We start from the raw sequence: 72,089 nt of genomic DNA, 5'->3' as shown, positions 1-72,089 counted from the left end.
CCCCACCGGCAGCGAAAAGGCCCAAGACTTAGCGTTATCCCTGAGCAGTGAGATGATGATCCCCACCCTCTGCTCCTCATCACCAGAGGAATGGGGAAGTAGGCGAAAATTGAGTTTGCAAGCCTCTCTAAAATGAACAAAATTCTCACTACCCCCAGAAAAGGTATCCGGAAGTGAGATCTTAGGCTCAGAACAAACTCCATGAACGCAAGCAGAACCGGTCACCCGAAACTGAGATACAGTTTTACGGAGCTCTGCGACCTCCAGTGAAAGACCCCGCATGCGGACCGCCAAGGCTAAAACCGGATCCATGCTTAAGACGGTTTTGGCGGTTTATAATGTCACGGATGGTGTAACAGAAAACAAGAAGTTACAAATAAGGATCCGACTGGCTTGATCCAAAACTAAGGAACAAAAGGATGACCCCTATTAAAGCCCTGAAGCTCTCCCTGTCTTCTCAGCCCATGCAAAGATCTCAGTGATAGAAGGTTGTATGTCCACGTACCTAGACTGAATGACACCTGCAAACCCTATAATAGTGAGGGTACACAACCACCAGCTCCCTGCACTTAATACGGAGGGAGTCAGGGTCACCTAGAACCAAGCCAACAGGAAAACAACAAATACAGAAATAGACTTATCTGAAAACCCAGCTGTAGCAACTTCTAGCAGAGAACACAATCCAGGATGTAACAAAAACCGCAAGGTGAGGCAGTATGGGGAGGAGATATATAGGGAGGCAATCACTGCTAATAGATGACAGCTGGGAGAGGGAGGAGAGATGTCAAAACGAAAGCAAAACAAAAGAAGATCATGCAGGAGGTACTGAAGAACGTCTATCAGAACTTCTCAAAGATCTGGTGATGACACCCACAAGCTAGAAGAAGGGAGGAATGATCACCTGATGTGAACTGTGTTAAAAAAAAAAAATGAATATTCATCATTACGAATATATAGCACTATATTCTAAATATTCGCGAATTCTCAAAGTGCCGATATTTGCGATAAAAATTTGTAATACAAATATTTGTGCTCAACACTAATTAGCAATACTAATGGATTACTGAGAAAATGGTGACCGAGTGAAGGCATATGCTTCACAGACAGGATCCGTTTTTTGTGGGTTATTGTTGTAATGGATCAGAGGAAGGGCAAATTAATCAGTGACGTCAACACAAACTTACTGCTGTCGGGGGTCTCTACTTGTATAAGGGTTTAATAGAACAAGTTCTGTAGACATTTATGTGGAATCAGCTGACGACTGTGTTAAAGGAGTGCGTTTCTTCTTGACATTAACATTAATCTGTAAATCTGAGTTCACACTTGAGTTATTTGGTCAGTATTGGCCCATAACTGCCCAAATAAGTGAAGTGTACAGTGATTCTAAGAGCGATACCTGCCATTTGCATGTCATACTGACTCACAGTATTGCTTCATTGCCCCAGCAAACTCCCTATGCGTGTTACTGCATGGCACAGTGTTCTACACCACTATAAAGGCTCTTTGCAGCCAGGAAAAAGCCGTGTTTTATCACGATTCGCAGCAAATAAATTTGTATCGAACTGAATCTTTAAAAAAAAAAAAATGGGAAACCTGCCAAATCGAAAAAAAAATTTAATGTCTAATATCAACACAAATTTACCATTAGCATGAAGTACAATGTGCCATGAGAAAACAATGTAAAATGTATAATTAACCATGGTCAGAAAGATGAAAAAAGGCAGGGTCCTGAAGGGTTAATCGTGCAACTTAGTTATCAGCAATAAGGAGTATCTAATGATTGCAAATTATCCTGTAGGGAGACACAAGAGGAAGAGTTTGCCTGCAGTCATGAAAATATTCCCTGATGAGGTAGCTTCAATATTTATAAATCCAGATGGGTTAGAGCTTCCACTGCTACAATAAGCAATTTTTATTCTGTTACATCTGTATGATATGTGTCCTAAATTGTGTATGATCAGGTATTTGTGTGATGGCAACTTGGCACAATTTCAACAGTATAGCCTGTGGACAGTATTACTTGGACTGCAGAGACACCTGTAATGTATTTATTTCAAATTATTGCACAATGTTGACAAGTCAATACTGGGTTAGATGTTCAGTTTATACCAAAGAGTGTAAAGTATACAAATTTACAAAAATGCGAGATAGTAAGGAACTAGAATGGAACTAGAGGCAATCCTGGATAAATTAATGGTCCAGAAAAGATAAAATATATCCTCCTTACATACAGATAAGAAGTAATTCACATGAAGCCTGATCCTCTTACTATCTTAAGCTTCTTGAGCTTACAGATATCTTGTGGATGATAAGGAACCATCTAAGAATGATAAGGAATCAAGCAGTGAAATCACATACAGTTTCCTATCTGTTTATGTGGACAACCAAGGAGATATAAAATCTATGGACATACTTCAGAAGTACAGACGTGCCTCTGGGTAAAGGGAAACACATTTGTGACCTAGTTCTTTATGCCTAAAGGGGTATTTTGAGTTTATAAAAGAATAAGCATGTTCATACCCTTTCAGCAGTATAAAGAATTTACTGCTGGTATCTGTATCCCCATCATGTCCCACATGTTTACATGGCAGGTGGGAATTGTAGGGCATGGCATTACTCTATGCAGTGATCAGGGATCACACTCTACTGTTTTCTTACTTTTTCATTCCACTAACCCTTAAAGATGTGCAAAGACCAGTAAAGGTCACACATGCAAAGTGTCCTACTGCTAAAATGACCTGTTTCAATATGGCATGACGCTAGTGACATAACTAGTTGCTCCGTCACTATGGGATAGATATATGAACAAAACTAGACCAGGAGCTACATAGTATATCACAGGTTTTGTGACACATGGCTGCATCCAAATATGATCGCAAAACTTTATGTTGTGTCCAAGTTAAAGGGGTTGTCTGAGTTATACAAAAACTTGGGCAACCCTTGTTAATGGCCTTAAATAATAAATGTATGGTTACTCACCAGTTTTTTTTCCTTGTTTTTGCAAGTGCTACGCTCCTGTCTTCCAGCTGCTGACGTAATTTTCTTGGCTGCATTGTTGATGTTACATGCGCAAGCCACCGCAACAGCCTATCAATGGCTTCAGCCCTGCACGGGATAGTCTCTGCTGGGGCCATTTTGGCTGTAGCGGTGACCTGTGTGCAGAGAATGTCACTGCTACAGTCAGAAAAACAAAGAGCATTGAGGACTGGAGCACATCTCAGGAAGTAGAAGAGGACGAAACGGGTGAGAATACGTTCTTTTGCTATTTTAGGCAGTTTACAGGAGTTGCCCGAGTTTTTATATAATCAGACAATCCCTTTTAAGCTTATTGTCACCACAAAAAGTTGAACTTTCTGCAATGTTACAGGAAATGTAGCAGTGGCCTAATAATGCAGATCTGGAAAGTACCATAATCTTAAAATTAAAAGATTACGCTTGGGTGCAGTCGATGGAGGCAACTATGTATATTTTTGACTGTATTACAGGTGTACAGTCGTGGCCAAAAGTTTTGAGAATTACATAATTATTGGAAATTGGAAAAGTTGCTGATTCAATTTTTATAATAGCAATTTGCATATACTCCAGAATGTTATGAAGAGTGATCAGATGAATTGCATAGTCCTTCTTTGCCATGAAAATTAACTTAATCCCAAAAAAACCTTTCCACTGCATTTCATTGCTGTCATTAAAGGACCTGCTGAGATCATTCCAGTAATTGTCTTGTTAACTCAGGTGAGAATGTTGACGAGCACAAGGCTCTAGATCATTATGTCAGGCTGATTGGGTTAAAATGGCAGACTTGACCTGTTAAAAGGAGGGTGATGCTTGAAATCATTGTTCTTCCAATGGTAACCATGGGGACCTGCAAAGAAACGCGTGCAGCCATCATTGCGTTGCATAAAAATGGCTTCACAGGCAAGGATATTGTGGCTACTAAGATTGCACCTCAATCAACAATTTATAGGATCATCAAGAACTTCAAGGAAAGAGGTTCAATTCTTGTTAAGAAGGCTACAGGGCGTCCAAGAAAGTCCAGCAAGCGCCAGGATCGTCTCCTAAAGAGGATTCAGCTGCGGGATCGGAGTGCCACCAGTGCAGAGCTTGCTCAGGAATGGCAGCAGGCAGGTGTGAGCGCATCTGCACGCACAGTGAGGCGAAGACTTTTGGAAGATGGCCTGGTGTCAAGAAGGGCAGCAAAGAAGCCACTTCTCTCCATAAAAAACTATCAGGGACAGATTGATCTTCTGCAGAAAATATGGTGAATGGACTGCTGAGGACTGGGGCAAAGTCATATTCTCCGATGAAGCCTCTTTCTGATTGTTTGGGGCATCAGGAAAAAGGCTTGTCCGGAGAAGAAAAGGTTAGCGCTACCATCAGTCCTGTGTCATGCCAACAGTAAATCATCCTGAGACCATTCATGTGTGGGGTTTCTTCTCATCCAAGGGAGTGGGCTCACTCACAATTTTGCCCCAAAACACAGCCATGAATAAAGAATGGTACCAAAACACCCTCCAACAGTTTGGTGAAGAACAATGCATTTTCCAGCACGATGAAGCACCGTGCCATAAGGCAAAAGGGATAACTAAGTGGCTCGGGGACCAAAACGTTGACATTTTGGGTCCATGGCCTGGAAACTCCCCAGATCTTAATCCCATTGAGAACTTGTGGTCAATCCTCAAGAGGCGGGTGGACAAACAAAAACCCACTAATTCTGACAAACTCCAAGAAGTGATTATGAAAGAATGGGTTGCTATCAGTCAGGAATTGGCCCAGAAGTTGATTGAGAGCATGCCCAGTTGAATTGCAGAGGTTCTGAAAAAGAAGGGCCAACACTCCAAATACTGACTCTTTGCATAAATGTCATGTAATTGTCGATAAAAGCCTTTGAAACGTATAAAGTGCGTGTAATTATATTTCACTACATCACAGAAACAACTGAAACAAAGATCTATAAGCAGTTTAGCAGCAAACTTTGTGAAAACTAATATTTGTGTCATTCTCAAAACTTTTGGCCACGACTGTAGTATAAAAGCATATTTCCTCAAGAAGTCTATGAAAAGCATTATTAGATACACATATAGTAATTGTTTATAATCTACTTAAACTCCTAAAAAATTTCTATTTGTCTCATGTCATAATGCAGTCTCTTCATAGAGTTCTCGTGAAACACCACCTACATAGACATACAGTACTCTGTTAGCTTGTAAGAGCTGCAGATTCTAAATGGAAGATGGCAGAAACGGAACATTAGTGGAAGATTTTGTCCTGAAGGCTTTTCCTGGCAGCTTTAAATTTCATGTCATAATATTCACTGTCCTGTTGTTTGTCTACATTGTTACAGTGCTAGGAAATGTCTTCATAGCCATTTTAATTAGCAGTGATTATCGGCTTCACTCACCTATGTACTTTTTTTTGGTCTGCTTTTCTATAGTGGAAACAATTTTAAGTTCTTCTGTGGTTCCTAAGCTATTAGTAATCTTTGTGACAGAGGAGATGACTATTTCTAAGGTTGGTTGCTTTGCTCAGTCCTATTTATATTATTTTATATGCACTTCAGATTTACTCCTGTTAACCGTTATGTCCATTGATCGATGCATCGCCATCTGCTTTCCTCTTAGATACTTCTCCATTATGGCAAATCACATGTACATCAGTTTGATGGTCGGTTGCTTTATTACTCCATTTATTTGTCTTTTGTACCCTACAATGGTCATAACTAGCGTGCCATTTTGTGGAAATGTGTTGGATCATTTCTTTTGTGAGAGTGGTGCTATGTTAAAGCTGATATGTGTAGACACTAGCTTATTAAAGCTAAATACAATTCTTACATCAGTTTTTATACTAATAGGGTCTTTAACTATTACTATCGTATCATATATAATAATAGTGGCTACCATTATCAGAATACCTACAGATACAGGACGGCAGAAAACTTTCTCTACATGTCTATCTCACCTTACTATGTTATCACTGGTTTTTGGAAGTGAGATATTTATAATAATAAGACCGCCAAAGGAATATTCAGTGGAAACTGATAAGGTGGTCCATCTGGTCAGTACTGTCATGGCTCCTTTACTGAATCCTTTTGTTTACACATTAAGAAATCAGAAGGTGAAGGAGTGTATACAGGATGCTGTGAAACGGACAAGAATCCTTTAAAAAAAAAAAGTGTAGTCACATTAAGGGTTTTTACGAGCCTTTTTTTTTTATGGATGACATATCCAGAGAGAAGTTCAGGTCATTAGTACAAACCGGATTCCAAAAAAGTTGGGACACTAAACAAATTGTGAATAAAAACTGAATGCAATGATGTGGAGATGGCAAATGTCAATATTTTATTTGTAATAGAACGTAGATGACAGATCAAACGTTTAATCCGAGTAAATGTATCATTTTAAAGGAAAAATACGTTGATTCAAATTTTCACGGTGTCAACAAATCCCCAAAAAGTTGGGACAAGTAGCAATGAGAGGCTGGAAAAAGTAAATTTGAGCATAACGAAGAGCTGGAAGACCAATTAACACTAATTAGGTCAATTAGCAACATGATTGGGTATAAAAAGAGCTTCTCAGAGTGGCAGTGTCTCTCAGAAGCCAAGATGGGTAGAGGATCACCAATTCCCACAATGTTGCGCAGAAAGATAGTGGAGCAATATCATAAAGGTGTTACCCAGCAAAAAATTGCAAAGACTTTGCATCTATCATCATCAACTGTGCATAACATCATCCGAAGATTCAGAGAATCTGGAACAATCTCTGTGCGTAAGGGTCAAGGCCGTAAAACCATACTGGATGCCCGTGATCTCCGAGCCCTTAAACGACACTGCACAACAAACAGGAATGCTACTGTAAAGGAAATCACAGAATGGGCTCAGGAATACTTCCAGAAACCATTGTCTGAACACAATCCACCGTGCCATCCGCCGTTGCCAGCTGAAACTCTACAGTGCAAAGAAGAAGCCATTTCTAAGCAAGATCCACAAGCTCAGGCGTTTTCACTGGGCCAGGGATCATTTAAAATGGAGTGTGGCAAAATGGAAGACCGTTCTGTGGTCAGACGAGTCACGATTCAAAGTTCTTTTTGGAAATCTGGGACACCATGTCATCCGGACCAAAGAGGACAAGGACAACCCAAGTTGTTATCAACGCTCAGTTCAGAAGCCTGCATCTCTGATGGTATGGGGTTACATGAGTGCGTGTGGCATGGGCAGCTTGCATGTCTGGAAAGGCACCATCAATGCAGAAAAATATATTCAGGTTCTAGAACAACATATGCTCCCATCCAGACGTCATCTCTTTCAGGGAAGACCCTGCATTTTTCAACAAGATAATGACAGACCACATTCTGCATCAATCACAACATCATGGCTGCGTAGGAGAAGGATCCGGGTACTGAAATGGCCAGTCTGCAGTCCAGATCTTTCACCTATAGAGAACATTTGGCGCATCATAAAGAGGAAGGTGCAACAAAGAAGGCCCAAGACGATTGAACAGTTAGAGGCCTATATTAGACAAGAATGGGAGAGCATTCCTATTTCAAAACTTGAGAAACTGGTCTCCTCGGTCCCCAGACGTCTGTTGAGTGTTGTAAGAAGAAGGGGAGATGCCACACAGTGGTGAAAATGGCCTTGTCCCAACTTTTTTGAGATTTGTTGACACCATGAAATTCTGATTCAACATATTTTTCCCTTAAAATGGTACATTTTCTCAGTTTAAACTTTTGTTCCGTGATTTATGTTCTATTCTGAATAAAATATTAGAAGTTGGTACCTCCACATAATTGCATTCAGTATTTATTCATGATTTGTATAGTGTCCCAACTTTTTGGGAATCCGGTTTGTATCTGATCGGTGGGGGTCCGACACCTGGGACCCTCACTAATCAGCAAGTTTGAGAAGGCAATGTTGCTCCTGTCTGCTTGTAGCTTAGGCTACTTTCACACTTGCGCTTGATCGGATCCGTTCTGAACGGATCCGATCATATTAATGCAGACGGAGGCTCCGTTCAGTACGGATCCGTCTGCATTAATAACTTTAAAAAAATTCGCAAGTGCGCAAGTGCGCAAGTAGCCTGCGCGGATCCGTTCAGACTTTCAATGTAAAGTCAATGGGGGACGGATCCGCTTGAAGATTGAGCCATATGGTGACATCTTCAAGCGGATCCGTTCCCATTGACTTACATTGTAAGTCTGAACGGATCCGCATGCCTCCGCACGGCCAGGCGGGCAGCTGAACGCTGCAAGCAGCGTTCAGCTGTCCGCCTGTCCGTGCGGAGGCGAGCGGAGCGGAGGCTGAACGCCGCCAGACTGATGCAGTCTGAGCGGATCCGCATCCATTCAGACTGCATCAGGGCTGGACGGAGGCGTTCGGGTCCGCTTGTGAGCCCCTTCAAACGGAGCTCACGAGCGGACCGACGAACGCTAGTGTGAAAGTAGCCTTACCAAGCACAGTGCCATGCATAGTATAGCATTTGTGCTTGGTATTGAAGCTCATCCCTATTCAATTAAATGGGGTTGAGCTGCTCCCAAGCCACATGAACGTGAGGTCACTGGCCTTGGAACAGCTGTGTGAAGGCTGCGGCGCTCACAGGACCACAGGTGCCTTCTTAAACCACTGAACGATGGGGGTCCTGGGTGTTGGACCCCCACTGATCAGGTACTGAAGACCTATCCTGAGGACAGCAAAACAATTTCGGAAAACCCCTTTAAATATTGCAGAGCTTTGTACAAAAGCATGAGTGATGGCTTAGCTGTTCAAATACATTACAGGGGTTGGCCCCTTTCTGGTTACTGTTCACCAATATGTTTGTAAGATGATAATATGGCAGTTACTAATATAATTGAAATTCTGTCCCATTTTCTATATTTCATGAGGTAAATTAGCAAGTTGATTGTGCTGTCTTGAAAGAGGTTTTGTGTAACACCCCAGAGTGGTGTTACCACTTCTGCACCTTGCTTCTATCTTTTATGGTCTAACCTGTATGTCACCTATATATTTAATTCCAGGTCTCTCAACACTGTGCATCTATATCAATGTTATGTAACTGTTCATGTAATGTGCCTGGCTCACCAGCAGGTGGCAGCAAACTAAGAGCTGTACTGGGATGGAGCTTTCCATCCCATTATAACCCCCCTCTGGAGTGAAGTTAGCTAGGCCTACTTCCTGCAGGAAGGGTGGGGACTAGTTAGAGTCAGTTTAGTTTACCCCCTGCAAGGGAAGGGTGTGCAGGGGCATGTCTCTGCTGGATGTGCTCACGCCAGCCAGAACACCTTAAGCTCTGCTGGCCAGGGAGGCTGAAGCTTAGAAGCCTCCTTGGCTGAAACCTAAGTCTGTATACAGAGAGCAGCATAAAGAAGAATCTAAGTTAGTGAAGGGTTAAATAGAATAAGCTATATGATCTGTAGGAATGACGGGATGTTGGGTGACATTATACTAGAGGGTGAATGTATTTACTTTAGCCTTATGTCCATATATGGAATTGGTTTTACTTAGCACTATTGTATATGTGAGCCACACCTGTTTCCTGTATGTATAAGACGCCGTATGGTCAAGATTAAATCAGAGCTGTTTCAGAGACCATATAGTGTGTGTGTCATTGACAGCTCTCCAGGCGCCTGTATTTGGAGACGAAGGAGGAATCAGGGTGCATTCAGAAACAAATCACTTTCAGCTGGGGGCTCTGTCTGGGAGAGAACATACAGGAATTTGGTGAGTACGAAAAATTCCTGTCTTTAAGGACTGGGGACATTCCCATGCTTTCCGAAAACTTTTTGTTGTTTCTATTTTGAATCCACTTCAGACACACTGAAAGTAATAGTATCTATCTTTAGGCAAGATAGATTTTAAATAGACTACTGGCCAGGTCTAAAAGATAAATTCTTTAGGGAAGGATTTAAAATTCTTTTGGGAAGAATTCAAATATTGTCTGCACCCTGGTTTTTTCTTGTCAACCAATTTCTATCGCTTCTTAGCTGTCACTTTCTTATGCTTTCTTTCATGTTATGATGTTATGAAGCATTAAGTAATTTTATGCTAAAGGTAAGCAGCAAATGATACTGTGAAAACTGTACTAACTTTATTGTGTGTGTCCTGGAAGACCGTAAGACGTCCCACAACTCTGGCAAGGGGAAACCCGCTAACCCAGAAACTGGTGAACGCAAGTGACAGTTTTAAGGGATAATACTACTAACTGACCCAGTTGACAGAAATTGTCAGAGCCTTTACGGTTCAGTACAGCCAGTCCTGGGGAGAGTTTTGCTCTGCCTCCGTCTCAATTAGGTTATAAGAAATGGGTGCAAAGCAAGGAAAGGTCTCTCCACCGCCCCCCCCCCCCCCACCCATATGTAGGAGAAACATGTAAGGATTATGTAGTCCAGGTCTGTGGATGTGGGACTGGTTATTATTTAGTTACTCCCTGGGTGTATAATATGGCAGGATGGACAGAGGGGGTGAAGAGTATAAATTTGTTCCCTCGGGAAGGGGCTAATGACACCTTCCATATGGACATGGTAAAAGGGTTATATTTGGGTGACACTGAAGCTTACCCATATTATGGTCCAGAACTCCACTGGGACATGCAGTATATGAAGTTGGGAGGGGAGAATTGGCTTACTTATGCACCATATTGGTATGACAGACCAAATAAAAAGGTTAACAAACAGAAGGCAGAGAACCAGGAGGGATATAAAAATAAACATGAGTTAGAAAAATAATTGACAAGAGGTTCACTTCAGAAGCCCCCTCCTCCCTATTTAGGAAATACCCCACAGATATATCCATCCCTTTCAAAAGATTACTTATATTTACTGTCTGGATATACTGCTACCAACATCCAACCACCTTCAGCTCCCCAGCTCCCACAGCCACCTCTGCTGTTACCACAACCTGTGCCTGATCAGAGTGGTCAGGATCCAGCGGCTGGTGCTGTTGGTGATGGGGATGTCATATCTCCCAGATGCCTTAGATCACAAAAGTCTTTTCCCAAACCTGATCATATACCTCATCATGATGAGGACAGTGACCTTGAGGAACAGTTCTCTTTTATGACTGTAGTGGACACCTTGTTAAAGAAACCTATTGAAGTAGATGATATTAATAAGATTGTTATCATACCCATAGCTCCTGTGGTTCCAGACGTACCATCTCTGCTATTAGCTATTCCTGCCCATCCAGAGTTTTTCTCTGTTATTAATTTAAAGAATGCATTTTTTTCTGTCCCAGTTGACAAGGAGACACGGCCACTTTTTGCCTTCACATTTAAATTTCGCCAGTATACTTGGTGTAGAATGCCTCAGGGTTCTGTCTACTCCATTGTCCGCCAAGTTACACTGTGCCCTTGGACTGCCCCTCATGGTTCTGTCCTTCTACAATATGTGGACGATCTCCTCATATGTAGTTCTACTCGGGAGGCCTGCCGGCTTAGTTTATTACTGTGGTTATGTGAATGTGGTCACAAAGTTTCTAGGAAGAAATTACAATGGTGTATGGAAAGTGTTTAGTATTTGGGCTTTGTTCTCAGTAAAGGTGAGAGGAAAATCAGCCATGCCAGAATTACCACCATACTGGGTCTGCCCCGCGCACAAACAAAAAAAAACATGTTGACCTTTCTTGGCATGATTGGTTACTGCCGCCAATGGATTGCTGATTGTTCCAACTATGATAATATTTTGAGACAAGCCACTAATACTGATATGCCTGACTTCCTTAAATGGTCTGATGAAATGTTACAAGCTTTTAGTAATTTGAAATGTGCAATGATTTCAAGTCCTGGTTTGGGCCTACCCGACTATGGTGTGATGTTTCACTTATTTGCCAGGGACAATTGTGAAACCATGGCGGGAGTCCTGGCGCAAGATCATGGAGGCAAATTCCGCCCTGTTGCTTTTTTCTTAAAAGTGGTTCCCGTACAGGTTCAGGGCATGCCTGCGTGTCACAGGAGTTTGGCAGCCTGTGCTATGGTCGCTGAGATGGCCACACCCAGGGCCGGCTCCAGGTTCATGTGGGCCCTTGGGCGATAAATCCCAGTGGGCCCCCATGAGGCATTTTTTAACATTGACATGTCCCCCTGTGGCTCCCACACGGTATAATGACCCCCAGTGGCCCCTATACAGTATAATGACTACTAGTGGCCCTTCACACAGTATAATGAACCCCCAATCCCCCCCACTGTATATTGACCACCTGTGGCCCTGCATTCAGAATAATAACCCCCAGTCGCCCCCATTCAGAATAATGACCCCCAGTAGCCCCCACACTGGGGGAATACTGTATGGAGGGGGCTCTGGGGGTCATTATACTGAATGGAGGGTCATTGGGGATCATTATACTAAATGGGGGACACTGGGGGTCATTATACTATGTAAAGGGCCCTCACAGTATAATGACCCCACAGTAACCCTCCATTCAGAATAATGACCCCCAGTCGCCCCCACACTGGGGGTTATACTGTATGGAGGGGGCACGAGGGGTCATTATATTTAATGGGGGCTCTGGTGGTCATTATACTAAATGGAGGGTCAATGGGGATCATTATACTAAATGGGGGGCACTGGGAGTCGTTATACTGTGTAAGGGGCCCTCACAGTGTGATGAATGGCCCCCTCACATACCTATCATTGATGGAGAGCAGGGGAGCTGGCGGTCCTGTCATTCACTAACTGCAGCTCCCTGCGCTCCTTCTCTCTTCCGGACCGCTGCAGCAGCGGGCCCAGGCCTGGAGGAGAGAAGGAGATGTGCAGTGATATAGCTAGAACTGACTGGGCCCCACAGCAAATTTTAGTACGCCCCCCTCCCCTCCAATGTGTGTTCACATCACGTTTTTCCTATCAGTTTGATGCATACAAATGTGCAGCACTCCACGTTTTTGTATCCTTCAAAGTCAAGTAAAAAATGCAGATGTTAACGTATATGTTTTTTTTTCCATGGAACTGTATGGTGAACGGACGCCACTGTACGGCATCAGTCTGAGGCATCTGTTAACGCATACATTTTTGGTATACATTGAATGGATGGCACAAATGGGATGTGAACCCAGCCCTAGTGTCAGAATAAGCACCAGTACACAGCGGAGCAGCGTGGCAAAGAGGGAAGGCCGCCATGTACTGACAGAGTGCTGCCTGGTCCTGGTGGTCGGGGATGAGGACTGTGCTTCCCAAGGATCATTTATCTACTGGGAAATACAGGGCACAGTATAAGGGTCCATTCACACGTCCGTTGTTTCTTTCCTGATCTGTTCTATTTTTTGCGGAACAGATCTGGACCAGTTGCGTACCCATTCATTTTCAAGGGGTCCTGAAAAAAAAATCAGCACAATGTCCTATTTTTTTCAGGACCCATTGAAAATGAATGGGTACGCAACTGGTCCAGATCTGTTCCGCAAAAAACGGAACAGATCAGGAAAGAAACAACGGACGTGTGAATTGACTCTAATACACTAGAATCTATATACTATAAAGATATTAGCCCTACCTCCGAATAATAATACAATTAGGTGTTCATTTATTATATAGAAATACGTCCATATTAGGCGTATTTCTGACACAGATGTGGCACAAAGTCCTTAGCACCACAATCTGCATCTTTTCCCGCTCATGCCAGTTCTAAAAAAAGTGGTGTGGGCATGGAAGGGGATACAGTTATGGCCATGCAGTTATTGGATACTGCCGCCATATAGTGATAACACTGCCATACAATGATAAAACCACCATACAGTGACCGGATAAAAGGGTATAAGAGGGCACAGTACAGGGAATGACTATGGGCACTGCACAGGGTGTGGTAAGAGGGCACAATGCAGGGTATAAAGGGGCACAGTACGGGGTGGGGGGCACAGTCACATGACCCTGTGATGTTAGAAGGTCCTTATGGTGAATGCTGTTCAGATGCCACCATAATGAGAGGCAGATGAGTGAGACAGGGGCCCTGGATGGACAGGAGGGGTGGACACAGCAAGTAGGTGGAAGGGGCTCTGAGGGGGATTCATACAACAAGTAGTGGCAGGAGGTCTGTGCAGGGCAGCAATAGGAGATAGGAGGGTGAAACAGGAGCTCTGGATACATGAGGGAGGAAAGGAGACAGCAGGGGCCCCATGAGGATGAGATAGGACAGAATATGGGGGGGGGGGCAGGTGTCATGGAGACAAACTGCTTAATGAAACAGTAACACAACTAAATAGAATGAAGCAGCAGCAGATCGAAGAGATCCCCCCCCCTTCTGTCCCACAGACAAGAGACAGTCACAGTGCAGACTCACTCACAGACTGTCTTCACACTTCTCTGCTCCAGCTCCAGCCCTGCGGTCTCTCTCCTCAGGCAGCACTGTCCTGTGTAGAGGGGGCGTGTCCTGTGTAGAGGGGGCGTGTCTGAGTCTCTGCAGCTCAGAGGGCCCACCAAAGGGGTACTGCGTAAGTGAAATGACAGCAGTGAGAGCTCCCATCTGTATTGATGGAAGTGCTTATAGCAGCTCAGTGGGCCCCCCCAGGAGCATTGGGCCCCGGCACTTACCCGGGGATGCCGGGTTATGACGCCGGCCCTGGCCACACCTATCACCCTAGGTCATCCCACCACTCTGCATACCTAACACAATGTTCAGGCCCTATTGAAGAACATACATACACAACATATGTCAGCACGAAGACTGAGTGGATATGAAGTTTTGTTACTAATCCTCAACTTCATATCAAATACTCAGCACCCACATTCGGTCCAATGGCTATACTGAATGCCCTACTTGGCTACAAGGGAGAGCAGGATTATCTGCCTCCTCCCCATGCATGTACTAAACTTATACATGAACATACCTCACCTAGGCCTGACTTACAGTCCACACCCATTGAAGGAGCACCTTATATTTTTGTGGATAGGATCCTGTTCCCGCCCTAATGACAACACTTATCATGCAGGATATGCAGTGATTCAACTCCCTGATGTTATACTGGAATCGAATCCTATACCTTTTCAGTCAGGCCAAGAAGCTGAACTGATTGCCCTCACTAGAGCTTGTTGTCTTTTTGAGGGGAGAGATGTAAATGTATACACCGATTCCAAGTATGCCTTTTGGGTTGTACATGATTATGGTGTTATCTGGCAGAGGAGAGGCTTCATAGCTGCAGATGGGAGACAAATCTCACATTCCACCCTAGTACATGATCTCCTGGCCGCCATCCAATTACCAAGCAAAGTTGCTATTATCCATTGTAAGTCTCCAAATGTACATAGCTAAAGGGAATGCCCTAGCTGATCAGACAGCAAAAGAGGCTGCTATAAGAACGACAGCAACAGTTCAAATGCCCTACCTAGTTCCAGACATTACCCTTACTGACAATCTATTGCTAAGCCTCCAGGATTTGGCTATCAGTAGTGACAAAATAGAATGTCAGTCGGTTGGTGCAGTACAAGATTCCTGATACGGGTCTTATCTGCAAAGAGGGGAAAACATGTATTCAAGTTGCAAGCACCCCGATTTTATTTGCACAATATCATAGTCTTGGCCATAGGGGAGCACAGGCAACCACTAAACTCATTCGGAGAGATTTTTTTATACCACGTTTTAGATCAAGTTGAACGAGATGTTGCTCGTGCCTCCTCTTTTCTCTCCACAGGAACCTACAAATCCTTTCCAACCAGGAGACGTGGCGCCTGGCAAAAGGACGAAAACAGACTGAGTTCCCGTTTGGAACACCCACTCGAGTGGTAGCAGTCACCAGAACAGCGATTCTCACAGAAGAGTCTCCAATCTGGATTCACAATAGCAGAGTGAAAAGGGTCCCTGAGGCTTCTTCTCCGGTAACGGACAAAGACAAAGAGGGTAAAGCAGGTGTGAAATCCCTGAACAAAGAGGGGAGCTCAGAGGAAGTTTCCCTGAAAAGTGCCTTTCCACAGGCTGAAGATGATGACCCCACAATATTCTGGGAGATTTTTTTGTCTGCTGATAATTATTTATCTTTGTGTTTTCTTGACAGTCTGGCTTATTACTACATGTATTTATCACCCAGAGGAGATGAGTTTCTTCTGCGGTGCACCAAATAATCGGCCAGTATATAAAAGAGCTCAGGAGCAAGATCCCTTTGCTTCCGCCCCCTTTTATTCTGAACAGAATAGTATAGTCAGGATGGCAAATGCCCTAAATGTTAGTTCATTGTGCCTTAAAGACTTACAGAGCCCACGGGATCTTATACAAACATGTGTTATTGCTGTGCCTACACCTGATGAATCCATCCTTGAAGTCTGGTCGAGGGCTAACAATACACAATCTTTTATTCCCTTGCATGACTTCTGTGAGGAGAGTCAGAAATTAGGAAATAGCAGGGATAATATTAGAATAATTACTATTAATATGACTGCAGCAGAGACTTGTTTTACCTTTTCCCAGGATATGATTTTATATTGTGATAGTAGAGACAGTGGATTACCTAAGAATAGTGTATATGATTATATTGACAACACCTGTGAAATGAATAGTAGGCTTGCTAGCTCCCTGAATAATTCCATGAGTTGTAATAAGACCATGTTTTATCTATAATATAATGCTCCTTAAGGGATGTTTTTTGTCTTGTGGTAACAGCACTTACAATTACATCCCTGCCAATGTTATTGGAGGTCCATGTGCGTTATCCAGGCTGACTTTCGCCCTTCCCAGTCAACCCCCTATCAGGAGAGCTTACAGATCGGTTACCAAGACTTTATCAGAAGACTGTGACTCTACTTTACCCCTTCTCAGCCGTACAGAGTATACAAGTTTGGGCGCCTCTATATTAGGAGTGCCTGGACTGGCTATATATAATACTCATACTATAAATTCTATTGCATGTGACTTGCTAAATCTCTGAATCATACCTCTATCGCCTTATCAGACATGCTTTTAGATCTACAAGGCGTAAAAGGACTAGTGCTAGAAACTATTTGCTGTGGATTATCTGTTACTTAAACATAATATAGGATGTCAAGATTCTAAAGGAATGTGTTGCTTTAATTTATCTGACCATACCAGATCAAGCCAGTCCCATATTCAAGCGTTACATGAAATTGCCAATAATATCAAGAAAAATGTTGATTCATCCTCTTAGTGGGACTGGTTATTAAGCTGGCTGCCGGATTTGAGTTGGTTTAGAACATTATTTATCAGTATTATAATTATAATTGCTTCCTTGATTGTCATATGTTGTTGTATCCAATGTATCACTTCCCTCATACAGATGTTTTGTGTAATGTGTCCAAAACCAACAGACCCTGGACGATCATATGCTACTTACCTCTCTATGAGAGAAAGAAGATAAGTCATATTCATGACTTAAGAGGGTATTGAAGGGTTAAATAGAATAAGCTATATGATCTGTAGTAATGACGGGATGTTTGGTGACATCATACTAGAGGGTGAATGTATTTACTTTAGCCTTATGTCCATATATGGAATTGGTTTTACTCAGCACTATTGTATATGTGAGCCACACCTGTTTCCTGTATGTATAAGACGCCGTATGGTCAAGATTAAATCAGAGCTGTTTCAGAGACCATATAGAGTGTGTGTCATTGACAGCTCTCCAGGCCCTGTCTTTGGAAACGAAGGAGGAATCAGGGTGCATTCAGAAGCAGATCACTTTCAGTTACCAAGTCAGCTCGTCAGTACAGCAGAGTGAGAGAGAGATATAGCAGAGTTGAGTTTGCCTGCTAGTTTAATGCTAAAGCCTGCTGGAACCAAGACAAAGCTTGTAAGCTGTTGGACGAAATGTTTATTTAAAGTAAAGCTGCTGTTGAGCTTCACCTCAAGGTCTGGACTCAAGTTACTCTTTTATCCCTCAATTATTACCCCTATTTATTGCTGCGGCACCAAAGTCTGGGGTCCAGCAGTGTCCAGGTAGGAGCACAATGACACATAAAATGACATTTAGGCCACACTACACCACTCAGCATTTCTTACACCTAGGAAGCGATATAGAGGCCTGAAGGGGGGAGGTGTCCGTGGCACTTGTCCATATAATGGCTGCTGATGGAGGGTCATCACTGCCACTTACGTGAATGCGCAGTAACAATCCTTTTCCTTCTTTTATATGTTTCTCAACAAGGCCAGCCATTAGATATTCCTCCAATCAAGATATTCCTGCATCTTCCATGAGGACTTAAGCTTGTACCACTTCCATTTGTGCCCAGGTAAGAGCTAAAGACTTAATGTAATTTATGCAAATGAAATAGTGACACCATGTCCCCCCTATTTGCATCTGAAAATATGGTTTGTTCATGGTGTCATAGACCCCAAACTTGGATATAACAATAATTGCCAATAAATAATTAAATAAATGATTAACCACTCTTAAAGTATTTAGTAGACTTTATTAATGGAATATGATTGGCAACAATGCTGAATGTTACCTATTAATAATAAGTAAACTAAACCAAATAAACATACAGTATAAACCATTGCCAATTAAATACTGAATAAATAATCACCAACCTAGTCCACTCGGAGAGCGACTTTACCCATAACTCCATAAAGCACCGCAGCCTCCTTCGATCATATTCTGCAATCCAACATTAAATATGTCATGACCAATATCGGATAAAGTTTGTTTTGAATTATCATATAAACCTATAAGAAACCCTTCCAGCTCCTTATGTCTGTATGACATCCCTTGAATAGAAACCATAAATTTCTCAATACTTTTGTTAATGCGATCTCTGATTGTTTTCTATAAAGGTTAAGTATTCAAAACTCCAAGCCCATCTGGGCACTATTTCAGAAAAAAAAATCTTAGCTTGTGGGAAATGAATGTGGATTTTTTACAATGCTATTTTTTTAATCTTTTATTAATTTGTGTGTGCGGAGTCTATACCCATATCGAATGAACCAGTGTATAAAATTAACATATTAGGCGTAGGCCACCTCTTTGATGCTAGTATACATTCGGAATAAATGTTCTTTATGTGCAATCCCTCAAGACCTATAGAATCTGAAATAAGATTATATTAATAAATCAGGTCTGATGTACAACTTGTATCTTTTTGAATTCCATCTACCAATTCTTTTCATCACATTTTCTTTGAGGCCTAGTTTAGACACCAATGTTGCTGCTCCAATCCTAAAGGAGTGAGCTGTAATTTTTTTTTCTTTTTAAAACCTAAATGTGATTTACACTTATATAATATGAAATTGAATTGGTACTTTGTTAATGGTGATAGGTCAGAGTGCATGAATAGTGGGCATGGTTTGCATGACCTGACTATTAACCAATCTTTCAGAGCCTGCCCAGGGTAGAGTGGTGAAGATTGAAATTTGTTCAATCTCAACCAAGTTTCTTTTCCATATTCATCTGTTTTAGATCTTCTTAGGAATATTTTAGTGTTATCTACGTGGATAACAATATCATTAACCTGTAAAGGCGCTTCTGTGTTCCTATTCGCAACTGTGATTTCATTTACACGGAGTGCTCCGAAAGAAGAATGTATTGCCCCTTTTTACTCCTTTAACTAATTGTTGTAATAAAAAACTAGAAGTAAATGGGGTTTTATTGTAGATTGTATGGAAAGTATTTTTTGAATGTATTCCACTTTTTAGGCCCTTCCTAATTAATTCTAGAGCAAAAATAATAACGTGTTTGATGGCAAAATATTCCCACACTTCCTCTGCATCTGGGACCAAATGTCTGAAATATCGAAAGTTCTGCTGGGACAAAGAATCTCTGGCTTTCATCAAAATGTTATTTTTTAAACAAGTTAAGACTGATTTGTCTTAAACCTGCCTAACACCCTGCACCTGAACCTATCAGCTACACTATAGGTCAATCTAACCTACACTGACTATCTTCCCCTAACTATCTGAATTATATATCTAAGTTAACCATTTAATGTAATACAACAAAGCACAGAGCACAGCAATGACACTGCTGTCTCTTTCATAACTGCAATAAACTTTAGAAAATAGCTGCTGGGGAGGTTCTTATATAGTAAGGGGTAGGCAACTTTCCTATTGGTTGCTAGGGATGTTGCTAAGCTGTGACAAAGCCTTCTCATTGGCCTACAAGCTAGAAGAAGGGAGGAATGATCACCTGATGTGTACTGTGTTAAAAATATATATATATATTTGTCATTACGAATATATAGCACTATATTTTTAATATTTGCGAATTCTCGAAGTGCCGATATTCGCAATAAAAATTCATAATACGAATATTCGTGTTCAACCCTATTGATGACAACTTCAGACTTTGCTGATAAACAATTTATAGAGAAAACCGCTCTCTTATTATCGGAAAATATTAAAATATGTTTGTTTTTTAAAATCATTGTGCCAATTTGTTAATGCCACCAGTCAACAATTCGAGAATACTATATTCTTAATAAATAGTTCACATAACCAATTTATTGGCCATTTTTCAGCTGACCATTGTTTTTTAAAAATTGCTCTGTAACCCACCGATGCAGCAGTGTCGGTAAATAACTGTAACAAATCAGAATCAATAAATTCATGTTGCCAAATGGTTCTACCATTAAACTCATCTGGGAAACTTAACCAAATTTGAATGTCATCCTTTAACGAATATGGTCAAGGGGAGTTTTTTTTTCCTTTAGTGGCAGCATACATCCTTCTGAAAAAAACTGTCCCCATTGGAATAACTCTGGCAATAAAATTTAATGAGCCCAGAGTTGATTGTAAATGTTTTGGTGTGGTTTTCTTTGCCGTCAATAAGTTCTTTAATAAAATCCTGGAGGAATACATTTTTTCTTCTGGTATTTTAAATTCAATTTTTTCAGTATCTATAGAAATACCTAAAAAGGTGATATTATTTGTGGGATAAACTGTCTTTTCTACGGCTAGTGGAATTTGAAAGTGGTCAGATATGTTTTTGAAAGTCATAAGTCAATTGATGCATTAGTTGGTATCACACTTACTTATGAATAGAAAATCATCCAAGTAGTGGATAACATTTCCACCTGTTGAATGATTTTCCAGCATCCATTGCAAAAAGGTACAGAATGCCTCAAAGTAAAAAACAGGATAAAGAAAATCCCATAGGTAGTATTTGGTCATAGTAGTATTTTCCTTCAAAATGAAATCCTAATGAGTTGTAACCCGCTGGGTTAATAAGTAATAACTTGAATGCAGATTTAATGTCCATTTTTGTCAGTAGAGCATTCTGTCCTGCTTTTTTAAGTAGAGATAATGCTTGGTCAAACGAAGCATAGTGCACTGTTGTGGAATTCTTGTCAATTAAATCATTTTAAGAATCGTCTTTTGGGTACAATAAATGATGAATCAGGCGATAAGTATTAGCCTCTTTCTTAGGGACTGAACCTGTGAGAACCTGAAATTTTTGAAAGGAGGTTGATGAAAAGGACCAGCAAAAATACGTATCTTTATCTATTTTTTCCTGAACCGCATTTTTGTTTACATTAACAGATTTCAAATTTTCAACGAATGTACAACCAGAACCAGATAAAGTAGGTACGTAAAAACCAATTGAGAACCCCTCAATTAATATTTGCGCCATCGTTTTGTTTGAGTACATTTTTAAATAATGTATGAGTCTTGGGATGTTCTTGTGAAAATTGCAAACTTTAGCAATTTTGTTGATGGGTGGTTACCGATGCAAAAAGTGCATTCATGTCTATATTTACAATTTGTTTGCTATCTACATACTGACTCATTTAAGGCAAAGCTAATTCCTTTCTTGGGGTTTTGTTGATGACGAAAAAGATTGGTCCTTTGGGGCAACATTAGGTTGATCCAAAGACCAACGTCCTTAAATCCCCAATTTAAATCTGGGTACACTGCTAGTTTGTGACGAAAGGATTCATTATAGTTACACCATGCAATACGCCCAAAATTTTTGTAAGCTTCAAGAATGCTGTCTAGGTGATGAAACAGTCTGCTACAAAGATTCGGATGTTTCTCACCTAGTGCAGCCGAATAAATCCAAAATGCTTGAAGCCAATTTAAGAATGTTTTTTGTTGATTCTTTTTTCTCTCATCTTCCTCTTTTTTTGTCTAGCTTTAATGTCTCTTTTGAAGATGGAAGAAGTGAAAAAATATCAATGAATTCTCTGTTCCAATTTTTTTCTTTTGGTCTGATGTGACATTTGGAATCCCAATGGATAAATCTGGCATGTATTAGTTCTTTTACAGATGTTTCTTTTAAGCCGCTGCCCAGTTCCAAAGATGGTAGTAAACAATTAAAAATCTGTCATTAGTAATAGGGGGGGGGGGGGGAATTAATTGTAGTAAAATATTCATTGTCTTTTTGACTATCGGCATCCAAATGACTGTCTGTATTAAAAGGATGCTTTATATTTCATGTGTTGACCGTTGTTCTCCCACAGCTAGCTGCATGAGCCTTTTTTGCTGTTGAAGTAGGTGGCAGTAGTAGGACTTGCTTGTCAAAGTGAAGACAGGACAGCACCACTTGTTAGTCGATTTCTGTGCAAAATGGCGGTGCTCGATGTGGTGGCCAGATGGTGGTTTGAAGTGCCCTTGGTGGTCTGTATTAATGTGCCAGTGGCAAGGTCCCTTGTAGACGTGACGCCAGTACCTTTTGTATGGAGGTACAACCATTTACTGTAGTGTTTATTGAGGAACTTGAGACTGAGACAGGAAGGATGAAATCCAGGGAAGAACTTTACTTAAGATAACTTCTGATAACAGTACATCCAAAGTATTAAACAGTCTCCTAGTACAGAGGTAACACTGCTGCAGGTCCTCTGCTGACAGGTGTAAATGTCCCTCTCTAGCTATTAAATGCACTGAAATTGTAGCCTTACGGGTAGAGGACTTCAAGGCTGGTCCTGGTAATCCCGGTTCAGGCTGGTGAAGTTGCCGGAGGCTGGTGACTCCTTCACTTGGGAATCCAAAGGTCCTAAGGCACTAGTAGGAGATGGCCATAACCCTTTGGGGGTCTCTTTCCTTAGTATTTTCAGAGTAAATTGGAGCACTTCAGCTCTGGGCTGAAAACTGTCTGAGAGCTCAAGATTTCAGACAGCACACACCACACACTGCTAGACTGCACTTGACACAACTAGTCTGGAACCTGACTGAGCTCAACTGGCACTCAACTGCTAGACTAGGCCTGAGCTTGACTATATATATGGGAGGTATTATCTCCCCCTAGTGGTAGGCTCAGTGAAATGCAGTTAAATACACTTGTAAGCAGGGATTATGCATAAAAATGCATTGCAGAGTAAAAACAGGCTATATAAGAAGTAAAAAGCATAATACAACAAATTTTCTGTACCCATAAGGGTAGTGGGACACTGCACATGAGTTTCAGCCTTTTTGATTAACCCCTTCAGGACATTTTTCACCTTAAGGAACAGGTCATGTGTCACTTTATGTGGTGATAACTTTAAAACGCTTTTACTTATCCAAGCCATTCTGAGATAGTTTTCTCATCACATATTGTACTTCATGACAGTTGTAAATTTGAGTCAAAATATTTAATTTTTATTTATAAAAAAATACCAAATTTACAAAAAAAATAATAATTCGCAATTTTCAAAACTTAATTTCTCTGCTCTCAAAACAGATAGTGATACCTCCTAAAATAGTTATTACGTTACATTTCCCATATGTCTACTTCATGTCTGGATCATTTTGTAAATTACATTTTCTGTTTTTGGGACGTTAGAAGGCTTAAAAGTTTGAAGCAAATTTTGAAATTTTTCAGAACATTTCCAAAACCCACTTTTTAAGGACCAGTTTAGGTCTGAAGTCACTTTGTGAGACTTACACAATAGAAACCACCCATAAATGCCCCATTTTAGAAACTACACCCCTCAAGGTATTCAAAACTGATTTTTCTAAATTTCTTAAACTTTTAGGTGTTCCACAAGAATTAAAGGAAAATGTAAGCAGGGGTTCATTCACGGCAAAAGGGGGTTCATGTCACCCAGCAATAGAACAGAGGATTTTGAGAGATTTAGGCCCCTGTCACCCAGGCACAGCATGGGTTTGTATACGCCAAAAATGGTAAAATGTCACCCGACAATTGAAAATATATATTTTTTCAATTTAGGGCACAAGAATTGGCACTTTTTTGCTTTAAAAAGGCTCGAAAATAGTCCTTGAAAAAGCTAGAGGGATGTAAAAGGCAGTAAAATGTGCTTAAGAGCATGGCAACTGCTCTTCAAACAAATGTGGACAGGGAAATAACTTAAAATAAAATAACTAAAAATTACAAATTATTAACCTGCAACTCAGAAAAGGAGGTGGATATGGAGTCAGAGGTTGAGGAGGCGTTGAATGTGGTGTTGTAGGGGGAGGCAGCAATGGAGGAGGAGGAGGAGGTAGTCAACAATGTTTTTTTAATTTTTTTTATTGGGGTAGGTAGCCCCCCAAAATATTGTGACAAATGAAAAAAAAGAAAACAAAGAATCATTGCACTTGACTTGAGTACAAGAATGTATGTTTGATGGTGGTATAAATGTCTATTCTGCACAAGGTACAGACAAGTCTTGTGGAATCCAAGCCTGGTTCATTTTAATGAACGTGAGCTTGTCCACGTTGGCTGTGGACAGGTCGCTGCGCTTGTCTGCGATGACGTCCCCTGCCGTGCTAAACACATGTTCAGATAATACACTAGCTGCAGGGCAGGCCAGCACCTCCAAGGTGTAAAGGGCAAGCTCAGGCCATGTGCCCAATTTGGAGACCCAGAAGTTGAAGGGGGCAGACCCGTCATTCAGTACGTGTAGGCGTGTGCAGACATACTGCTCCACAATGTTGGTGAAATGCTGCCTCCTGCTAAGAAGTTCCATATCAGCTGGTGGTGCTGGTTTATTGTGGCATGCTGACAAAGCTTTTCCACATTTCGGCCATGCTAACCCTGCCTTCTGAGGTGCTGGCGGTGCCCAGCTGCGTTGGTGACCTCTTCCTCATCCTCTGCCTTCACCTTGTGCTTCCACTGTGCCCCCGCACTTTATGCAGCAGCTCTGACATGTCGGGGTAATTTTTAAGGAATCTCTGCACCACCAAATTCAGCACATGTGCCAGGCAAGGGATGTACGTCAAACCGGCTAGTCCCAGAGCTGCTACGAGATTTCGCCCATTATCGAACACCACCAGGCCGGGCTTGAGGCTGACTGGTACAAACCACTCATCTGTCTGTTGTTAAAGGCCCGTCCACAGCTCCTGCGCGGTGTGGGATTTGTCCCCCAAACAGATACGTTTTAAAACTGCCTGCTGTAGTTTACCCCTGGCTGTGCTGAAGTTGGTGGTGAAGGTGTTACCCTGAACGGATGAAGAGCTGGTAGAGGATGAGGAAGCAGAGTAGGAGGAGGAAGCAACAGGAGGCAAACTGAAGCGCCCTGCAATCCTCGGTGGTGAAAGCACATGCGCCAAACTGCTATCCGCCTCAGGCCCAGCCACCACTGCATTTACCCAGTGTGCTGTGTAGCAATGTGAACATTGAAGTGTTTTCCCCAGGCTCCGGTCCGGGACTTAGGGCATGCTCATGTCCAGGGATCCTATTTAATCCTGCTACTTGTTCTTGGGTGTGTCTCACTCTGGAGAGTGTGCAGACAGAGGCCTGGTGAGGCTCTGTCAGTGTGGTCTCAGATAAGCCAGGCTGAGGGGCCACGAGGCTATGCAATAGCCTGGACTTTGGGGGACTTGCACACAGAAGGCTGGAGTGGCTCTGTGTGGTCTGAGCCAGAAGGGCTGAGAGACCACGATTCCCCAAGAGACACTGGTGTGGGAGCAGCCTGGAGGCTGCTGAAGGTTGGGCTGGGAAAGCCGCATCTCATCACAGGTGTGAACTGTGCTACGCTTTAGGTGAGTCAGGGAAACCTATGTGTTTAGTTAGGGCCCAGACGGGCAAGGTATTTTATTTTGGCTTTGTGTGTTTTTGCTTTATGCCGTGTGCCACAATAAAGCACAGTTTGGCCCCTAAATCCTGGTTTCTGTGAAGAAGTGTGTGTTTGCAACCCCTGGAAAAGAGCTAATCCCCTACATTTGGTGTCGGATGCGGGCAAGCGTCCCTGCTGAAAGGAGATAACTGGTTGCTAGGGGCAACGGCAAGAGCAGGTGCTGCTGAATTCTGCTATGTTGCAAAGGAAATTGCTGTGTGGATTTAAAGGGCCAGCAGCCCTGGGAAAGAAACTTTAATGTCTGCAATGCAAAAGAGACTGTGAATGCTGAAATTGTCTCTTGAGAGTGAGACACCTGGAGGCCGGCTCTCTGTTAGTGGACTTGTTGCTGAAAATTTTTCTGGTGCCTGGGCTGTCTGTTGCTATGGGGTGGATGGAGGATCTCACCGAGCAGCTGAGGCAGGCCAATCTGGAGGCGCAGCTGCAGCTAGCCCTGAATAGAGGGTCCTTAACGCTGTATGGACCCTGCACAAAGTTCCAAGAGGTCGGCAGTGTGGTGGGAACGACGGAGAAAAAGCAAAGATATGCCGTTGCCAAGGGCAACCGTCGGGAAGAAAAGGAGGTGGAGAGTGGTGCAGCTCTCAGGAGATCCTATGTTTCCTGCACGTGTGCGCAAAGTCCTAAAGGGTGCGGATGGAGTGACTGTCTGGAGAATGGCTGGAGTCAAGGCCAAGGCGTTTCCCGTGGCAACTACTGTATTAAGGAGAAGGGTGATGACCGAGCTGGAGATATTCCTGGACTCCCCTCATCTCCCGTGAGTGCCGAATCCGTGACGACAATCGGTAAGATCGTTCCGATTTTCCCGTGTGTAACAGACCCAGTGACATTGAGCAGGCGGCAGTTGCTACCCGCTGGGTCGGTGGGTGATATGTCACCGAGGCTAGAAACTGTCTCAAAAGCGTGTGACCATATGAAAAGTAATATAATGCTTAGTGTACGGGACAGTCATGTGGTTAATAAGAACTGTCCGATGGTTCTCACTGAGGGTGAGACTGCGGTGAGAACTGGAACTTATGGACTTGCTGGTAGAACTATGCTCATGCATGAGGGATTGTTGGGCCATGATTTCCCATTGTTCCGTGACTTGTGGGGAAGTGGAAACACTTCTGCAGTCAGTGATGAAACTCCTGCAGAACTGGTACCTAATCCTTTAAGTGAAGTGACCATTAGAGACAATGGTGCCGATAGGGTGCAAGGTGATTGTGCCAGGTTGGCGGAAATGCATAATGAAAGTGGGATGTCATGTGAAATATCTGATGTTGATAACATACCTTTTCCGTTGCAGGCTGTGGTCAGGGGAGAAGCGCCCCCTGGTGGTAAAAATGTAAATGATGATGAAGCTTTATTTTCTTCATCTGCTATTATTCATGAAGAACTTTATGACTTGATCAGGAGGTTTGAAGAATTGCATATAAGTAATGTGAACCAGGCACCTGAAAGAGAGCCTGAGCAAGTGCAGGTGGTTCTCACTGAGGGGGAGTCTCCAGTGAGAACTGGGTATTGTGGACCTGATGTTACAAATATGTTCTTATATGATGTGATGTTGGGTTGTGATAACGTTTCGTTGTTATGGGGCAAGGTAGACACTTCTGCAGATAGTGACGAAACTCCTGCAGAACCTGTACTTGCCCGTGTAAATGAAGGCCTAAGGGAGCTGCACATTGACTGCCATGGGAAAAGAATACTGCCTATTGAAAACCATGGTGCTGATAAGAAACATGTGAATGATGCAGAAGTGCAGATAAATGTTGTGAGCACTGAGTGGAGCAATCCTACTCTGGTGAACATGCAAGAAAGGGTAGCAGTCCTAGAGGGAGTATCACAAGTACCAGAGGTGGACAGGCAGTCTCCACAGTGTTTTATGGTCCATAAAGTAATGTCCCATGTAGGGATTAACTCGGCAGTGCCCCTAGAAGTCAGCGTTTATAATGACACCAGTGACATAGGCGATATATGCGCTGTGGCCATTAGCAACTCTGAGAAGGAAGCTACCAAGTCAAGGTATTGCAAAATTCAGGTAGTCACTAGTAGAGACCAGACGACAGTTATACCTGACGTGACGAGAGCTGAGTGGGGAGATGGCAGCCTAGTGTCTGAGACCCATACCCAGGCAGGGGTAGATGACCTGACGCGTCAGTACAGCTGCAATCCTGAAGATTTTTCTCTCTCCACACAGTCCCTAGATATGATAGAGAAGGGACTAGATGTCTTCACAGAGTCACCGAAGAAGACTGCAGTAGATACAAACAAAGTGCTTAAAGAGACCCTGCGTGGAACCCCCACAGGGTGGCCAAAAGAGAATGGTGATATTCCTACATCGGCTGCAGCAGAGCCAAGTGAAGAGCATCTGGAACAGGAGACACTCTCCTTGGCTCGATCCCTTGAAGAAGTGCTTGAGGAGCGAGATAAATGTGAGAGGCTGAACAGACAACTCACAGCAGGGATGGAAGATCTCATGAGCTCAAAGGATGATGTCAGGAAGAACGTCTATGAGTTGAAGAAGTCTAAGCCAGAGCCTGTTAAGAATGGGTCTGGAGATGGTGGCGCCGTGGTGCCGACCGAGGTGGAGAAGATGGAAAATCTTTCTGCTCACCCAACTGATGGTGCTGATGTGCATGCAGAGGTCTTAAAATGGGAGAAAACCTTGGATGTCCCAGAGACCAAGGTTAGGGCGGAAAGAGCGACTGTTGAAGTGGGAAAAGCCACTGAAGACGCAGAAGACTCTGAAGTTGGCTCCAAACCTGAAGAAACCCCTACTGAGAATAATGGTAAAGGGGTCCAGATATGTGGAAAAGGAGCGAGACATAAGAAACCTGCTCTGCAGAAGGAGCCCCGCAAGGCAAAAGAGAAGGGGTCTGGACATGACCATGACTGGGACCAGTTCAGTCAAGAGTTGCCGCAGTCCAAGAAAGGACGCGAGGGGCCTGTGCAGAAGCCAGGAAATATAAAAAGACAGTACCTGCTCATGAGATGGGCAAGAAAATCCCAGAGGCCTTGTCAGCTCTGTAATAAACTCATGAGTGTGACAAACCAAGCACTGATGGCATGGGTCTGGCAAAATAAAGGGAAGCCTCTGACGCGGACCACATCTTCCAGGGGGAAGGTTGAGCCAGGCGATGGCAAGAAAATGCGGATGCCCTGTCACGAGCATCCAGTTGGTACATGTGTTCACCCCCACAGGTTTGAACAGAGGGGGGGGGGATATGTAGCAATGTGAACATTGAAGTGTTTTCCCCAGGCTCCGGTCCGGGACTTAGGGCATGCTCATGTCCAGGGATCCTATTTAATCCTGCTACTTGTTCTTGGGTGTGTCTCACTCTGGAGAGTGTGCAGACAGAGGCCTGGTGAGGCTCTGTCAGTGTGGTCTCAGATAAGCCAGGCTGAGGGGCCACGAGGCTATGCAATAGCCTGGACTTTGGGGGACTTGCACACAGAAGGCTGGAGTGGCTCTGTGTGGTCTGAGCCAGAAGGGCTGAGAGACCACGATTCCCCAAGAGACACTGGTGTGGGAGCAGCCTGGAGGCTGCTGAAGGTTGGGCTGGGAAAGCCGCATCTCATCACAGGTGTGAACTGTGCTACGCTTTAGGTGAGTCAGGGAAACCTATGTGTTTAGTTAGGGCCCAGACGGGCAAGGTATTTTATTTTGGCTTTGTGTGTTTTTGCTTTATGCCGTGTGCCACAATAAAGCACAGTTTGGCCCCTAAATCCTGGTTTCTGTGAAGAAGTGTGTGTTTGCAACCCCTGGAAAAGAGCTAATCCCCTACAGCTGTTATAAAGATATAACGGCCCTGACCGTGCTTACTGGTCCACGTATCCGTAGTCAGGTGCACCTTGCCACAGATGGCGTTGCGCAGTGCACACCTGATTTTGTCCCCTACTTAGTTGTGAAGGGAAGGGATTGCTCGCCTTGAAAAGTAGTCGCGGCTGGGCACGACATACTGTGGGACAGCCACCGCCATAAGGCCTTTAAAACTATCTGTCTCCACCAGACGGAATTACAGCATTTTAAATGCCAGTAATTTAGAAATGCTGGCATTCAGGGCTAGGTATCGCGGGTGGGTAGGGGGATACTTCCTCTTCCTCTCCAACGTTTGGGATATGGAGAGCTGAACGCTTGCGTGGGACATTGTGGAGATGCTTGGTGACCCAGGTGTTGGTGTTGCTGGCAGATCCTCTGTTTGTGGGGTGCCAGGTGGCACTGTCACTCCAGAGGTGGATGAAGAGGCCGTGACTGCAGCAGAAGAGGAAGCAGGAGGAGCCAGAGACCTTTCTTGGTTTTTGAGGTGTCTACTCCACTGCAGCTCGTGCTTTGCACTTAAATGCCTGGTGATGCAGGTTGTGCTCAGGTTGAGAACGTTTATGCCTCGCTTCAGGCTCTGATTGCACAGCGTGCAAACCACTCGTGTCTTGTCGTCAGCACATTGTCTGAAGAACTGCCACGCCAGGGAACTCCTTGGAGCTGGCTTTGGTGTGCATGATCCCTTATTGCGGTAGGCAGTAGCAGGCGTACTGTCTAGGGGGCGGCCGATACGCTTTTGCACCCTGCTCCCTCTTCTGCTGTGCTGGTGGCTCTGTGCGACTACCACCTCTTCCTCCGAACTACATAGGTCACTCACATGACCTTGATTCCATGTGGGGTTGAGGACCTCATCGTCCTCCACATCATCTTCCAGCCAGTCTTCACCCCTGCCTTTCTTGTCGGTCTGCACACTTTCAAAAGCCCCAGCAGTTGGCACCTGTGTTTCGTCATCATCCGAGACGTGCTGCGATGGTCCTCCCATGTACTCATCTTGAAAAATAATTGGTTGGGCATCGGTTCACTCAATCTCTTCCACTTCTGGGGCAGGGCTAGGTGGATGGCCCTGGGAAACCCTGCTAACAGAGTCATCAAAAAGCAGAAGAGACTGCTGCATGACTTGGGGCTCAGACTGCTTGGCTGATTTGCAAGGGGGTGAGGTGAAAGACTGATGGACATCGGCTGCAGGTGCCAACTGTGGTCTTTCAGCAGGAGACTGGGTGGGAGACAATGTGAAGGAACTGGATCCACTGTCAGCAACCCAATCTACTATCGCCTGTACTTGTTCAGGCCTCACCATTCGTAGAGCAGCATTAAGTCTGACCAAATACCGCTGCAGGTTTTGCCGCCTACTCGCACCTGAGGAAGGTGTTTCACTTGTGCGTGTAGCTGGCACAGATCGACCATGTCCTCTCCCTGCAACAGGAGCTCCACCAGCAGCACCACGACCTGGGCCACGTCCCTTATTTGATGCTCTCCTCATATTTTTTTAATTTAGGATCTTGCCCTAAATGGGTGTTTAATTAATAGTAAAAAAGAATCACAGTATGTAAAGGGTGTATCTCACACGGCCTGAATCAGACTAGGCCTCAATTAAAGATTTTTTTGCACAAAATGGCTGTATTTCAAATGCCTGTATTTCAAATGCCTGTATTTCAAATGCCTAATTGAAACCCCAGTATGTAGAGGTGGTATCTCAGAGGACCTGAACCTCTGTAGGCCTGAAGTAAATATATCTTTGCACAAAATAGCTGTATTTCAAATGACTGTATTTCAAATGCATAATTCAAACCCCTGTATGTATAGGGGGGATCACACATGCCCTGAACCAGTGTAGGCCTGCAGTAAATATATCTTTGCATAAAAAGGCTGTATTTCAAATGGCTGTATTTCAAATGCCTAATTCAAACCCCTGTATGTAGAGGTGGCATCTCAGAGGTCCTGAACCTCTGTAGGCCTGCAGTAAATATATCTTTGCACAAAATGGCTGTATTTCAAATGCCTAATTCAAACCCCTGTATGTAGAGGTGGTATCTCAGAGGTCCTGAACCTCTGTAGGCCTGAAGTAAATATATCTTTGCACAAAATGGCTGTATTTCAAATGTCTGTATTTCAAATGCCTAAATCAAACCCCTGTATGTATAGGGGGGATCACACACGCCCTGAACCAGTGTAGGCCTGTAGTAAATATATCTTTGCACAAAATGGCTGTATTTCAAATGCCTAATTCAAACCCCTGTATGTAGAGGTGGTATCTCAAAGGGCCTGAACCTCTATAGGCCTGAAGTAAAAATATATTTTCACAAAATGGCTGTATTTCAAATGGCTGTATTTTTAAAATGCCTAATTGAAACCCCTGTATGTAGAGGCGGTATCTCAGAGGGCCTGGACCTCTGTAGGCCTGAAGTAAATATATCTTTGCACAAAATGGCTGTATTTCAAATGCCTAATTCAAACCCCTGTATGTATAGGGGGGATCACACACGCCCTGATCCAGTGTAGGCCTGAAGTAAATATATATTTGCACAAAATTGCTGTATTTCAAATGGCTGTATTTCAAATGCCTAATTCAAACCCCTGTATGTATAGAGGGATCACAAATGCCCTGAATCAGTGTAGGCCTGCAGTAAATATATCTTTGCACAAAATGGCTGTATTTCAAATCCCTAATTCAAACCCTGTATGTAGAGGTGGTATCTCAGAGGGCCTGAACCTCTGTAGGCCTGAAGTAAATATATCTGTCACAACCAGACAGCTGAGAAGCTCTGACAGAAGCCTTTCAGAACCTCCTTCTTGAGTTTTCTTTGTTGTGGTATTCAGTTCCTCATCTCGTTAGCCTCTCTCAGCTGTCATGTAGTTAGACTGATTGCATCCCTTTAAATTCCGCCCCATAATGCATTACTGGGCGGCTTATACTTCTTCCTGGAGTGTGTGTGCATGCTGATCCTGTTTCCCAGTCTGCTACAAAGTTAAGTGCTGTACATTTATCTGTTATTTTCTGTTTGCTGGATCCCAGGTGACCCTGACTCCCTCCGTGTCTGGTGTAGGGAGCCGGTGGTCGTGTCCCCTCACTATTGTAGGGTGTTCAGGGGTTATATAGTCGAGGTACGTGGATATGCAACCATCCACCTTTGGGATCTTTGCATAGGCTGAGCAGCCAGGGAAAGTGCTAGGTCTTGTGCAGGGGTCTCCCTTTTGGTTCCTTAGCTTTGGATTCAGTGAGTCATATATGCATGTTGCTTTGTCTTGTTTCCTGTACACCTTCTGTGACATTATAAGCCGCCAAAACCGTCTCAAGCATGGATCCGGTTTCACTTTTGGCTGAACGCCTTCAGGGTCTTTCATTGGAGGTAGCTGATCTCCGCAGGACTTTTTCTCAGCTTCAAGTGACCGGTTCAGCTGGCATTCATGGAGTTTGTTCTGAGCCTAAGATCTCGCTCCCGGATACGTTTTCCAGGGGTAGTGAGAATTTTGTGCGTTTTAGAGAGGCTTGCAAACTCCATTTTCGCCTTCTTCCCCATTCCTCTGGTGATGAGGAACGGAGGGTGGGGATCATTATATCGCTGCTCAGGGGTAACGCTCAGTCCTGGGCCTTTTTCGCTGCCGGAGGGGGCACGGCCCCTCCGTTCAGTGGATGAATTCCTTTTAGCCCTGGGTCAGATATATGATGATCCGGATCGTATTGCTCTGGCTGAGTCTAGACTACGTCTATTATGCCAGGGTAAACAATCCGCAGAGATATACTGCTCAGAATTTCGGCGATGGGCAGCTGATACTGGTTGGAATGATGCTGCACTTCGAAGTCAATTTTGCCATGGTCTTTCAGAGGGATTGAAAGATGCATTTGCCTTTCATGAAAGGCCTATTTCCTTGGACTCTGCTGTCTCAGGCCGTTCGTATTGACAGGCGTCTTAGACAGAGAGGAGAGATCTCTCCTTCCTGTGATACTCAGTCCCAGGACAGTGCAGCGGTCCCATTCTGTGCGCAGGGGTCTCAGTCGCTGTCAGCCCCTTCTGAGCAGGAGCCCATGCAGCTGGGGTTGATTGCTTCTGACAATAGAAGATTCAGCCCGCATGGGAGGGTTTGTTTTTGTTGTGGAGGTATAAATCATTTGGCAAATGTTTGTCCCTCTAGGAGATTCAGGCAGTTCTCTGGGAGTAATAAAGAAACAAAGAGGAAAAAATCTTTTAAAAATGTTCCGTCTGTTACTATTGGCAGGGTTGAGGCGGAAATTGAAGGTTTTCCGTTTGCTTGTAGTTCCCGTTTTGTCCTGCCTGCTAGGGTGGCGCTAGAGAGCAAGAGCATTTTTTGTGAGATTTTTGTGGATAGTGGAGCAGCTGTCAATCTCATTGATAATCATTTTGCAATAACTCATGGTTTCCAGGTGTGCACTTTGGGAAAGGATATTCCTGTTTTTGCTATTGATTCCGCTCCACTTTCTCAGAAATCATTAAAGGGCATAGTTCACAATATCCGTTTAATTGTGAGTGATGCTCATGTTGAGGATGTATAAGAGAGAGAGAAAGAAAGTGTGAGGGTCAGACGGATCTGTTGGAAAAGGGTTCCACTAGATCTGAAAGACTTGAGGCGCCTCGGGTTTATAGGAGTGGAATGGAGAGAAGGTTGGGTGTTGAATACTAAAGGCTGCTCCGGGTATAGTCAAGTCGACAAGGTGTCTGCCTGTAGAGGATATAGTAGTGAGCCGAATAAGGGGGACTGGTGGGTAGAAATACCCTTCAGATCTCGCCTATTTGGAATATACCCTTTTGGGCGCCAATAGTGGTTGATCGTTACTGGTTGGTATTTGGGCTTTGTGTTAGGAGCAAGTTTTTAGGATGTAGGGGTGTGTATATATGTCTCGAGCTGTGAGGTAAAAGCACATATATGTATACGCATATATAAACGCGTATAAGAACCTGCACAAAAGATCAAAAGATTGTATCTATATAAAAGTCTAAAACATTTTCCACACGGGTAGGATTTCTGCAAACTGTCTCAAGTGCCTAAGAGACCGTGTTCTGCAGCATCGTGCACTGTATGGTATGGTACAGTATGTAAATCAATGGATTAAAAATCTGTATAAAAGGATACCATTATACATATATTTAAAATAATATATAAAATAATATTTTTAAAATAATGTAGTATCGTGGGTTCGGTTACTCACTTCACGAGGGGGGCGGTTTACCAGGATAAGCATAAAACACCTGTAACACCTGGGGGTACTCGGTTTACAGGTGTTTTATGCTTATTTCTTAATGGTAGCTTTTTGGGTTTGTCTTGTAATCCTTTTTGTCTCACTCAGGGATCCGTAGCTTCTTCTCCTCAGCTGTTTCTTGTCCAGCACTCCCAACCTCCTTATATTCCCCTCTCCCACTTCTCTGGTTGCCAGATATAGAGCTTCCTGCATGGACTTCTATACCCACTGGAGCTGAGTTGCTGTTATCCCTGGTTGTCGTACCAGAGCGTTACCCTCCGGATCCCTGTTGGTTGTTTGTTGTCGCCCACCTGGGATTATGTGTTTTGTCAGTATTGTCTGTCTTCTCCCTAGCGTTTCCCTTTAGTGTTAGTGCTGCGGACTAGTGTTCCCACCGCCCTATTCACTACGTAGGGCTCATTTTAGGGAAAGCCAGGGTTTTAGGAACGTGATCGGTGTACGGGTGAGAAACCCGTCTAGGGACGTTAGGGCAGTCAGGTGCCAGCCTCTAGGTGAGTTAGGGGTCACCATTTTTCCCTCTCCCTTGTACAGGGCCTTCCTTTTCCCTCCCTTTGCGTCACGTATGTGATCGGCACGCCGGTCGTGATATTTGATCTGACATGATGGAAGGATTGTGCTGTGAGGGATTGAATCCGATTCCATCCTGGCTTGCAGATGTCCGGCAGTTAATGGACACTCAAAGGAAGGAGAGTATCTGTTGTCCCCTTACTGAATCCAGCTCTTTTGAAAGAGAAGTTGTTCCAGGAAGACCAGTTCAGTGTGTTGACAGAAAGCCTCATCATCAAGCAAGGCTGCACGGTTGCTGAGAGGTTGGTGGCCATCCCGGGTATGCGGCATCCTCGGGCCCAGAACAGACGCAGGTCAGTACACCTAGTTACTGATTGTAATATATTGTGTGGCGCTTGAAGTAACAGAGACTAGCCTAGGCCTCGCATTAGCTAGATAGTTAGGGTTATACCGTTTGCTAGGCCTTACTGTACTGGACTGCAGCGCAGTAATTGACTTGCAGGCTCTGCTGCATCTGCCACCAGCTAGCGTTGTCCTCTATAGCGGCACAGCACGACTTGCAGGCTCTTCTGTGTGCGCCATCGGGCTAGGCCTGTCCCTCGCACAGGGACGGTGACTGTGGGCCTGGGGGATAACTTAGTCTGTGCATACTTGTATTGTTATGCTATTGCTATTGTTAAAGTAAAGTTTCTGTTTTTGCATATGAAGCTGGAGTCAGTGTCGCTTTTCTTGTCTGTGACTTTGCTGTATCCTGGGGAGCCCACCCCGGTACACAACTTACAGAGCGACAGCTCACCAGCAGGCACTCGCATATATTGTTTTAGAGCGTTAGCTCACCAGCAGGCACTCGCATTTAATGTTTTAGAGGGTCAGCTCACCAGCAGGCACTCGCATATAATGTTTTAGAAGGTCAGCTCAGCAGCAGGCCCTCGCCCATAATGTTTTAGAGGGTCAGCTCAGCAGCAGGCCCTTGCATATAATGTTTTACAGGGTCAGCTCACTAGAATGCACTTGCATATAATGTTTTATAGCGTCAACTCACTAGCAGGCCCTCGCCTTTATTGTTTTAGAGAGTTCGCTCAGCAGCAGGCCCTCGCCCTTAATGTTTTACAGGGTCAGCTCACCAGCAGGCCCTCGCATATAATATTTTAAAGCGTCAGCTCACCAGCAGGCACTCGCATATAATGTTTTAGAGCGTCAGCTCACCAGCAGGCACTCGCACATAATGTTTTAGAGCATCAGCTCAACTGCAGGCACTTGCATATAATATTTTAGAGTGTCAACTTACCAGCAGGCACTAGCATTCAAATGTTTTAGTGCGCCAGTTCACCAGCAGGCACTCGCATATAATGTTTTAGAGCGTCAGCTCAGTAGCAGGCCCTCGCGCATAATGTTTTAGAGGTTCAGATCAGCAGCAGGCCCTCGCATATAATGTTTTACAGGGTCAGCTCATTAGCAGGCGCTCGCCCCTAATGTTTTAGAGGGTCAGCTCAGTAGCAGGCCCTCGCCACTAATGTTTTAAAGGGTCAACTCAGCAGCAGGCCCTTACATAATGTTTTACAGGGTCAGCTCACCAGCAGGCCCTTGCCCCTAATGTTTTAGATGGTCAGCTTAGCAGCAGGCCCTCGCATATAATGTTTTAGTGTGTCAGCTCACCAGCAGGCCCTTGCATGTATTGTTTTAGATCGTCAGCTCGCCAGCAGGCATGCACATATAATGTTTTAGAGCGTCAGCTCATCAGCAGGCGCTCGCATATAATGTTTTAGAGGGTCAGCTCACCAGCAGGCACTCACATATAATGTTTTAGAGCATCATCTCAGCAGCAGGCACTCACCCATAATGTTTTAAAGAGTCAGATCATCAGCAGACCTTCACTCCTAATGTTTTACAGGGTCAGCTAAGCAGCAGGCCCTCGCATATAATGTTTTAGAGCGTCAGCTCACCAGCAGGCACTTGTATAAAATGTTTTAGCGCATCAGCTCACCAGCAGGCCCTCGCCCTTAATGTTTTAGAGCGTCAGCTCACCAGCAGGCTCTCGCATATAATGTTTTAGGGCGTCAGATCACCAGTAGGCCCTCGCCCCTGATGTTTTAGAGGGTCCGCTCAACTGCAGGCCCTCACATATAATGTTTTACAGGACCAGCTCAACTGCAGGTTCTCGCATATAATGTTTTACAGGGTCAGATCACCTTCAGGCCCGCACCTAAAATCTTTTACAGGGTCAGCTCACCTGCAGGCCTGCAACTCAAATCTTTTACAGGGTCAATTAACCTGCAGGTACGCAACGCATGCTGCATTGCTTTGAAGTAGTAGCCATTTATCAGGCTCCTTTGAACAATGATTCCACGTTACCAGTGGTCACCATGTTAGGCGCATAAAAGAACATCGAAAGTTGATAGGGAAGATATTAAAATAGATTGAGGACGACACGGAGATGTGCCATCAGGCAGATGTTATCTAGAATCAACAAAGCGGCAGCAGGGCCTCTCCTGTATAAGGTTTTCTCATTCTAAATACCGCAGTGACATTCCCTGTAATTTTGTATTACTCATTCCAATAAAAGGGCATCTTAAGAGTCCTGTATTGTTATTTATCATCACTACCTCCCCGAGCCGGGAGTGGGTAATTGCTGCGCGCCTGCTGCCTTCCTTTGATGCTTCTGCTTTAATAACTTGACCCGCCTTCTCTGGGTGGTTCACAATTAGGAAAAAAAAGGGGCAAGGCAACAACAGCCAATCAGATTTCAGCCATTGACCTCCCTTGGATGTGGTATCCCTTTCTCAAGCTCCCTCTCCGGCATCAAACCCTGATTCCCTGTTACCAGTGATCACCATGGTAGGTGCAGAAAAGAACATCTAAAGTTAATAGGGCAGACATCCAAATGGATCGTCGCCGTCACGGGGACATGCAATCGCCCAGAGATTATCTAGAGTCACCAATGTGGCAGCAGGCCCCCGCCCCTAAGGTTTTAGATGGTCAGATCAGCAGGCCCTTGCTCCAAATGTTTTTGAGGGTCACCAGCAGGCCATCAATCATAATTTTTCAAGGGTGTGTATGATGCCCTCCTTTATGTGTAACAAAGGGTGTTTTGGAGTGCCAGTTTTTGGCAGCCCTTTTACTTAGTGCATAGGCTTTATGAGTGTAGGAGTCCCACTACCTGAACAATTGTACCACAATGTGAATGAGGCCCTACTTTATGTGATATACAGGCTGTTTCAGAGTGCCTCTTGCTTGTAATTCTTTGCAGCACTTGCACTTTATATACAATTAAATATACAGGAAAGAATGTTTCCTAACAATTTTTCCTGTAAAATACATTTTTTGGGGGGGTTTTGTGCGTATTTTTGTCAGTTTGTAAAAGTGGCGTACAACTTGGACAACATGGTTCCCAGAAGCGAAATGGGAGTCCAAGATGTATCCAGGCATCGTTCCTATGGTGTTCCTGATCCATTTCGGTGGTGTTTCTGTCACTTTCTGACCTTTTCCAATGGACCAGGCACCCTCCCCTCTTCAGATCATGGTTTGGAAACAGAGACAATGCAACATGCATATATGACTCACTGGATCCAAAGCTAAGGAACCAAAGGGGAGACCCCTGCACAAAACCTGGCACTTTCCCTGGCTGCTCAGCCTATGCAAAGATCCCAAAGGTGGATGGTTGCATATCCACGTACCTCGACTATATAACCCCTGAACACCCTACAATAGTGAGGGGACACGACCACCGGCTCCCTACACCAGACACGGAGGGAGTCAGGGTCACCTGGGATCCAGCAAACAGAAAATAACAGATAAATGTACAGCACTTAACTTTGTAGCAGACTGGGAAACAGGATCAGCATGCACACACACTCCAGGAAGTAGTATAAGCCCCCCAGTAATGCATTATGGGGAGGAATTTAAAGGGAAGCAATCAGTCCAACTACATGACAGCTGAGAGAGGCTAACGAGATGAGGAACTGAACAGCACAACAAAGAAAACTCAATGAAGAGGTTCTGAAAGGCTTCTGTCAGAGCTTCTCAGCTGTCTGGTTGTGACAGTACCCCTCCCTCTACGAGTAGACTCCGAACACTCAGAGCCCACCTTCTCAGGATGGGACCTATGGAAAGCCCTGATGAGACGAGAGGCCTTAATGTCCGTCACTGGGACCCACATCCTCTCCTCAGGACCATATCCCTCCCAATGAACAAGGTACTGAAGAGAACCGCGGACAAGACGAGAATCCACAATCCTAGAGACCTGAAATTCAAGATTCCCATCAACCATAATCGGAGGAGGAGGCAAAGGCGAGGGTACAATGGGTTGAACATAAGGTTTCAATAAGGACTTATGAAAAACATTATGGATCTTCCAAGTCTGAGGAAGATCAAGACGGTAGGCAACAGGATTGATGACAGACAGGATTTTGTAAGGCCCAATAAACCTAGGACCCAACTTCCAGGAGGGAACCTTCAATTTGATATTCTTGGTAGACAACCACACCAGATCACCAACATTCAGGTCCGGACCAAGCACACGTCTCTTATCTGCCACACGCTTATATCTCTCACTCATGCTCTTTAGATTATCCTGAATCTTTTGCCAAATAGATGACAAAGACGAGGAGAATCTGTCCTCATCAGGTAAACCAGAAGACCCCTCTCCCGAGAAAGTCCCAAACTGCGGATGAAACCCATATGCACCAAAAAATGGTGACTTATCAGAGGACTCCTGACGACGGTTATTTAAAGCAAACTCAGCAAGGGACAAAAAAGAACACCAATCCTCTTGATTCTCCGCCACAAAACAGCGCAGATATGTCTCCAGATTCTGATTGACGCGCTCCGTCTGGCCATTCGACTGCGGGTGGAAAGCAGAAGAGAATGACAACCGAACCCCCAAGCGAGAACAGAAAGCCTTCCAGAATCTGGAAACAAACTGCGTGCCCCTATCAGAGACTATGTCTGAAGGAATACCGTGCAATTTGACAATGTGATCAATAAATGCCTGCGCCAGCGTCTTAGCATTGGGCAAACCAGGAAAAGGGATGAAATGCACCATTTTGCTAAAACGGTCCACCACCACCAGAATCACAGTCTTCCCCGAGGAACGAGGCAGGTCCGTTATAAAGTCCATGGACAGATGTGTCCAAGGACGGGAAGGAATGGGTAAGGGAAGGAGAGGACCTGATGGCCGTGAATGAGGGACTTTGGCACGAGCGCAAGTCTCGCAGGCTGCCACAAAACCCTCAACCGACTTACGAAGTGCAGGCCACCAGAATCTCCGAGCGATGAGATCCAGTGTGGCTCTTGCCCCCGGGTGCCCAGCAAGGACCGTATCGTGGTGTTCCTTAAAAATCTTGTGTCTTAAAGCGAGAGGCACAAACAACCTCCCAGGAGGACAAAGATCAGGAGCCTCTGACTGGGCTGCCTGCACCTCTGCCTCCAATTCAGAAAAAAGAGCAGAGACCACCACACCTTCAGCCAAAATGGGACCCGGGTCTTCAAAATTCCTGCCTCCCGGAAAACAACGTGACAGGGCATCTGCCTTCACATTCTTAACTCCAGGGCGGAACGTGACAACAAAATTAAACCTAGAAAAGAACAAAGACCATCTGGCCTGTCTCTGGTTCAGACGCTTGGCTGACTCCAAGTGGGCCAGATTTTTATGGTCAGTAAATACGGTAATAGGGTGTCTGGCTCCCTCTAGCCAATGGCGCCATTCCTCAAAAGCCAACTTGATGACCAACAATTCCCTATCTCCCACATCGTAATTTCTCTCTGCGGAGGAGAGTTTTTTCGAGAAAAAGGCACACGGTCGCCATTTGGCAGGAGAGAAACCCTGAGACAAGACCGCCCCCACACTCACCTCAGAAGCATCAACCTCAACTATGAAGGGTAAAGAAATATCAGGTTGCACCAAGATGGGAGCGGAAGCAAAACTCTCCTTGATATTAGAAAAAGCCTTACGCGCCTCTACTGACCAAGAAGAAAAATCTACCCCCTTTCTGGTCATATCAGTGAGTGGTTTAACAATAGAGGAATAATTCAAAATAAACTTCCTGTAATAATTGGCAAAGCCCAAAAAACGCATCAGCGCCTTCTGATTCTCAGGAAGCTCCCACTCAAGCACAGCGCGGACCTTCTCGGGGTCCATGCGAAAACCAGAAGCGGAGAGAAGAAACCCCAGAAATTGAATTTCTGGAACCGCAAACACACATTTTTCCAGTTTCGCATATAATTTATTCTCCCGCAGGATGAGCAAGACCTGACGTAAATGTTCCTTATGAGTTTTGAAATCAGGAGAAAAATTCAAGATGTCATCCAAATACACTAATACAAATTTTCCCATCAAAGGATAAGAAATGCTGTTCACGAAATGCTGAAAAACGGCTGGGGCATTCATCAAACCAAAAGGCATAACCAAATTCTCAAAATGGCCCTCAGGGGTATTGAAGGCCGTCTTCCATTCGTCCGGGATCAGAGGAAGCGGATAAGGGTCACGAATAGTGATACTGTTCAGCTCCCTGAAATCCAGACAAGGTCTTAAAGAACCATCTTTTTTCTTAACAAAGAAAAAACCAGCGGCAACAGGTGACTTCGAGGGTCGTATGTGTCCTTTTCTCAGACTCACGCATAGCAATCCTCTCAGGTTGGGAAAGATTGTATAAACGAGATTTAGGCAGTTTGGCGCCTGGGATGAGATTAATAGGGCAATCGTACTCCCTGTGCGGGGGCAAATCCTGAACTCCACTCTCAGAGAAGACATCCGAAAATTCAGAGAGAAAAGATGGTACAGTCTTAGTAGCAACCTCAGAAACAGATGTCGTGAGGTGATTCTCTCTGCAAAAGTCACTCCAACCATTTTTTTGCCTCGCTTGCCAATCAATAGTGGGGTTATGTTTAGTGAGCCAGGGTAGCCCCAACACTAGAGGAGTAGGAAACCGCTAAGGACGAAACATGACACATCCTCAACATGAGCATCACTCACATGTAAACGGATATTGTGAACTATGCCCTTTAATGATTTCTGAGAAAGTGGAGGGGAATCAATAGCAAAAACAGGAATATCCTTTCCCAAAGTGCACACCTGGAAACCATGAGTTATTGCAAATTGATTATCAATGAGATTGACAGCTGCTCCACTATCCACAAAAATCTCACAAAAAATGCTCTTGCTCTCTAGCGCCACCCTAGCAGGCAGGACAAAACGGGAACTACAAGCAAACGGAAAACCTTCAATTTCCGCCTCAACCCTGCCAATAGTAACAGACGGAACATTTTTAAAAGATTTTTTCCTGTTTGTTTCTTTATTACTCCCAGAAAACTGCCTGAATCTCCTAGAGGGACAAACATTTTCCAAATGATTTATACCTCCACAACAAAAACAAACCCTCCCATGCGAGCTGAATCTTCAATTGTCAGAAGCAATCAACCCCAGCTGCATGGGCTCCTGCTCAGAAGGGGCTGACAGCGACTGAGACCCCTTGTTTACCCTGGCATAATAGACGTAGTCTAGACTCAGCCAGAGCAATACGATCCGGATCATCATATATCTGGCCCAGGGCTAAAAAGAATTCATCCACTGAACGGAGAGGCCGTGCCCCCTCCAGCAGCGAAAAGGCCCAAGACTGAGCGTTACCCCGAGCAGCGATATAATGATCCCCACCCTCCGTTCCTCATCACCAGAGGAATGGGGAAGAAGGCGAAAATGGAGTTTGCAAACCTCTCTAAAACGCACAAAATTCTCACTACCCCCGGAGAACATATCCGGGAGCGAGATCTTAGGCTCAAAACAAACTCCATGAACGCAAGCTGAACCGGTCACTTGAAGCTGAGAAAAAGTCTTACGGAGATCAGCTACCTCCAATGAAAGACCCTGGAAGCGTTCAGCCAAAAGTGAAACCGGATCCATGCTTGAGACGGTTTTGGCGGCTTATAATGTCACGGACGGTGTACAGGAAACAAGACAAAGCAACATGCATATATGACTCACTGGATCCAAAGCTAAGGAACCAAAACGGAGACCCCTGCACAAGACCTGGCACTTTCCCTGGCTGCTCAGCCTATGCAAAGATCCCAAAGGTGGATGGTTGCATATCCACGTACCTCGACTATATAACCCCTGAACACCCTACAATAGTGAGGGGACACGACCACCGGCTCCCTACACCAGACACGGAGGGAGTCAGGGTCACCTGGGATCCAGCAAACAGAAAATAACAGATAAATGTACAGCACTTGTTGTGCCTTTTCATAGGTAAATACATTGATATCCAATTATTTTAGTCAAGATGAATGTTCATTCCCTTTAAGAGCCATGCTCGACTATAGTTACAATTTTGTATGTCTTGAGAAGGCCAAAGTAAGGTCACACGAAGGTTTCTACTTTTTAGTGTTATTCTTCTCATGAATGTACCAGTCTGAGAAGACGCCTCTTTATCTACTTATAAATTTATGACGGGAGGTAAAGATAAGCTCTATGCAGCTGGTGATAATTACCTATACAATTAGGCATTTATCAATGAAGCAAATATATAATATTCATGTATTCATTTAATAAGCCTTAGTCCTTAGCATAAGACAATCAGTAGAACATATAATATATATTATATTATACTGTTATATATTATGAAGACAACATGTATCCAGTATATTATATATATTTCTCATTAGGAGAGTATTCGTCTCTAAAATAGTGTCTGTGAAGATGTGTGTTTTGTAACAATTATTCAAATCTTTGGTGTAACAGGAGATACTGGTATCTCTGTGAGAAAACAAGGAGGTTCAAGTTATTTATGATACACAAATAAACAGTGTGAGAAACATTCAGAGAGACGCCTAGAGGTCTGTCTCTAATTGCTACAAGTGTCAAATCTAATCCCTATAGCCTTGAATTAAAGCTTTTAAGGTCAAAATGTATATTATACCTTTATTCAGACTTACAGAAGTTAACCCTTTATACTATGATGCAAATAGCTTACACAGCAGTGCCACCTAGGTATGAGTAGGTGACATTACAACAGTAGCAAAAGTGCATTCTGGGTAAGGTTATGATGTCATTTCTTATCAATAGTCACGCCCATCCGATTATGATTGGAAACTTCCAAACTAGGAAGGTGTGTCTAACTGATAAGTTTGTGTTCATAAACCATACACAGGGGGGAGAAAAGGAGGGAAACACACACAAGAAAGAGGAGAGAAGGAGACAAGTTGAGCTCTCTAGAGGTGTCTATCAGGATGAAAGCCATGGTTACATGCGCTATGATGGACCACCCAGCTTTCCTAGGAGCAGAAGTGAGATTTCTACTAGGACTTGGTAAGAGACACAGAAAATGATATTTCATTTTATTAAGACTAATTTAATAGTGTGGGTGAAATTATACCATCTAGATTGGCGAATAAATAAATAATTAAATTAATTGATCATCTCCATATTGAGATGTAGTCCTAGGATATTGTGAGGCTTCATTCTACCTGCAGAAGAATCAAGACTCATAATCTAGCAAAGCATTAAATAATTGCTTATATATATATATATATATATATATATATATATTGATAGAACATTCTTCGCCAAGCTAAGTGATGGATTCCCACAGGAAAGACTTATTTCAAGTCCTTCCCATTTAAGATATGGTCTAGCAAAGATCCTATATCCCTGTTATTTGTCTTAATAGTCTTACCAAAGTTATATGTGTGAAAATAGTACAGGATGGGGCGGAAGGATACAGTTATCTCTTCTAAGATATATCCTTGAATGGATTTTCCCATCCTGAAGTCATGTGATGTGTAGTTGGTTAGAAGGGGGCAGAATGTATTTAGCATTCCATATTGATGTCTAGGATTAGACATGCCCGTCCTGATATCATGAGGCTTTCTCTGAACAGAAGTAATGTATATAACTTATGTTCCTACTTTGATATCCTAACCTAATAATAGCTTGGTTATAATGTGACAAGTTATTTCCACTCACATGTATTGTTAAGCTTGTAATGCTTTATATTAACGCTATACAGACGTGGACAAAATTGTTGGTACCCTTTGGTCAATGAAAGAAAAAGTCACAATGGTCACAGAAATAACTTTAATCTGACAAAAGTAATAATAAATTAAAATTCTATAAATGTTAACCAATGAAAGTCAGACATTGTTTTTCAACCATGCTTCAACAGAATTATGTAAAAAAATAAACTCATGAAACAGGCATGGACAAAAATGATGGTACCCCTAACTTAATATTTTGTTGCGCAACCTTTTGAGGCAATCACTGCAATCAAACGCTTCCTGTAACTGTCAATGAGACATCTGCACCTCTCAGCAGGTATTTTGGCCCACTCCTCATGAGCAAACTGCTCCAGTTGTGTCCGGTTTGAAGGGTGCCTTTTCCAGACTGCATGTTTCAGCTCCTTCCAAAGATGCTCAATAGGATTGAGGTCAGGGCTCATAGAAGGCCACTTTAGAATAGTCCAATTTTTTCCTCTTAGCCATTCTTGGGTGTTTTTAGCGGTGTGTTTTGGGTCATTGTCCTGTTGCAAGACCCATGACCTGCGACTGAGACCAAGCTTTCTGACACTGGCTAGTACATTTCTCTCTAGAATTCCTTGATAGTCTTGAGATTTCATTGTACCCTGCACAGATTCAAGACACCCTGTGCCAGACGCAGCAAAGCAGCCCCAGAACATAACAGAGCCTCCTCCATGTTTCACAGTAGGGACAGTGTTCTTTTCTTGATATGCTTCATTTTTTCGTCTGTGAACATACAGCTGATGTGCCTTGGCAAAAACTTCGATTTTTGTCTCATCTGTCCACAGGACATTCTCCCAGAAGCTTTGTGGCTTGTCAACATGTAGTTTGGCATATTCCAGTCTTGCTTTTTTATGATTCGTTTTCAACAATGGTGTCCTCCTTGGTCGTCTCCCATGTAGTCCACTTTGGCTCAAACAACGACGGATGGTGCGATCTGACACTGATGTTCCTTGAGCATGAAGTTCACCTTGAATCTCTTTAGAAGTCTTTCTAGGCTCTTTTGTTACCATTCGGATTATCCGTCTCTTAGATTTGTCATCAATTTTCCTCCTGCGGCCACGTCCAGGGAGGTTGGCTACAGTCCCATGGATCTTAAACTTATGAATAATATGTGCAACTGTACTCACAGGAACATCTAGTTGCTTGGAGATGGTCTTATAGCCTTTACCTTTAACATGCTTGTCTATAATTTTCTTTCTGATCTCTTGAGACAGCTCTTTCCTTTGCTTCCTCTGGTCCATGTCGAGTGTGGTACACACCATATCACCAAACAACACAGTGATTACCTGGAGCCATATATATAGGCCCAATGGCTGATTACAAGGTTGTAGACACCTGTGATGCTAATTAGTGGACACACCTTGAATTAACATGTCCCTTTGGTCACATTATGTTCTGTGTTTTCTAGGGGTACCATCATTTTTGTCCATGCCTGTTTCATGAGTTTATTTTTTTACATAATTCTGTTGAAGCATGGTTGAAAAACAATGTCTGACTTTCATTGGTTAACATTTATAGAATTTTAATTTATTATTACTTTTGTCAGATTAAAGTTATTTCTGTGACCATTGTGACTTTTTCTTTCATTGACCAAAGGGTACCAACAATTTTGTCCACGTCTGTATATATTCATTTGCATGTATCATTGTGTTTATTTACTTATATATGTTTATAATCTTGTAACCAATAAATCTGCGTATTTTTATAATACCTGCGTATTATTGTATAATGCAGAACTACATGTTTTATCATTAACGTCATCTCACGTCAAAAAGAACTTATTTATCTGAGGAAATAGTCGGACTCAGATGTGAATTGTATCAATTAGGTTGTCTACAATTCACCAGGTCATGATTTTAAGAATTTATGAAAATGTTTATAAATTAAATTTTTTTATGATTAATAATTTTTATGACCATAATTAATAATTCTTAATTGAATTATTACAACCCGACACACTTAACTTTGTAGCAGACTGGGAAACAGGATCAGCATGCACAAACACTCCAGGAAGTAGTATAAGCCGCCCAGTAATGCATTATGGGGAGGAATTTAAAGGGAAGCAATCAGTCCAACTACATGACAGCTGAGAGAGGCTAACGAGATGAGGAACTGAACAGCACAACAAAGAAAACTCAATGAGAAGGTTCTGAAAGGCTTCTGTCAGAGCTTCTCAGCTGTCTGGTTGTGACACCTATGCACTAAGTAAAAGTGCTGCCAAAAATTACAAGTAACCGGCACTCCAATATATCCTTTGTTACACATAAAGGAGGGCATCATACATAGCCTTGAAAAATTATGATTGACGGCCTGCTGGTGACCCTCAAAAAAATTTGGAGCAAACGTCCCCGTGACGGCGACGAACCATTTAGATGTCTGGCCTATCAACTTTCAATGCTATTGTCAGCGCAAACCATGGTGACTATGGGTAATGAGGAATCAGGGTTTAATTCCGGAGAGGGAGCCTGAGAAACAGCTACGGCTGCCACAATAAAGAAAGTCATTTTGCGCACAAATTACCTATTAGGTATAATAAAGTGAGGGCCTGCAGGTAAGCTTACCCTGTAAAAGATTTTAGGTGCGGGCCTGCAGGTGAGCTGACCCTGTAAAAGATTTTAGGTGCGAGCCTGCTGGTGAGCTGACCCTCTAAAAAATGATTTGCGAGGGCCTGCTGGTGAGCTGAACCTGTTAAACAATGTAGGTGAGGGCCTGCTGGTGAGCTGACCATCTAAACAATTATATGCGAGTGCCTTCAGGTGATCTGACCCTGTAAAAGATTGTAGGTGAAGGCCTGCTGGTGAGCTGACCCTGTAAAACATTAAATGCGATGGCATGCAGGTGATCTGACCCTCTAAAAAAAATTATATGTGAGGGCCTGCTCCTGAGCTGACCCTATAAAACATGGTTGAGAACCTGCTACTGAGCTGATCATTTAAAAAATTATGGGAGATTGCCTGCTGCTTCGCTGGCCACTGAAAAAAGTGTAAAGTGTTCAAAGCAGGCCGGGTCGCCTGAATACTTTAGCTAGGAATAATGGAATAGGACTCTGGTTCTATTTTGTAGGTTTTCAGAACTGGGGCCATGATTAAGAGGGACGGCCGGGGGGCATCCCTATTGCACCGCTAGAGGTGAAATTCTTGGACCGGCACAAGACGACCCAAAACAAAAGCATTTGCCAAGAATATTTTCATTAATCAAAAATGAAAGTCGGAGGTTCGAAGACGATCAGATACCGACGTAGTTCCGACCGAAAATGATGACGACCTGCAAATCAGCAGCGTTATTCCCATGACCCGCCAAGCCGCTTTCGGGAAACCAAAGTCTTTGTGTTCCGGGGGAGCATGGTTGCAAAGCTGACAAAGTACAGTGTATGTCACAGAATTTTTTTTGAAGCGCACACATTACACTGCAGATGTGGCCCTGGTAAGGTCACTGTCAGAAGCGAACACCATCTATGGAAAAATTTAATTGTATGTCACAGATAAATTTTTGAAGCGCACATGTTACACTGCATATGTGGCCCTGGTAAGGTCACTGACAGAAGAGGACACTGTCCAGAAAAAAAATGTATTGTATGTCAGAGAAAAAAATTTGAAGAGCACACATTACATAGCAGATGTCGCCCTGGTAAGGTCACTGTCAGAAGCACCGTCTACGGAAAAATAAAATTTTATGTCAGAATTTTTTTGGAAGAGCACACGTTATCATCAAATATAGAGATGATCATATTTGCACTTTTTCTTGGGTGCTTGACGATATACAAAACTGCAGATCTGGGTCTGGCTCTCTGGCGCCCCCATGGTGTTTCCAGGATATCCCTGGAATAGCACTATAGAACCGCCTTTTTCCCTGTCTCATATCGGAACATAAAAAGCTTCAGGTTCATCTGCTGCACAAAATTTTGGGAAGTTCGTAACAAACCCGTTTCATTGCAAACTGATTTGCACATCTCTAGAACCTGAATTAGTCGTTGAAGATCAAATCCATTAGTCATCCAAATATGTCCATGTTTCTTGTTTATGACACCATCACATTTAAAAGCGACAGTGGCTGGCTGTCAATAGCAGGACACGTAATCGGCACCGTGACACCAAATTTATTTCTGCTAGGTGCCTGGAAATAGTCTTACTAGTGACAGGGGTGTGTAATGAAGGTTCCACCTGTGTATGGTTAGTGGACAATAAAACTGTGGTTGCTGTTCGTGCTTGTTGGCATATCAAACAATCCTCATTGCTGGTGGTCTGTCTGTGCTGTCTGGAGTCTGTTTGCTGTGTGTGCGTGTCTTCACATAATCATTGCTTTCAACGCCACTTAACAACTGGGTCACAATGGCCTACATTGTGGCAGTTTGGGAAATGACCATCCTGCTTCTATCAAGACAATTCATCCTGATATTTTATGGAAAAATGTGTCTGCTGTAGAAGAAGAAATCACATCTGAACCAGGGGAAGTGGCTGTCCAGATCAAGAAAACGCCAGCATTTTAAACTTTTTTTTTAAATCCTTTTTTTAAGTTCTACTTAGCTCTCTGGCTCTTTAAATAAAATCCCATTAGTTGGAAGCAAGACAAGATTATTTGGTAGAAGGTTTCTTGCTTTTCTATTTACACACTGCATATATTTTCCCCATATATTGCTGTAACACAGCCATGTAAATGAAAACCAATTTTAAAGCTTATCCACATTTTGCTGGTATTCTCACTTGCCCTTGTTCCGGTAATTATGGACTTTTTTTTTTTTTTTACTTTGTTTTCACCTTTAGTTTAGGTAGAAATAAACTGAATTCTTTTGGGAGATTAACCCCAGAGAAATGTGCTTGTTATGAATATTTTCCCTATTGCAGTAGCCTTATTGCATACATAAACCATTATCAACTAATTTTGTAAATTCACATGACAATTAATTATATCCAGCAATAATATTATGTGTAATATTAATATGTTTTAGAAAATAATGACAGTTTTAAAATCTGGGTCATTTTATAGAGAATAACATAAATGGAGAAACCATAGTGTGGCCTTGACATAAATAATAATAATAATAATAATAATAATAATAATAGTAATATTATATAAAGTAACTCATGAGTATATTCTAAATCAATGTAAGGTACTTTTACAGTTGCAAGAAAAAGTATGTTAACCCTTTAGACTGATATGGATTTCTGCACAAATTGGTCATAAAATGTGATCTGATCTTCATCTAAGTCACAACCATAGACAATCGCAGTCTGCTTAAACTAATAACACACAAAGAATTAAATGTTACCATGTTTTTATTGAACACACCATGTAAACATTCACAGTGCAGGTGGAAAAATATGTGAACCCTTGGAATTTAATAACTGGTTGAACCTCCTTTGGCAGCAATAACTTCAACCAAACGTTTCCTGTAGTTGCAGATCAGATGTGCACAACAGTCAGGAGTAATTCTTGACCATTCCTCTTTACAGAACTGTTTTAGTTCAGCAATATTCTTGGGATGTCGGGTGTGAATCGCTTTCTTGGGGTCATGCCACAGCATCTCAATCGGGTTGAGATCAGGACTCTGACTGGGCCACTCCAGAAGGCGTATTGTCTTCTTTTTAAGCCATTATGTTGTTGATTTACTTATATGCTTTGGGTTGTTGTGCTGGTGTACAGATGGCCTTAAGTTGCAAAATGTCTTGTTAAACTTAGGAATTCATTTTTCCTTTGATGATAGCAATCCGTCCAGGCCCTGACGCAACAAAGCAGCCCCAAACCATGATGCCCCCATCACCATACTTCACAGTTGGGATGAGGTTTTGATGTTGGTGTGCTGTGCCTCTTTTTCTCCACACATAGTGTTGTGTGTTTCTTCCAAACAACTCAACTTTGGTTTCATCTGTCCACAGAATATTTTGCCAGTACTGCTGTGGAACATCCAGGTGCTCTTGTGCAAACTGTAAATGTGCAGCAATGTTTTTTTTTTGGACAGCAGTGGCTTCCTCTGTGGTATCCTCCCATGAAATCCATTCTTGTTTAGTGTTTTATGTATCGTAGATTCGCTAACAGGGATGTTAGCAAATGCCAGATACTTTTGTAAGTCTTTAGCTGACAATCTAGGATTCTTCTTCACCTCATTGAGCAGTCTGCGCTGTGCTCTTGCAGTCATCTTTACAGGACGACCACTCCTAGGGAGAGTAGCAGCAGTGCTGAACGTTCTCCATTTATAGACAATTTGTCTTACCGTGGACTGAACAGCAAGGCTTTTGGAGACACTTTTATAACCTTTTCCAGCTTTATGCAAGTCAACAATTCTTAATCGTAGGTCTTCTGAGAGCTCTTTTGTGCGAGGCATTATTCACATCAGACAATGCTTCTTGTGAAAAGCAAACCCAGAACTGGTGTGTCTTTTTTTTTATAGGGCGGGGCAGCTGTAACCAACACCTCTAATCTCATCTCATTGATTGGACTCCAGTTGGCTGACACCTCACTCCAATTAGCTCTTGGAGATGTCATTAGTCTAGGGGCTCGCATACTTTTTCCACCTGCACAATATTTACATGGTGAGTTCATAAAAACATGGTAACATTGAATTCTTTGTGTGTTATTAGTTTAAGCAGACTGTGATTGTCTATTGTTGTGACTTAGATGAAGATCAGATCACATTTTATGACAAATTTGCGCAGAAATCCATATCATTCCAAAGGGTTCGCATACTTTTTCTTGCAACTGTATGTCCCGAATGGGGCATTCTAATTTATCAATGTGCTCATAATTTAGAAAATTATAAGAAAAAAACACCAGTTATAAATTCCAAAACAACAGGGATTTTTTTGCCTAGTAAAGAGATTATTAAATTTGTATCTGACAAAGTAGCTCATCTTCTACATCTAGAGGAAAGAAGATTTCTCCATCTACACAGAATTCTTCACTGTAAGATTAGTGAGACTATGGAACTCTCTGCCAAAGGAGGTGGTAATGATGAACTCACTAAAATAGGAGTGGATTTCTGGAGAATAATATTAAAGGTTATAGTTACTAGAATTCTGAAGATGGATCATTGATCCAGAGAGCTATTCTTATTACCTCCATGGAATAGGGAAGTAATTGTTCCCCTAAAATTAGGAAAACGATCTTCTATCTCATAAGGACTTTTTGTCTTCCTCTTGATCAACTTTGCAGGAGAACAGACTGAACTTGATATATGTATGTCTTCTTTCAGCCTTACAAACTATGTTACAATATTACTGTTACTAACATTGCTGACAAAGAAACATTTCTAGATAGAGACGAGCAAGCTTTTTGAGATTCAGTTACTGTTTTTCAGTTTCAAGTTCAAATAATAAAAATAAAAAAAGTATGGTTGAGAACCAAATCGATTCTACCGAACCAAAGTTAATCCACTTGCCTTGAAAATTGGTACGTATATAACTTCCACTAGTCTCCTAGGACTAGGAACATATGTTATCTCTATTATTTTTTAAATTTTATTAATGTTTGCATTTTTTCTCCCCTTCCCACCTCCCTAAGATCTTAAATGCAATGACAGCATAGCAAATAATATCAGAGTGACAATGGCATTTATACATTTGGGTAAAAACTAGTGTTGAGAGGACCCGAACCCGAACTTTGCAGCAAAAGTTTGGGCATTTAATAAAGCTTGTTGAAAGGCTGCAGGGCAGCCAATCAAAACACTTTTTTTTAAAGCTGTGGGCACTTAGAAACCATTACAGCTATGCCTAGTAATGGCATGGCTGTGATTGGCTGGTGCATCATGGGACCCAGCCACTATATAAGCTGGATCACGTGTTGCACCGCCCATCAGCTCTGAGTAGTGCAGGGACAGGAAGCAGGCAGCTGAAGTGAGGGAAAGTGTTAGGTAACTTATCTGGCTATTTATTCTGTAGGTGACCTATAGTAATTTTTTTGTGGGTGCAACACACCAGCTTTGCACCCCTGACACAGAAATATAATAAATAATCTGGCTGTTAATTTTGTGGGTAACTTATAGCAATCTTTTGTGGAATGCAAAGCACCATCTTTGTACCCTGACACAGAAATATAGTAATTAATCTGTTAGTTCGGTGGGTGACCTATATCCATTTTTGGTGTGAGGTACACCTGCACTGCACACGTGACAGGGAAATTAATTTAGTTAAGTCAGGTGCACATAGGCGACAGAACGTTCAGCGTTATTTTGTAGGCCCGAATACCGGTGTATGAATGGTGAGGCCAGAACAAGTAGAAGCGGTAGTAGATTGGGTGACTGACAGTGCATCCAGTTACTTCACACTGTCTTCCACCCGGCCCCCTGCTGAAAGCGCAGAGTTGGCACCTGCAGCCCATGGGCATCTGTCTTTCACCTCACACCCTGACAAATCAGCCAAGCAGTCTGAGCCCCAAGTCATGCAGCAGTCTCTTATGCTTTTTGATGACTCTGCTAGTGGGGTTTCCGTGGCCTATCCACCTAGCCCTGCCCCAGAAGTGGAAGAGATTGAGTGCACAGATAGTCTCGGATAATGATGAAACGCAGGTGCCAACTGCTGCGGCTTTTTGCAGTGTGCAAGGAGGACAGGGGTGAGGAGTGGGTGGAAGATGATGTGGAGGATGATGACGTCCTAGACCTCACATGGAATCAAGGTCATGCGATTGACATGTGCAGTTCGGAGGAAGAGGTGGTAGCCACACAGCACCAGCTGCACCAAAAAAAAGGGAGCAGGGTGCAAATTATGTGAGGCATAAATATTCTAAACTTGAGCACCACCTGCATGACCAGGCATCTAAATGCAAAACATGAGCTGCAGTGGAGTACACACCTCAAAAACCACAAAAGATCTCAGGCTCCTCCTGCTCCCTCTTCTGCTGCAGTCTTGGCCTCTTCCTCCTCCTCTGGAGTGACAGTGGCACCCGCAAACAGACTATGTAAAAGCAACACCACCACCTCCACCACCATCACCATCACCAAGTGTCTCCACACTGTCCCATAGAAGCGTTCAGCAGCCCATCCCCCAAACTCTGGAGAGAAAGAGGAAGTACCCCCCTACCCACCAAAAATCCCTGGCTTCAAAATTCTAAATGCTGTCATTCTGTCTGGTGGAGACTGAGAATTTTAAAAACCATATGGCGGTGGCTGTCTGTCACGGGTGAAGTTGCAGATAGCTGTAACTTATAAATAAATAACCGACTGGCTTGATCCCAAACTAAGGAGCATATAGGTGAGCCCTATAAAACCCTAAGAGCTCTCCCTGACTGCTATGCACATGCAAGGGTCTCAATGGTAGACGATTGCATGCCCACATACCTAAGACTGTGTGACACCGGAAAACCCTATAATAGTGAGGGGACACGACCACCGGCTCCCTGCACTTAATACGGATGGAGTCAGGATCACCTAGAATCAAGCCAGCAAGGAAACACAATAAAGTAAAAGACTTAACTGAGCAAACAACAGCAGCAGCCTCCAGCAGTAAACACTTCATCCAGGAAGTAGTATAAACCGCAAAGTGAGGCAGTATGGGAGGGAATATGAAGGAAGACGATTAGTCTAAATAAGTGACACCTGGCAGAAGTAAAGGAGATGACAAAGTGAAACCAAAACAAAGAACATCATACAAGAGGTAGAGAAGAACATCTGCCAGACCTTCTCATAGAACTGGCGGTGACACTGTCCCACAGTACGTGGTTCTCATCTGCCGTTACTTTTCCAGGCAAGCCATCGCTGCCCTGCACAACCAAGTGGCGGACAAAATCAGGTGTGCACTGCGCAACGCCATCTGTCGCAAGGTCCTCATAACTACCGATCCGTGGACCAGTAAGCATGGGCAGGGACGTTATATCTCCCTAACTGCACTCAGGGTAAATGCAGTGGTGGCTGGGCCTGAGGCGGATAGCAATTTGGCGCATATCCTTCCGCCATCGAGGATTGCAGGACGTTTCTCGTTGCCTCCTTTTGCCTCCTACTCCGCTTCCTCCTCTACCGCCTCCTCATCCGGTCAGCATAACACCTGCGCCACCAACTTCAGCACAGCCAGGGGGAAACGACAGCAGGCTGTTTTGAAACTCATCTGTTTGGGGGAAAAACCCCACACCGCACAGGAGCTGTGGACAGGCATAGAGCAACAGACCAATGAGTGGTTGGTGCCACTGAGCCTCGAGCCTGTTGGTGTGTAATAACGGGTGAAATCTCGTAGCATCACTGGGCCTAGCCAATTTGACACACATCCATTGCCTGGCGCATGTGCTGAATTTGGTGGTGCAGAGGTTCCTGAAAAATTACCCAGATATGTCAGAGCTGCTGCAGAAAATGTGGGCCATCTGTGAGCCCTTTCGGCGTTCTCACCCTGCTGCTGCTCGCCTGTCTGAGATGCAGCTTAACTTCGACCTTCACACTCACCAACTCATATGCGAAGTACCCACAAGGTGGAACTCCACATTGCACATGCTGGAGAGACTGTGCGAACAGCAGCAGGTGATAGTTTAGTTTTAGCTTCAGCATGCACGGATGAGTCGCTCTGCAGAACAGCACCATTTCGCCACTAGTGTTGGGCACGAATATTTGAATCATAAATATTAAATGCAAATATTGGCACTTCGACAATTCTCGAATATTTAGAATATAGTGATATATATTTGTAATTTTGAATATTCTAGTTTTTCTTTTCATCAGTAACCTCCCTTTTTGCTTGTGGGCCAATGAGAAGGCTGCAATGTCTTTGTCTGAGCTTAGCAACATCACTAGTAGTGTTGATCGCGAATATTTTAATCGCAAATTTTTATTGAGAATATTGGCACTTCGAGAATTTCACGAATATATAGAATATAGTGCTATATCTTCGTAATCACGGATATTCTAGAATTTTTTCTATCAGTGCCCATGATCCTCATTGTTTCTTGCTTGTAGGACAATGAGAAGACTGCAATATCTTTGACTTTAGGACTTGTGTTGATCGTGAACTTTCGTATCGCAAATTTTTATCGCAAATTTTCCAATTGCCAATTTTTGAAATCAAGAAAATAATAACGAGATCACAAATTATCGAATTCGCAAATATATGATGAATATTCACCCAAATATTTGTGAAATATCGCAATTTCGAATATTGCCCCTGCCGCTCATCACTGATCCCTAGCAACCAATAGGAAAGTTGCCTACCCCTTACTATATAAGAACTTCCCCAGCAGCCATTTTCTACCGTTTTTTAAGTTCTGAGAGAGACAGCAGTTTAATTCTTGTGCTCTGTGCTTTCCACGCTACTTTAGATAGATAGTTAGATAGCTGATATATATATATATATATATATATATACAGTTGCAAGAAAAAGTATGTGAACCCTTTGGGATTATATGGATTTTTGCACAAATTGGTCATAAAATGTGATCTGATCTTCATCTAAGTCACAACAATAGACAATCACAGTCTGCTTAAACTAATAACACACAAAGAATTAAATGTTACCATGTTTTTATTGAAAACACCATGTAAACATTCACAGTGCAGGTGGAAAAAGTATGTGAACCCTTGGATTTAATAACTGGTTGAACCTCCTTTGGCAGCAATAAGTTCAACCAAACGTTTCCTGCAGTTGCAGATCAGACGTGCACAACGTTCAGGAGCAATTCTTGACCATTCCTCTTTACAGAACTGTTTCAGTTCAGCAATATTCTTGGGATGTCTGGTGTGAATCGCTTTCTTGAGGTCATGCCACAGCATCTCAATCGGGTTGAGGTCAGGACTCTGACTAGGCCACTCCAGAAGGCGTATTTTCTTCTGTTTAAGCCATTCTGTTGTTGATTTACTTCTATGCTTTGGGTCGTTGTCCTGTTGCAACAGCCATCTTACGTTGAGCTTCAGCTGGTGGACAGATGGCCTTAGGTTCTCATGCAAAATGTCTTGATAAACTTGGAAATAAATTTTTTCTTCGATGATAGCAATCCGTCCAGGCCCTGACGCAGCAAAGCAGCCCCAAACCATGATGCCCCCACCACCATACTTCACAGTTAGGATGAGGTTTTGATGTTGGTGTGCCGTGCCTCTTTTTATCCACACATAGCGTTGTGTGTTTCTTCCAAACTACTCAACTTTGGTTTCATCTGTCCACAGAATATTTTGCCAGTACTGCTGTGGAACATCCAGGTGCTCTTGTACAAACTGTAAACGTGCAGCAATGTTTTTTTTGGACAGCAGTGGCTTCCTCTGTGGCATCCTCCCATGAAATCCATTCTTGTTTAGTGTTTTACGTATCGTAGATTTGCTAACAGGGATGTTAGCATATGCCAGAGACTTTTGTAAGTCTTTAGCTGACACTCTAGGATTCTTCTTCACCTCATTGAGCAGTCTGTGCTGTGCTCTTGCAGTAACCTTTACAGGACGGCCACTCCTAGGGAGAGTAGCAGCAGTGCTGAACTTTCTCTATTTATAGACAACTTGTCTTACCGTGGACTGATGAACAGCAAGGCTTTTGGAGATACTTTTATAACCCTTTACAGCTTTATGCAAGTCAACAATTCTTAATTGTAGGTCTTCTGAGAGCTCTTTTGTGCGAGGAATACTTCACATCAGGCAATGCTTCTTGTGAAAAGCAAACCCAGAACTGGTGTGTGTTTTTTATAGGGCAGGGCAGCTGTAACCAACACCTCCAATCTCATCTCATTGATTGGACTCCAGTTGGATGACACCTCACTCCAATTAGCTCTTGGAGATGTCATTAGTCTAGGGGTTCACATACTTTTTCCACCTGCACTGTGAATGTTTACATGGTGTGTTCAATAAAAACATGGTAACATAATTATTAGTCTAAACAGACTGTGATTGTTTATTGTTGTGACTTAGATGAAGATCAGATCACTAGTAATATAGGCTGGCTCACAGTATTTTTGCATAACATTTTTTATTAATGCACTAAATCAAAACAAAACTGACTTATTGTGCTCCACTAGCACTGCTGATCGGAGGAAGTGCGGTCACTATTTGTCAGACTACACTTGAACACAGAGTTTCCCTTGTGGGAAATTACAGCAAGGACGCTTCTGAACCTTTCAGGTTCCAACTACCCGGTAAATCGGCATCTAATGTTATGGACATCTGAGCGGTCTAAATTGAATAACTCTTGCAGCCTCACTCTAGCCATTAGGTCTTATTCTTAGGAGTACTCCAGTTATTTAGGTTTGTGCGTGAGCTCCGCACTTATATACCTATTTCACACATCTGTTTATGTATGTATGCATTAATAAAAAAATGTATGCAAAAATACTGTGAGCCAGCCTATATTACTATTGATTTATTCCTTTCTTTCAGCTGGTAACTGAAAGGCTGAGCTCCAGTAGTTTGCTGGTGGAGCCTTTCTAATTATTTAATAATAGTGAAGATCAGATCACATTTTATGACCAATTTGTGCAGAAATCCATATAATTTCAAAGGGTTCACATACTTTTTCTTGCAACTGTATATATACAGTACAGACCAAAAGTTTGGACACACCTTCTCATTCAAAGAGTTTTCTTTATTTTCATGACTATGAAAATTGTAGATTCACACTGAAAGCATCAAAACTATGAATTAGATACATAACAAAAAAGTGTGAAACAACTGAAAATATGTCATATTCTAGGTTCTTCAAAGTAGCCACCTTTTGCTTTGATTAATGCTTTGCACACTCTTGGCATTCTCTTGATGAGCTTTAAGAGGTAGTCACCTGAAATGGTCTTCCAACAGTCTTGAAGGAGTTCCCAGAGATGCTTAGCACTTGTTGGCCCTTTTGCCTTCACTCTGCGGTCCAGCTCACCCCAAACCATCTCGATTGGGTTCAGATCCGGTGACTCTGGAGGCCAGGTCATCTGGCGCAGCACCCAATCACTCTCCTTCATGGTCAAATAGCCCTTACACAGCCTGGAGGTGTGTTTGGGGTCATTGCCCTGTTGAAAAATAAATGATGGTCCAACTAAACGCAAACCGTATGGAATAGCATGCCGCTGCAAGATGCTGTGGTAGCCATGCTGGTTCAGTATGCCTTCAATTTTGAATAAATCCCCAACAGTGTCACCAGCAAAGCACCCCCACACCATCACACCTCCTCCTCCATGCTTCACGGTGGAAACCAGGCATGTAGAGTCCATCCGTTCACCTTTTCTGCGTCGCACAAAGACACGGTGATTGGAACCAAAGATCTCAAATTTGGACTCATCAGACCAAAGCACAGATTTCTACAGATTTAATGTTCATTCCTTGTGTTCTTTGGCCCAAACAAGTCTCTTCTGCTTGTTGCCTGACCTTAGCAGTGGTTTCCTAACAGATATTCTACCATGAACGCCTGATTCACACAGTCTCCTCTTAACAGTTGTTCTAGAGATGTGTCTGCTGCTAGAACTCTGTTTGGCATTGACCTGGTCTCTAATCTGAGCTGCTGTTAACCTGGAATTTCTGAGGCTGGTGACTCGGATGAACTTATCCTCCGCAGCAGAGGTGACTCTTGGTCTTCCTTTCCTGGGGTGGTCCGCATGTGAGCCAGTTTCTTTGTAGTGCTTGATGGTTTTTGTGACTGCACTTGGGGACACTTTTAAAGTTTTCCTAATTTTTAGGACTGACTGACCTTCATTTCTTAAAGTAATGATCGCCACTCGTTTTTCTTTACTTAGCTGTTTTTTTCTTGCCATAATACAAATTCTAACAGTCTATTCAGTAGGACTATCAGCTGTGTATCCACCTGACTTCTGCACAACGCAACTGATGGTCCCAACCCCATTTATAAGGCAAGAAATCCCACTTATTAAACCTGACAGGGCACACCTGTGAAGTGAAAACCATTTCAGGTAACTACCTCTTGAAGCTCATCAAGAGAATGTCAAGAGTGTGCAAAGCAGTAATCAAAGCAAAAGGTGGCTACTTTGAAGAACCTAGAATATGACATATTTTAAGTTGTTTCACACTTTTTTGTTAGGTATATAATTCCACATGTGTTAATTTATAGTTTTAATGCCTTCAGTGTGAATCTACAATTTTCATAGTCATGAAAATAAAGAAAACTCTTTGAATGAGAAGGTGTGTCCAAACTTTTGGTCTGTACTGTATATAATACAGATAGTTAGTGGGAGACAGTCAGTGTAGGTTATATCCTGATATAGTGTAGCTGTTGCAGTGCAGTATGTTAGGTAGTGTGATAGGTAGAGATGACGGTTCGCCTGGCGGTCGTTTCGCGGCGAACTTTGCGTGTTCGCGATTCGCTGAACATATGGAGAAATTTGCGCCCGCCATATTCTTTTACATTATGAAGAACTTTGACCCATGACACATTCATCAGGTGGTACAGGACAGCCAATTGAAACATTTCAGCACATGGTCGCTTTTTTCTAATCCTGCATCATCCCCTAAAGACGCTGGTCATCCAGCAAAACATGTCGGGATGCAGGGTGTATGAGCGTGAATCTTAATACAGTAGTAGTGAGGGAGCTCCATAACAGGAGTGAATGTATAGCTACATAGGTGATAAGAGATCAATGTTACAAGAAAATATAGGCTAGAAATAACAGTGGCAACAAACAGTAGCTGCGCAATAATGGTGACAATATTGATTAATAATATAAAGCAGCCTGCACGACTGATTTATAATATAGTGGCAGTTAGGGAGTCTCCTAATAGGAGTGTATGTATAGCTATATAGGCGACAATAGAAATACCGCTATAAGCAAACACAGGCCATAAACAACTGTGGCAACAAACAGTAGCTGGGTAACAACAGTGATAGAGCTGCCCGCACCACTGATAGTTTAAATTCATATATGTAGTGTCTATGTATAGACTATTGTCAGTCTGTAAAAGTGGAATACTACTCGGACAACATCGTTCCCAGCAGCGACCTGGGAGTCCAAGATGCATCCAGACATCATCACCATGCTGTTCCCGAACCATATTGGTGGTGTATTTATCAATTTCTGACCTTTTACTATGAACCGGGCACCCTCCTCCACTCTTCAGAGCAGGGGGTGCCTATTTTAATGCTCAGGTTCTCCCATTGACTTCAATTATACTCGGCTGCTCAGTAGAGCACCCGAGCATCCCGATGTGTTCGGCCAGAGCACATGAGCACCCGAGCACTTTGGTGCTCGATCAACACTAATAGGGAGGAATAATTCCACAGCATTTCTGTTGAACAGGGTTCAGTTGGGGAGGTGACCGCCTGTGTAATAGGAACAATTTGATTACACCTTGCTGCACTAACTGGGGATCCAAATTGCCATTATATAGCTGTTTGCTACAGGAATTAACAGGAGTTATTGCAAGGAAATATTTCTACTATCTATTTTCACTAGTGTGGTGCAGTTATATTTTATAATGCATTTTTTAGCATGTATGAGTGGGAAAAAAGAGCTTATTAGCCGTTGTGTGAAAATTACAGCCCTATTTGTCATGTATTACTGGCAAAATACAAATATATTTGCCTTTCATCGTTGCACTTGTGCTCGGATCGGCTCATTACGAGAGGGTCCCCTACCTAAGCCTATATTCCCCCCCTACCTAGAAGCAGCAGAGTTATGCCGGAACTGCTTATCGAAGGGTAGCCTAAAGGGGCCAAAAGAACCATGCATAGGAGTTTTGAAAGACTTTGATAACAGAAACTACAAAACCAAAACTCGGAAAGCCAGTGACATTTTGTATTAAGGATCCGGGATATAACGCATGGAACACGCGGAACTCCAACGACCCAACCGTTTGATTACATGTACTGGTACCTTATGCATGGACGCCGCAGCTGCTGCGCCCCTGTGGAAGGAATGTCCTGTGATCGAGAGAGGATCGACCCCTGAACCTGTTAACTAAACCCGAATGTGCTGAATACCTGCCAGGTATAGTTAACAGTGCTATAGGACAGGTTTCATTGAGAGTGGCAAAAAACCAGATGAAGCCCAATAGGTGAGTGATAGTCCCCCCGGCCAGCAGCCGGGTAGGTGTTCATATTTCTGAAACAGGCGCCAAGCTGTCTTGTAAGCCCTCAGGGTATTACTGGCCAAGGAATTGGCCATCAGTCTGTTAGCTATGGTGAGATGAGAGACTAGTCCCAGCGCAGCTGGGCCTGGTGAGGAATTGGCATTGGCAACCGATCTGCCCCTGGACAAACCTGAAAGAAAAAGTGGTAAATTATTATTTTTTATTTATTTATTTTTTTAACGGAGAAGCCATGCGTGAGACTCTAATGGCAGAGTCATATGTGTAAACCTAAAACTGAGAAGCCATGCGCGAGAGACTCTAATGGCGGAGTCATATGTGTAACCTAAATGGAGAAGCCATGCATGAGAGACTAATGGCGGAGTCATATGTGTAAACCTAAAGCGGAGAAGCCATGCGCGATAGACTAATGGCCGAGCTATGCGCGAGAGACTAACGGCGGAGTCATATGTGTAAACCTAAACGGAGAAGTCGTGCGTGAGAGACTCTAATGGCGGAGTCATCTGTGTAAACCTAAACGGAGAAGTCGTGCATGAGAGACTAATGGCGGAGTCATATGTGTAAACCTAAACGGAGAAGTCGTGCGTGAGAGACTCTAATGGCGGAGTCATCTGTGTAAACCTAAAGCGGAGAAGCCATGCGCGAGAGACTCTAATGGCGGAGTCATATGTGTAACCTAAACGGAGAAGCCATGCGCGATAGACTAATGGCGGAGCTATGCGCGAGAGACTAACGGCGGAGTCATATGTGTAAAACTAAAACGGAGAAGCCATGCGTGAGAGACTCTAATGGCTGAGTCATATGTGTAAACCTAAACGGAGAAGCCATGCGTGAGAGACTCTAATGGCAGAGTCATATGTGTAAACCTAAAACGGAGAAGCCATGCGTGAGAGACTCTAATAGAGGAGTCGTATGTGTAAACCTAAAACGGAGAAGCCATGCGTGAGAGACTCTAATGGCGGAGTCATATGTGTAAACCTAAAACGGAGAAGCCATGCGTGAGAGACTCTAATGGTGGAGTCATATGTGTGCACCTAAAACGGAGAAGCCATGCATGAGAGACTCTAATGGTGGAGTCATATGTGTAACCTAAACGGAGAAGCCATGCGTGAAAGACTCTAATGGCGGACTATATGTGTAAACCTAAAATGGAGAAGCCATGTGTGAGAGACTCTAATGGTGGAGTCACATGTGTACACCTAAAACGGAGAAGCCATGCGTGAAAGACTCTAATTGTGGTTTGAATTTTTTTTTTTTTTTTTTTCCAAACTATAAACCACTTACGCAGCTCCAGTATGGGCACAGCTCTGAGTACGAGCATGAAGAGCCTGGTATAACGCAGGTCACCTGCACGGACTAACTAACATCCTGTGCCTAAATGACCCCCTTGGAACCTTCTGTACGGCCGGCAGCAGGAAGCCAGCCACCGCCTATGATCTGCTCCCCCTGACCGAGCCTGGTACTCCTTCCCCCGATCCCTGCCTACTTAACGGCACGGCGGCCCGTGCCAGACTTTATTGAAGATGAGGAGCGGGGAAACGGTGTCCTGCACCTTTACCCCCAGCCGCGTGGGGAGCTCACGCTGCTCCCTGGCAGAGTGCACCAGTGCGGGGGAGCCCCCCCCCCTCAGCCAGGGTCGACCCACCGCCAGCTGGACACTCGTACCACGTGGGGAGCAGCGCCGCTCCCTGGCGATGTGCACCGGATCAGAGGGAGCCCTTCCTTTACCGTGAGCCCCAGCCCTCGCCGGTTTGAATCGTGTGCCGCGTGGGGAGCCACATAGCTCCCTGGCATTATGCGCCGGCGCGGGAGTGCCCCCCCTAGGGGCTGGTTATTGTGACTGGAACCCGCTGGGAGACTGAGGTCTGACCGGACCTACCTGTGACCGAGAAGGCTGACCCCCCAGGCCGTGGCTGACCCGCGTGCGTAGACGTGACGCAACTACCTGTAGATGCCCACCCAGTGCCTGTAGTCAACGGGAGTGCGACCGAGTCTGTGGATGTGACCGACTGGCCCCTGTAGTCGTGAGGGGACCCTACCTCGGGAGTAGCGGTAACGGACCATCGCCTGTAGACGTGGTAGTATTACCTCACGAGTCTGTTGACATGAGACTAATGCCTGCAGTCGTGGCAGGGCTTTATAACGAGTCTGTAGTCGTGACAGACTAATGCCTGCAGTCGTGGCAGGGCTTTATAACGAGTCTGTAGTCGTAACGGATTTGTGCCTGCAGTCGTGGCAGGGCTTTAGAGTGGGTCTGTAGTCGTGACAGACTGATGCCTGCAGTCGTGGCAGGGCTTTATAAAGGGTCTGTAGTCGTGACAGACTGTTGCCTGCAGTCGTGGCAGGACTTTATAACGAGTCTGTAGTCGTGACAGACTGATGCCTGCAGTCGTGGCAGGGCTTTATAACGGGTCTGTAGTCGTGACAGACTGTTGCCTGCAGTCGTGGCAGGGCTTTAGAGCGGGTCTGTAGTCGTGACAGACTGATGCCTGCAGTCGTGGCAGGGCTTTATAAGGAGTCTGTAGCAGTGACAGACCTGGCAAAGCAACATTCCTATCTATACAATTTTTTTATTTATTTCCCCCCCCCCCCACCAAAGGCCACGACTGTAGGCGCCACCCTGTAAGAGATGCGCCAGAGGCCTGGCCATAATAGTCCACCATCCCCCGTCCCCCAAGCCTATGCAGGAGAAAAGGAGGGGGTTGGCCCACGCCTGCACCACCCCTGACTCCCTTGAGCCATGACAGCCACAAACCCCACAGTATCGTAAGTTAGCCAACCACCTGTGGACCTGAATAAACAAGGACAGACATGTGAGTGAGCGCACGGTGACTGGGTGACCCTTCACTCCTGCCACCGCTCATTTGCTGTCCACCGGATTATTGCGACTGCGCCCGAACCAACCCCCTGACTCGCCGTATGGGCTTGCGGGCGGCCCGGCTGCGTGCGCAAAGTGATGTGGTCAGCCCCCCTTTTTGGAGCCCTTTTTATATTTGATCCATAAAACATATCCCAAAATATATAATATATATATTTTTTTTTTGTTTGTCCTGCCTTAGTACCTAGCCACTGTGCCTGAGCAAGGAGCCCTGTACCTGGACTGCAGTACCAGTATGGGCCTGTAGGTGTCGCCCTCTATCAAGCCAGGGCCTGCTGGAGCGCAGCAAGCCAGTGAGCTGCGCTGAGGAGCCGACGGCCGGCGTGACCGCTGCTCTGGGTATGTGAAGGACGTGTGACCCGTCGCTGCTGAGCCACAGATGAGGGGTGCCCGCCTGGGGGACGCTGCCCGTGGGATCAGGGGTGCTTGGCGCGGGGCCTGGAGCGGATCAGGGTGCCTGTATCGGGGTGCCTGTATCGGGGTGCCGGAAGCGATCGGGAGTGCGGGCAGTCGCCAGCGCGGCTGGGGCCCGGCGGCACGCTCGGCAGCCCCCCATGTTATACATAGCGAGACGGGTGTGCAGCCACCCTGCCTACCTAATCACCGAAGCGACGAGCCCGACGCAGCCGACCACCCGATTCTCCAGTGACGCACGCACTTCTCTGGCACCAACCCACGAGCCGATTCGAAAGCATTCGAACCGACAAGTGGGGGCAGGAGAGCCAGGTTTAAATAATTAAAGCCCCGCCTCCCCTCACACAAACACGGCACTCTTTAATTGCCTACCTCTGTTGAAAGGCATTTTCTGTAAAAATAGAAAAAAATTAGGGCCTAATTGCCGTTCAACGGTGCAATGAGATATTTTACAGCCCAATTTGCCATGTATTACTGGTGAAATACAAATATATTTGCCTTTCATCGTTGCACTTATCTGTTGAAAAGCCTTTTGTGTAAAAAATAAAAATAATTAGGGCCTAATTGCTGTTCAACGGTGCAGTGAGATATTTTACCACCCATTTTACCGTGTATTACGGACAAAATACAAATATATACGCCGTTCATCGTTGCACTTTTCTGTTGAAAGGCTTTTTGTGTAAAAATAGAAAAAAAATTGGGGCTAATTGCCGTTCAACTGTGCAGTGAGATATTTTACAGCCCAGTTTGCCGTGTATTACTGGCGAAATACAAATATATTCACCTTTCATCGTTGCACTTTTCTGTTGAAAAGCCTTTTGTGTAAAAATAGAAAAAAAAATGGGGCTAATTGCCGTTCAACTGTGCAGTGAGATATTTTACAGCCCAGTTTGCCGTATATTACGGGCAAAATACTAATATATTCGCCTTTCATCGTTGCACTTATCTGTTGAAAATCCTTTTGTGTAAAAACAGAGAGCAGTGAGATATTTTACAGCCCAGTTTGCTGTGTATTACTGGAGAAAAACAAATATATTCACATTTTATTGTTGTACTTATCTGTTGAAAAGCCTTTTGTGTAAAAATAGAAAAAAAATAGGGCCTAATTGCTGTTCAACGGTGCAGTGAGATATTTTACAGCCCAGTTTGCCGTGTATTACTGACAAAATACAAATATATTCGCCTTTCATCGCTGCACTTATCTGTGGAAAAGCCTTTTGTGTAAAAATAGAAAAAAATTAGGGCCTAATTGCAGTTCAACGGTGCAGTGAGATATTTTACAGCTCAGTTTGCTGGGTATTATGGGCGAATTACAAATATATTTGCCGTTTATCATTGCACTTATCTGTTGAAAAGCCTTTTGTGTAAAAATAGAAAAAAAATGAAGGCCTAATTGCCGTTCAACTGTGCAGTGAGATATTTTACAGCCCAGTTTGCCATATATTACGGGCGAAATACAAATATATTTACATTTTATCATTGCACTTATCTGTTGAAAAGCCTTTTGTGTACAAATAGAAAAAAAAAGGGCCTAATTGCCGTTCAACTGTGCAGTGAGATATTTTACAGCCCAGTTTTCCGTGTATTACTGGTAAAATACAAATATTATTTACTTTTGTTGTTGCACTTATCTGTTGAAAATCCTTTTGTGTAAAAATAGAAAAAAAATTTGGACCAAATTGCCATTCAACGGTGCAGTGAGATATTTTACAGCCCAGTTTGCCGTGTATTACTGGCAATATGAAAAATATTTGATCTAACATTCAGTTATTTGATCTAACAGTATGTCAGGCAGAGAAGTGCCAGACCCTGCACAGGGGAGTGGCAGAGGCCTAAATGTTTCTGGGCCAGGCACAGGTCACAGCAGAGTAAGGGGGCATGGCAGCAGGAGTCGCAGCGATAGGCCTGAGCTCCTGGTGTCATCTAGCGGTCATTTCTTGACCAGCAACCCAGCGGTTCTTGAATGGTTGACTCGATCTTCGACTTCATCGCAACTTACATCAGACACCCCCAAGTGTCAGTGGGTTTGTCAGACACAACCCTTAGTTGGTATGGCCCGGGAGCAGGCTCTGTGCTCTCACCTGTCCTAAACCTGCCATTGTCCTTTTCTGTTCCATCACCGCGAGAAGTATTATATGCTATAGGCTAACTTTTCAGCGAGGAAGAGCTATTAGAGGACAGTCAGCAGCTACTGCCCAGCCAAGATGTGGAGGAGACATCCGCCGCTTCCTCCGCTAGGCAGGCAAGTAGTGAGGAGGAGAGTGACGTGGGAGCTGGTGTTGAGAGTGGTCTGGCTCCTGACCCAGAGACGGTTGAGGAGGACGTCAGTGATGTGCAGACAGTACTCGATGATGAAGATGTAGCTAAACGCACTTGGGAAAAGAGGGTGGCAGCTTGCCCTTGAGCCAGCGGCAGAGCCAGCAAGTCACTAGCGTGGTCAGGAGTCAGCAGGGTGGCAGCAGTGGGAGGTCAGTAGCCAAACGCGCCCGGGGTAGATCACCCTCTTTGCAGGAGCCTACCTGCCGGGGAAGTAGAGGTGCAGGGGCTCAAGGAGGCAGTGGTAGTAGCAGTCAGTCAGTGCGTAGTGTTGGGGGTAAAATCACCTACTCAGCGGTGTGGCAGTTTTTTTTAAGCACCGGAGGAGGTGAAGGCGGCCATATGTAGAATCTGTGGGCAGAGGGTGAAGCGTGGCCAGGGTGACAATGTTGGCACTACGGCCCTGCGTCAACATATGCAGAGTCGCCATAAAGTGGCCTGGGAGAACCATAGCTCCGATGTGGTGGTCAAGCCTGCAGCAGCAACCGCTGCATCACCCACAGGCATGCACCCGGTTTCAGCCAGTCAAGGCTACCCCACCTCAGCCGAAGGGAGCTGTCTGTCCTTCCCATCTGCTGGTCCTGATGCTCCTGCTCCCTCTACTCCTCATCACGCATTCCACTCATCAAACAGTGCAGAAGGCGAACAAGCCCCTGGACAAGTTGCTGGTGCTGCAGTCCCTCCCTTTCCAAGTGGTGGACTCGGCACCTTTCAGAGAACTGATGACTTGTGCCGAGCCGAGGTGGAGAGTGCCAAGCCTTCATTTCCTTGCCAAAAAGGCAGTACCAGCCCTGCACTAATATGTAGAACAGAAGGTAGGCAGTGCAGACGTGTGGAGCTGTAACTACGCTCAGGGACAGTACATGTCCTTTACGGACCACTGGGTGAATGTGGTTCCTGCACAACCACACCAGCAACTTGGCCAGGTAACGCCGCTTCCGCTTCCACGTTTCCACACCGTTGGTCCTGCAACAATGTCCACCTCTACCTCCTCATCCTTCACCGTGTCCTCCGCCTCCACTGCAGCGACAATTCACAGTGCCCCTCCAGCATACTACACGTGCAGGGCACAGCGGTGTCACGCTGTTCTGCACCTCGTTTGCCTGGGCGAATGGAGTCACACAAGGAGGAACATATCCATGCCCTTCATCAGAGAATCTTGGCTTTCTCTGCGACAACTGAAAATTGGAACCATGGTGATGACAACAGGAAGAACATTATGTCGGCGCTGCATCAACGAGGACTGAGCCATGCGCCCTGCATGGCACACGTGTTCAATCTGGTTGTCAAGCGATTCCTGAAGTCTTCCACCCATCTAATAGACATCCTAAAAATGGCCAGGAAACATTGCATGCACTTCAGCAACTCGTACACCACTAAGCACACCCTCCTCAAGCTGCAGCGGCAGAATGGCATCCCCCAACATAGGCTGTGTGAGACAGTGACAGATCTCACACAGGTTAGAGGCAAGGAAGGGGTGGATAGTGTGATCCACACCCCTATTCCACCACAGGTGAGACCAGCTGGAGGTACTCAGGCTGGCATAAAGCACCTCCCAAGGTGTCAGTAAGGGGGGAGTGTGTTACCCGTGGACAGAGGCCTGGAGGCTCTGTGAATGTGGTCTCAGCTGGGCAAGGCTGAGGGACCACGAGGCTGGGAGATAGCTTGGACTAACTTTGTTACAGCCTGGAAGTGAGCTGGACTACTGGCTAAGAAAGTCACACCTAAAACTGTGTGTGAACAGTGAGGTATACTTTAGGTGAGTCAGGTTATTATATGTTTATAATAGAGTTAGTTAGAGCCCAGCAGGGGCAGGTGTTTGTTTTGTATTATGTTTTGTTTTTGCTGAGGTGCCAAATAAAAGCAATGTTTGGACCTTAAAACTTGGTGTCCGTGAAGACGTGTGTAAATGTCCCCCGGATAAGCGCTAACTCCCTAAAGCTGATATGCAACGTTTCTACCCGTTGGAATTCCACCCTCCATATGTTGGACCGACTATTTTGTGATAATTCGCAATTTTTTCGCATAATATTCGCAATACGTTCGTGAATTTTAGAATTCTTGATCTCCGGTCATTATTTTTGCATATGGCAAATCGGCACTAATGATGCGCATATTTTTGGTGCAATACATGCAACTTCACATTTTATCAGGTATGAGTAGATATTAATGATTGGTCCACGTGCAAGTATTGTTGTGTTGTGACATTACAGCACTATCAAATGTGACAAACAAAGAAATCCCTCAAAGGAGTTGCTACGCAACTATTTTCAAAATTATTTAATTTTTAACGGTCACTAGGACCATGCGTATTTTTGCAACTCCTCCGACTAATATTCTAAAACTCAATTTTATTATATTTCTTTTAAAAAACAAACATATTGCTTGGGAACACCAAATAGAGAAAAATTTAAACTATCAGGAGTGACAGTCGAAAGATCAGTGGCCAGTGTTTAGGTGCACACCTTTTGTCCAACAACTCGGACTTGCCTAATTATTTGTATAAATCATTAATCTGGAATCTCTTAGTTCCGAGATCCAGATATATCCCTGTCATACTCCTGTCTAAAATCCAAACACACTGTATCCCACACAGTGTGTTTGGATTTTAGACAGGAGTATGACAGGGATATATCTGGATCTCGGAACTAAGAGATTCCAGATTAATGATTTATACAAATAATTAGGCAAGTCCGAGTTGTTGGACAAAAGGTGTGCACCTAAACACTGGCCACTGATCTTGCGACTGTCACTCCTGATAGTTTTAATTTTTCTCTATTTGGTGTTCCCAAGCAATATGTTTGTTTTTTAAAAGAAATATAATAAAATTGAGTTTTAGAATATTAGTCGGAGGAGTTGCAAAAATACGCATGGTCCTAGTGACCGTTAAAAATTAAATCACAGCACTATGTCTGTAGCATAAATGTTTTGACAGCAGAGAAACAGTAATTCCTATCACATTGGCTTACACCCTGCACTGGAACCTACCAGCTACACTATATCACTATCTAACCTACACTGACTATGTCCCACTATCTGTATTATACATATGAGCTAACTAATTATCTAATGTAATTGGATAAGGAATAGGATCCAGATGAAAGCACAGAGCACAGCAATGACACTGTTCTCTCACTCTGCGGCATCCTCATGCTGCCACCACCTTCAGACTCTATTATTGGGCCATGCTGCGGTCTCCTCATGCTGCCGCCACCTTCAGACACTGTCATTGTGCCACTCTGTTGTCTCCTCATGCTACTGCCACCTCCACACCGTCATTGAGCCACTCTGTGGTCTCCTCATGCTGCTGCCACCTCCAGACTTTGTCATTGTGCCACTCTGTGGTCTCCTCATGCTGCTGCCACCTCCAGACTTTGTCATTGTGCCACTCTGTGGTCTCCTCATGCTGTTACCACCTCCACACTCTGTCATTGTGCCACTCTGTGGTCTCCTCATGCTACTGCCACTTCCACGCTCTGTCATTGATCCACTATGCGGCCTCATCATGCTGCCGCCACCTCCAGACTCTGTCATTGGGCCATTCTGTGGTCTCCTCACGCTGCTGCCACCTCCAGACTTTGTCATTGTGCCACTCTGTGGTCTCCTCATGCTGCTGCCACTTCCACGCTCTGTCATTGATCCACTCTGCGGCCTCCTCATGCTGCCGCCACCTCCAGACTCTGTCATTGGGCCACTCTGTGGCCTCCTGATGCTGCCACCACCTCCACTCTGTCATTTTGTCACTCTGTGGCCTCCTCCTGATGCTGCCAACTCCACAGTCTGTCACTGTGCCACTCTGTGGCATCCTGATGCTGCTGCTGCCACCTCCACACTGTCATTGTGCCACTCTGTGGCCTTCTCATGCTGCTTCCAGCTCACCACTATGTCATAGGGGCCACTCTGTGGACTTCTCATTCTGTTACCACCCTCCCCACTTCATGACTAGGCCACTATTTTGCCTTTCGTCCTGGCTGACATCATCATTTATTTGACACTTCTTCTGATCTGTCAGAAGGAATGAAAACTGAGACGTTTAACGGATCCTGTAAGTGTAGCAGCTGTAAGTCCTGTATGGTCCCATTAGAATTGGCTTGTGGTTTGGTAGCCAAAAGCATGAGTGGGTACAAAACACAGAAGACATGCAACTATTCCATTCACGTGCCATCTCTGTTTCGGAACCACTCCAGTTTTTTTGGGCATTAGCAATACT

Source organism: Bufo gargarizans, chromosome 1 (genome assembly GCF_014858855.1).
Source record: "Bufo gargarizans isolate SCDJY-AF-19 chromosome 1, ASM1485885v1, whole genome shotgun sequence".
NCBI classification, from domain to species: domain Eukaryota; kingdom Metazoa; phylum Chordata; class Amphibia; order Anura; family Bufonidae; genus Bufo; species Bufo gargarizans.
The sequence above is the reverse complement of the archived record's forward strand: the minus strand, read 5'-3'. Positions refer to the sequence as shown.